Source organism: Piliocolobus tephrosceles, chromosome 2, assembly GCF_002776525.5.
Source record: "Piliocolobus tephrosceles isolate RC106 chromosome 2, ASM277652v3, whole genome shotgun sequence".
Taxonomy (NCBI): domain Eukaryota; kingdom Metazoa; phylum Chordata; class Mammalia; order Primates; family Cercopithecidae; genus Piliocolobus; species Piliocolobus tephrosceles.
The window spans coordinates 92,003,674-92,072,499 of NC_045435.1; the positions used below are offsets into that span (position 1 = coordinate 92,003,674).

General features: G+C 39.9%; 2 protein-coding genes across 7 annotated transcripts; both read right to left on the bottom strand.

The window, feature by feature from the left end:
- Positions 1-5,421: 5,421 nt before the first annotated feature.
- ZNF35 (zinc finger protein 35) lies at positions 5,422-17,754 on the bottom strand. Of its 4 annotated transcripts, none has more exons than XM_023231635.2 (4): positions 17,647-17,754; positions 14,977-15,295; positions 13,540-13,684; positions 5,422-7,512 (listed from the first exon to the last, which is right to left on the bottom strand). In XM_023231635.2, the coding sequence occupies exons 2-4, from the start codon at positions 15,166-15,168 to the stop codon at positions 6,266-6,268; spliced, it is 1,584 nt and encodes a 527-aa protein (XP_023087403.1). In that variant the 5' UTR covers positions 15,169-15,295; positions 17,647-17,754; the 3' UTR covers positions 5,422-6,265. The 4 variants fall into 4 exon arrangements, with proteins under 4 accessions (XP_023087403.1, XP_023087405.1, XP_023087404.1 ...); XM_023231637.1 differs by having other exon boundaries at positions 14,977-15,292; positions 17,670-17,744; XM_023231636.1 differs by having other exon boundaries at positions 14,977-15,292; positions 17,647-17,740.
- Positions 17,755-18,156: 402 nt separating this feature from the next.
- On the bottom strand, positions 18,157-41,244 carry LOC111555486 (zinc finger protein 197). Of its 3 annotated transcripts, XM_023231634.1 has the most exons (7): positions 41,116-41,223; positions 36,726-37,196; positions 35,299-35,431; positions 35,024-35,183; positions 34,344-34,435; positions 33,941-34,067; positions 18,157-24,637 (listed from the first exon to the last, which is right to left on the bottom strand). In XM_023231634.1, exons 5-7 carry the CDS (start codon positions 34,374-34,376, stop codon positions 22,317-22,319), a joined length of 2,481 nt encoding a protein of 826 aa, XP_023087402.1. In that variant the 5' UTR covers positions 34,377-34,435; positions 35,024-35,183; positions 35,299-35,431; positions 36,726-37,196; positions 41,116-41,223; the 3' UTR covers positions 18,157-22,316. The 3 variants fall into 3 exon arrangements, with proteins under 3 accessions (XP_023087402.1, XP_023087400.1, XP_023087401.1); XM_023231632.1 differs by lacking the exon at positions 35,299-35,431 and having other exon boundaries at positions 41,116-41,244; XM_023231633.1 differs by lacking the exon at positions 35,299-35,431 and having other exon boundaries at positions 21,267-24,637; positions 36,726-37,205.
- Positions 41,245-68,826: the final 27,582 nt, after the last annotated feature.

Here is a 68,826-nt window from a genome sequence, read left to right on the forward strand (position 1 = left end):
AAAAAAAAAAAAAAAAAGAAAATAAGATACTCTTCTCATAGTGGCACAAGACAAAGAAATGGAAATAACGAATGCAGCTAAGGATCAATCTACAAGGTCCAACACTTGATTAGCAGAAACTCTATATAGAGTAAAGACAGAAGGAAAAAAAAAAAAACATGGAAAGGGGGAATAGTCATATAAAAAAATGAGAAAATTTCCAAGAGTAGGAGTACCTGAGTCTCTAGACTGAAAAATTCCACTGAGCATTAGGGAATTGAATACATCAAAGATAAAGAAGAGACTTTAAAAGCTTCCAGGCATAGGGGTGGGAAAACAGATCACTGTAATGTAAATACTATTTATTGATTGTCAAATAAATATCAGATTGGAATCAGACATCTCAGCAGCAGTGGATGCTGTAAGTCAGTGAAGTGATGGCTACAAACTTCTAGGGAAATTTTTCAACCTAGAATTCCAGAGCCCATCAAACTACCATCAAGTGAGAAGTCAGAGAAAGACATATAAACACTCAACAACTTTGCCTTCCATGTACTTTTTCCTGACAGGAGACTTGACACGTACTATAGTAAAATGATGAAGTAAATAAAGAAAAAGGAAGACACAGAATTCAGGAAATAGTTGAGTCCAGTGTAACAACAGAATAACAGGCAGAAAAGGCATCAAAAACAGACTAGAGCAGGAGGCTGAAAGGGGAATATACAGCGAGAAAAGAAGTGAATTCAACAGAGTATTTAATTGAATGGAGAATTTGAAGATGACTGCGAGTGTGTGGAAAGCAACCAGTACAAGGTAAAAAGAAAGGCAAGTAGAAACTTCAGTAAAAACAAAAAGCTGATCCCAAAAGGAAATATAAACACAGTAAGCTAAGATCTGCAGTCAACAATATTCACATGGTCATAATAATGTTCATGCTGTTTATTTTCAGCTTTTGAAATCTATCAATAAACAAACCATAAAATCCTAACTGGTTACAGAATAGAATTTAAGAATTATCAGACTTGATAATGTAAGAGACAACAATGTGGAAAAGGGAAAGAGAAAGGAAGGGAAGGGTCCCTCCAACATACCACAAAATGGAGAATTGAGATATGGTTTATAGTTAATATAATAAACTAGATATGCAAATATAATAATTTATTTTTATAAAATTCTTGCTCCTTATAGAAATACAGAAATTACTAAAACAAACAAAGAAACAAAACCCCTCTTAGTAACCCATAATCCTATTATCCAGAGTATATGGGTTTGAAGCTAAGCCTGGAATTAACCATCTGTATGGCTGCAAGTCATTTAACCACTTATGATATTTTCTTATTTCCTTTAGGTAATTTATCTATATACTTTTAAATAGTATATAGTATATATAACAGCAACAGTACATGAGAACTGTATTATATACACAATTTTTAATCCAGATTTTTCCACCTTAAAGCAAAAAGGTAAATCTCTGGATACATAGCATATCATGCACTCGTATATGCATATCAATAAATATACTTCTGAATATGCCTTTGGCCATAAGGCAGTCAGGGGTTTCCCAGAGATGGAACTTGAACCAAATATTAGAAGAAACTAAGCTTACAAAAATAGAAGGGGACTGAGTGGGAAGTAATGATGAGGTATTATAGGCACTGAGAAAAGTGTGAGCAAAGGCACAGAAGACAGCAAGCACGTGCCTCTAGGCTGCACTAAAAGGTGCCTGAGTGAAGAGACGAGGCTGGAAAGCGATTATGAAGAGCTCAGTAAATCATGTTAGGGATCCTGATATTTTTCCCATAACAAGACATGACAACAGGGCTAGTGGACCAGGATTGCGTTGGCACTCCAGAATCTAGCACGACGTTCACCACAAAGGGAACACAAAATGTTTTTGTAATGAATGATGCTTAGGAAGGCAGAAATAGCTTCTGGACATTCAATCTGGGTGCCCCAGATGGTGGGGATAATGTCATTTGATGAGGGAAGGAATCCAGGAGAAAAACAAATTTTAAAGGTTATGTGTCTGGGCGACATTCTTAGAGATTCTGAAACCTAACCTCATTTAAAAAAAAAGTCACTGGTGATTATATAATCCATCCCCAGTTTAGACTTTAGGCCCTAGATTTATGTATTGGCTTCAGGAAGCCTGCATAACCTCCAAGTAAGCACAAGATTTAATCTGCAAAGTACATTTCTTAGAAGAGGATCCACAATCTCCCCTGGATTCCCAAAGGGGCTGCAACCCCAGAAAGGTTGCAGTGCCTACAATGGATGAGCAAGTGGAGAGGTGACAGAAGTGGGAGAGGGACAACTACCTGAGAAAGGGAGGGGATACAGAGATGAACAATTAGCTTTGTCCAAAGTCACCTCTTCCTAAGCCTCGAGGAATTTATGGCTGTGTTTGAGTGTGTAACTTTATGTGTGTTAGGGATTGAAGTCTTTCTCCTGTGTTCCCAGAGTACTGTGATTTCACCATCAGTTTTGCATCACTGTGCTCCACTTAATACATATCTGTTGGTCTCATTTGAGGATAAGGACAGATTTCCTGGCCCTACTCTTAATGCCAATCACTAGGCCTGCAACAGAGCTCTTAGCTTGACAGCTAAAAGTCTGAGAGCTCACAGCAACTTAGGAAAACGGGGCTTCAGAGTTCCCAACCACTCCTAGCAAGGCTACCCAAAAAAGATGGGAGATGAGTCCAAAGAATAGGAAACTAAGCAAACCGACAAAAGGTGGTCACTCCTCCCTTATTATAAACCATAAAGAAAATGGCAGGCTGCAATTTATTTTCAGGGCTGGAATCAGGAGGGAGAGTTATTAGCTGGGGAAGGATCTGATCTGTCTAGTAATCAATCCACTTGGCTCACATGATTTGTGCAGAATCAGAGGCCCTGAACCTGGATGCAGGTTTGTGGAAACTGAGATCTGGAGATGAAATCCAAGTAGAAATGTAAAAAGTCATAATACATACCAAAAGTATGTTATGTAAAATTTCGTTTGCTCATATAAATGTCTGGTATATTCACTTAAATACAAATAAAATAAGTTAGGTGGCAGAATCCTCTAACATCCAATGGTTGGCAGAGGCACTGGTGGACACCTAGTGCAGCCAGTGTAAAGTAAGTGTCCTGTTCTGCTAAAAACACATGCTTTGCACATACAGATCCTTATCCTGGAGCAACCCCCACCCCCTCCACCTTTGATCACACACATTCTTGACCTGCAGCCTTTACTTGTTGCTACAGTGGTTCATCACCTTTGCTTGTCATTGTAATCCCCTCCAGAGTTTTAAAAAAATACTGAGGTCTAGAAATGGAAATTTTTAAAAAGTGCCCAAGGTGATTCCAACATGAAGCCAAGGTTTAAAACCACTGCTTTACTGCAAGGTTGGGTCAGTGAATCTCAAACCTAGTTTTGCATCATAATCGTCTGGGTAGCTTTTCTGAACTACCTATGAGTGAAAATCACAATCCTCCATAACTGAATATTCAATTATGAGGATAAACATATATGATAGAATGGTTTAACTGTCTTAATGGTCATAAATCCCAGCAGGTATTTTTTTCAGCAAAGTAGTTTCGGTCTCTTGGTGGGTCAAGGTCACAGAGTTATCTCAAATCTTCAGACCTGCTCTCCTGATATTCTCAGTTTCCTGATAAGGCAGGGGAAAAAAACTAACTTGTTCTTACTCTCAGCAGAGACAGGTGGTGGTTTCTTTGAGTCTCTCCATTCCATCAGGGAGACTGCAATAGTCACTGCTGCGATTGGTGAGGGCATGAGTATGTGATCCTACTTTTGAATCCTTTTGATTTCTTGTATTTGTGTCTCTATGATTTAGAGCAAAACTGCAAAAATAAGTTGCATATGTTTTGACAAAAAAATAGAGGAGGGAGGAAAAAGGAAATTAATAAGCTTTCTTGTGTATGCCTTCTGTATGTGAAAATGCACTGTAGGCCAGGCATGGTAGCTCGTGCCTGTATTCCTGACACTCTGGAAAGCCGAGGCAGTTGGATCACCTGAGGTCAGGAGTTCGAGACCAGCCTGGCCAACATAGTGCAACCTCATCTCTACTAAAAATACAAAAAAGGCTGGACACAGTGGCTTACTCCTTAATCCCAGCACTCTGGGAGGCCGAAGCAGGTGGATCACGAGGTCAGGAGTTCAAGAGCAGCCTGACCAACCCCGTGGCTACTAAAAATACAAAAATTAGCCGGGGGTGGTGGCGTGCACCTGTAATCTCAGCTACTCAGGAGGTTGAGGCAAGAGAATCGCCTGAACCCGGGAGGTGGAGGTTGCAGTGAGCAAGATCGCACCACTGCACTCCAGCCTGGGCGACAGAGCAAGACTCCATCTCAAAAAAAAAAAAAAATTGGCCAGGAGTGGTGGCACTCACCTGTAGTCCCAGTTACTCGGAAGACTGAGGTAAGACAATTACTTGAACCTGGGAGGCAGAGGTTGCAGTGAGCCGAGATCGTGCCACTGCACTCCAGCCTAAGCAACACAGCAAGACTTCATTTCAAAAACAAAAAACAAACAAACCAAGAAAAGTACTCTATAAACTAGAAAACACTATGTGATTAATATTCAGTCTTACAGAAATGTGATAATAAATGCATGGGACTTCTGCATAAGAGCTGCATCAGGCTCAGCATTTATGATAAATGCTCTTGTATGCCCTGAAGCATTGGAACAGTGTGGAGGGACACAGCCAGAAATCAGGAGACCAAATAGTCTTAGGTTTGCTGATTTCTGGTCACAGTGCCTAAGGCACTCCCCAAAACATGTCACATGAGCTTCCTCACCTGAAAAATGGGACTATATACCCCTTTGTCTCCTCCACAGGTCTGCATCGGGATTACAGATAGTGAGGGAAGTGGCACGGCAGAACACAGAATCTAGAGTCAGATCCTGGACTTGGATATAAGCTGTCACTTGTTACTTGGCCTTGCACTAAATGACCATTCTCAGGTAAACAGGCAACCACCTCTTTCAGTGTTGTAAGCACTAAAGTAGTGATTTATGTGAATGTGTGAGATACATGCCAGGTATCATGGTCAATACATAAGGGTGCACAACAAAGAATAAAAGTTCTATATAAATACAAGGCAATATTATTACATTATTACCTACTGCATAGTTTAATAAACCATTCTTCCAGGAGTAAAGGCTCAATGGTAACAAAGATATCTTACCTTAGCCAGTTTCTTCATACCTCTAAAAGTTTTCATATTCCAACACTTCTGAATTTCTCAAAAAATCAAATTAAGACCTTAGGAATCTTACTTCCACCTCCCCTCTCCATTCACTTTCCCTCTTAGGTCCTCTCAGAATGAGAAGAGCTCCACCATTTCTTCTGAACACCATCCAGAATGTCAGAATAAAACCCAAACTGAGACCCCTGGCTGGACTTGAGCAGAATGACAGCAGAGACAACTGGGGCATGCCTCTAGGCAAGCTTTATTCTTTGACTCCTTTATCCAGGAAGGGGTTGTTAGTTGCATCTCACCCAAATGGAATGTGATGGGAATTGGGGGCTAGAGTTGTTTGGAGAAGGAGCTGTTGATCTTGGCAAATGAATATAGCTGGTGTGTGGTGTCCATCAGTCCTTGAGTGCTTGGCCATGCAGACTAGGGAATGGTCAGAATAGACTCAGAGGTCCCCAGATCTTTACGATACCAAGGTTCAAGAGGTATAGACAGTAAGGAAAAAGTCCATTTCCTATTTCTGTCCATTTTCAGTAAAGTTTTTTTGTTTTGACTGACTTTTTAAAAATTACCTAGGAAATGGAAAGCTTATAAATGTTCATAAGTGAATTGTTGGACTGATACCCCAAGTGGTTTCCTTACCTAGTCACCACTTAACCAGAAATATTAGAATACACAGTTCAACCAGAATTCAACCAGGCAGATAACCTTCCTGTTGCTCAAGCAATCATCAGTTTTAAAAAACAAAATTAAGCAAAAAAGACCTTTCCCCAAATGGCATCATTACCACTTAGCTTTGTATGACCCATTCCTGAGAAAGTCACATTCCACTTCAGAAAATATGACCGCTTAAGGTACAGTTAAAACAAAGTCCTTGCCTTTAGGTGCTTACTTTTTGTTTTCTTTAAATTAGCCTCTGAAATGCTTTTCTTGTGTTTTGTGCTGCATTCCTGAAAACTCTTAACTTTTAAGGACATAGCCCTCACTTTTATAGAGGAGGAAGAAAACAGCAAAGAGGTGTCTCACTAGGGAGGCAGAAGGTTATGACCAATGTTGGAGGTCTTCCTCTTCCTTACTTGTTATTCAACAAGATGGGTTCTGTGGTGTCGCATGAGGTGTGAATTGGAAATGAAAGCTGCACCACACTTCTCACATTCATAGGGCTTCTCCCCAGTGTGGGTTCTCTGGTGCACAGTGAGGCTCGACCTCTGTCTGAAGGCCTTCCCACACTCATTACATGTGTAAGGTTTTTCTCCATTATGAATTCTCTGATGAATAAGTAGGTATGAGCTACATGTGAAGGCCTTCCCACATTCATTACACACGTAAGGAAGATCTCCACTGTGAATTCTCTGGTGGACAATAAGGCAAGAGAGCTGACTGAAGGCTTTCCCACATTCGCTGCAGTCGTAAGGTTTCTCTGCAGTGTGAATTCTCTGGTGCACAATAAGGTGTGAAAAACAACTAAAGGCTTTCCCACACTCTTTACACTCATATGGCTTTTCACCAGTATGGCTTCGCTGATGTACAATAAGATTTGCACTCTGGGTAAACGCTTTGCCACAATCATTACAGGCAAAGGGCTTCTCCCCAGTGTGGATCCTCTGGTGGACAATGAGGTTTGAGCTCCTAGTAAATGTTTTCCCACATTCATTACATTCATAGCATTTTTCTGTAATGTGGACTTTCTGGTGCCGAGCAAGTTGTGAGCTGTAACTAAAGGCTTTCTCACATTCACTGCATTTAAAAGTTTTTTCTAAGGAGTGGATTTTTTGATGTACAGTCAGATTTGAACTCTGAGTGAAGGCTTTCCCACATTTTGAGCAAACATAAGGTTTCTGTCCAGTGTGGATTCTCTGATGCACAACGAGGTTTGCACTTTGAATGAAGGCCTTCCCACACTCATGACATTCAAAGGGTTTCTCCCCAGTGTGGATTCGCTGATGCACAACGAGGTTTGCACTCTGACTAAATCCTTTCCCACACACGCTACATGTAAAAGGCTTTTGCCCAAGCTGGGTTTTTGGATTTTTAACAGCACCAGAATTAAGGCTGTATTTTCCCCCAGATTTCTTACATTTCTGGTTTTCTTCTTCTTTGAAGCTTTCAGATAACTGATGGTCATTCACTATCACTTGTCTGAAATCTTTCTTTTCCCTCTTTATTCTCTGCCTCTTTAACATGTTTCCTTTTTCACAAGCTTCTCCTAACTCAGGTCCTTGAGGATCAGCTTTCTGGATTCTTTCTGATATGATGAGGGGTTTTTCAGCTTCCTCACATATCTCAGTTTTTGGAACCAGTAACTGTAGGTTCTTGGTTTCAGCACCTGAACCAAGAAACAGACAATACAAATGTTAGCTTTCTCTGGCCTAGAAAAACAATAGGATCAAGTCATAAAAGGAAGTATGTGATCTCAGCACCTCCACAAAATGGCTTCATCAAAAAAAAAGAATCCCATCACATGTTACCTCTCCTCCATAGGTTCTTTAGCTGGGGCTTTGCCCTCCTCTACCTACAGCAGAATCCACTGACTCATGGTCTTTTCAGCACTTCCACTTGCCTCCATTAGACACTTAACCCCACTGCCTCATGCCAGGGAGGCCCAATCTCCAGACAGTGCTCCTCCTGGCTGTATGATGACTGCCCTTGCAATGAAGACCAGTTATGAAGGACACAAGCCTCTCCCTAGGCTTGCCTTCTTACCTTAGCTACTTAGTGTGGATTTGCTTACAACCCACCAGTTAATTAGGGAGATTTGCTACCTGTGACCAAGGTTTCTGTGTCTGAGGATACTGGATATCAAAGAAAGGATAAGCATGGACAGAAAGCGTAACACTGGCTGCCAAGATAGCCACAGCAGCCAAAAGCATATGAAATGCTGTGAGGTCCTGCAGCATATAGGTTAAGAACATGGATTCTAGAGCCAGACTGCCTGGTTTCAAATCTCTGCTCTAACACTAACTAGCTGCATGACTTTGGGCTACTTAACTCCTGTGTGCCTCAGTTTCCCAATCTCTAAAACAGGGATACTAATAGTATCTACCTCATAAGGCCGTGAGTATATTAATGGAGTTACTCTATGTCAACTACTAAGGCATTGTCTGGAATACAGTCAGTGTTCTGAATGTGTGCAGCAACTTTCAGGCTGACTGATGATGATGTTGTGAGGGGTCAGAAGGAAAGATGAATGCTCAGGGGAGGGGAGTTGCTATGGTGACAGACAGCTACACTAGGAGAATTAAAAAAGAAACCATACATGGCAAACTCTTACCCTTGTGTCATAGGAATAGCTTAGCATTGTGTCAAGGAAAGCTGACCTTGTTCAGTTATGGCATAGCCTGCTCCACAATGCCAGAAAATATGAGAACATCAAAACACCCTGAAGCTTTATGACACTGATTAGTCTCTGGATGCTTTACATTGCTTCAGAATCTAATGGTGTCAAAAAGAAGTCCTGCTATCAGTAACATCATAGTTCTTTACGTTTGTCTCCTCTGCACCCTCACTTTCCTTGACCTTGAAATGTGCAACCATGTAACCCAGTTTTGGCACAGTGAACCCTTAACAAGTGTTTGTCAGTTAAACCAAGCTCAAGAAATAAGGCAAGTGAAATAAAGGGTAACAGGAATGGGTGGCAAGCCTGTAGAGGAGGGAGGTATTCCCATTGGTGATGTCAGCTCAGAAATGAGCAGTGGTGCTGTGAGTTTCAGGTTATAACTGCTGCTACTGCACAGTGGGGAGACTAGCACCCATGAGAGGGAAATATCCTACAGGATGACCATCCAACCAATGATAAGGGTGGGACAAGGATGTTGGAGTGGTACAAAGCAATATTGGGGGCAGGAAAACAGCCTGGTTTGATTGCCTGGTTAAGACGATGGTAATCCGAAATTCTATCACAATCGTTCACACAAGATGAGCAGTGTCAGAGGAAAGAAATGCCCAAGTGCTGGATATAGAAGAGTCCCAGATACGACAAACAATAAAAATCTGAAATGCTGGCAGGTCGCAGTGGCTCACACCTGTAATCCCAGCATTTTGGGAGGCTGAGGTGGGCAGATCACCTGAGGTCAGGAGTTTGAGACCGGCCTGGCCAACATGGTGAAACCCCATCTCTATTACAAATACAAAATTAGCCAGGTGTGGTGGTGCATGCCTGTAGTCCCCAGCTACTTGGGAGGCTGAGGCAGGAGAATCGCTTGAATCTGGGAGGTGGAGGCTGCAGTGAGCTGAGACTGCACCACTGCACTTGCACTACAGCCTGGACGAGACAGAGCGAGACTCTATCTCAAAAAAAAAAAAAAAAAAAAAAACCAGGTGCGGTGGCTCATGTAATCCCAGCACTTTGGTTTGGGAGGCCAAAGCAGGTGGATCACCTGAGGTCAGGAGTTGGAGACCAGCCTGGCCAACACGGTGAAACCCGGTCTCTAGGAAAAATACAAAAAAATTAGCTGGGTGTTGTGGCGGGCACCTGTAATCCCAGCTGCTCTGGAGACTGAGGCATGAGAATCACTTGAATCCAGGAGGTGGAGGTTGCAGTGAGCCAAGATCATGCCACTGCACTCCAGCCTGGGTGGCAGAGTAAAACTCATCTGAAAAAAAAAAAAAATCTGAAACGCTAAACTTTTTCTGGTTATTTCTATTCCTACTGTTCTGCTCTCTCTTGCTTTTTAAAAATGTACTGTTTTTCTCTCTGTAGTTTACTTGCTCTTCTATCTTTTCTTCTGCTGTTGCTTTCTTATTTTTTCCTGTTATCTTGACCCCTTACTGACTCTTCATCTCTCTCCTCTCCTATTTTTTAATTTTTTGTGTGAAATATTTTGAATTTTTCCATATACAGTTTCATGCCTCTTCTGTTTTTCTTTTGCTGACTGCTTTCTTCTCTTTATGTTCTTTACTGTTACTTTAACACCTACATCCCACTTTATTCTTCTTCCATCTAACATCTCCTCCTATATCCCACTTTATTCTTCTCCCATCTAACATCTCCTCCCTTGGTTCTTTTCACCTCCTCTTTTGCTTTAACTCCCCATCACTGACACTTGGGCCTCCCATCCCCAAGCTGGGCATCTCTCCAACAGAAACAGAGCCCATGAAAACTTTAGTTCATAGCTGCACTGTCTCCCTGACCTTCACTCCTAACCTCCTTACTGGGAGATTTAGAATGATGGGCATGAAGAATGAAGATCAGTGGGAACTACTAAACTGATTACAGTCAATAATGGAAACAATTCCTTCTATCTGAATGATGTCTCCTGTCAAAACCATCACAAAACCAGGTGCAACTGTAGCCTAGAAGGTTTTCATGCAAGTGATTCATCACTGAGTAAAGTAAGACCTGGGGTCTGGACAAGTGCCTAAGAAAAGAGAATTAGGGTCCATCTGGTGTTAGTCAAGTTCAAATTTCTTTGGGTAAAAAGATTAATCAGCAAATAATCCGGGTGTATAACCTTGGTTTACCTGAAATAGTATTTTTCCTTTTTTAAAAACATGTAGGATTACTGTAGCTCTCGAGAAATTAAATTAAGTACAGAAATAATGAAAAACTAAACCAAAAACTAATTTGTGACCAACTAGAACACAGGCATAGCCATAGTTCTGAAATCAATACTTTTCTTTCACTCTTTTTTTTTTTTTTTTAAAAGATACCTGAAATGCTACATGAGGCTGCCATCTCAGCTGGTGACTATATTCAGAGATAAGAAGGGTAATTTGATTTACTAAATGTATAAGTCCTATTCATTAGATTTATAAAAGCTGTGTGTTTATCAAGATTTTATTTACAAGACTTGTAAATCTGCTCAGTTAGGTGTTTGGAATGTTTTAAAGAACTAAAGATATCAAATTTGCAATTATGTTTTATATAAAGAAATTTGATAAGCAGGTAGGATTAAATGTTTAAAAATTTTATTTTATTTATAGTTTTAGACGGAGTCTCGCTCTGTCGCCCAGGCTGGAGTGCAGTGGTGCAATCTTGGCTCACTGCAACCTCTGTCTCCCAGGTTCAAGCGATTCTCCTGTTTCAGCTTCCCGAGTAGCTGGGACTACAGACACGCACCACCACGCCTGACTAATTTTTGTATTTTTAGTAGAGACAGGGTTTCACCATGTTGGCCAGGCTCGTCTCGAACTCCTGTTATCAGGTGATCCACCCGCCTCTGCCTCCCAAAGTGCTAGGATTACAGGTTTGAGCCACTGCGCCCGGCCAAAATGTTTAAAAAATTTAATCTGTAAAATTTGAAGTTTAACTGAACATAAATTAAAGAAAAAATACAAATGTTCTCACTTTTATACAAATATTTCTAGACGTATGGATGAAGTAAAAAGTTATGCTTAATGGCTTAAAAATTGGTTTTTAAATGAATACACTTTAATAAATGCAACATTAATTAAAATATGAAAACTGCAGTTAAAACTTGCTCAGACATTAAAAACCCAGTAACACATCACAATTTCCAGAGCACTTTCATGTATATTATACAATTTCATCATGATGATGAAACTGTTCTCCTTCAGCTAAAAAAAGAGCAAGGTTGTGTCTTATTCATTTCTGTATCTCTAGCACCTATCACACTGCCTGGCACACAGGAAGTAGAGCGCCAATGAATCCTATACTTAATGAATGAACACACCCAATTTGTAGAACAGGAAATGGAGGTCCAGAGAGAGAAGGGACTTACTCGAGGTCACAGAGTTACTAGAGGCAGGGCAGCAACCCCACTCAGATGTCTCTCACACATAAAGCTCAGTGTTCCCGCCATCGCCTGCTGATATCGCCATGGAAATAGTGTTGGCAGTGTTCCTGCCATCGCCATGGAAATAGCTGGCAGCACAAAATGGTAAGTCTCGGGTATGAACACGGCCTTGAGGTAAGAGGCAAAGTAGGAAAAGGGAGCCCATTCCTGACGAGGTGCAGCTGTTGGGGTTATGGCTGATAAAGCCAAGAGACAGAAAATAAGTGACACGCAGGGGAATGCACCAGAGAGAATGGAACAGAAAGCAGAAAGTGGGGAACAGAAGCTGCTAAGAGTTTGGGAATAATTAAAAATGAGACAAGAAAATCTAGGTGGAGATCCTCGTCTTCCCCATAGCACTGGTTTAAGAAAGTGATTTGGTCCCCAGACACCTGAGGAACTGGTTAGGGAGGAGAAGGGGGTTCAAAGTGTTAATTATCTGGCAGACTCATAAAAAGAATAGGGCTTGGCAATCTCTGATAAGTGCTTTGAAACACAGGACTCATGGATACTGCATTCTTGACCCTCACTTATATGTCACTCCTCCACAGGCATGCTTCTGCCACTGCCAGTGAGATCTTTAGAATGTACTATCCTTTCTTTAGTCCTAGCTTAGAGAGAACAAGTTGATAAGCCATCAGTACCCTCCATGAAGACCTAGTTTTGAACATCATTATAGTTGACATAGCTGCTCAAAATTCTCCATAATTTGCACAAAGATCTATGAAAACAGAACATCTCCAGGGCATTTGCTCAATATCACCACAAAAGTTGACTGATCCTACCTCAGCTAGCATCTCTTGCAGGCTCACTAACCTATACTAACTACAAAGTACATAAAGAGGACATGTGCTTACATGTGTACACAGAGATGAAACTCACTGAACAATAAATATCACTAAAAAGTGAGTTTGGAATTTGCCTATTGTGTGGTAAAAACACCTGATGGCAACAACTTAAGCATAACCTGAGAATGAGCTTGTATGGCAGACACACCTGAATACAGTTTGGAGTTCCAAGCAAAGGAATCCAGAAGTGGCCAACCTGGAGCTCCATTCCTTATCCATTCCCTACCCCTTTCAGTGGAATACGGGCCCTAAAGGGGATTGGGACCCCTTGTTTTGTGTTAAAGTAAGGCTGCCAGGTGGAGGTCATTAGCGGGAGGGTGTTAGGTGAAAATGTTATATAAACTGCATGCCTTTGGCAAGCGGTTGCAGTTCTCCTGCCCAGCCTGTGCAGCTGGGGCATGTGGTTCTCCTGTGCCCAGCCCACTGCCTTTAGACTGTGTAACCTGTACATAAACATCTAGTAAAACTCCATGTCGTTTGCTGGCCCTAGGTCTCTTATTCAGCCTCTTGAACCTGGTGCCATATTGGTGTTGATCAGGTTTTAGGGACAAAACCTATGTTTGTCTGGTGTCTTGAGCCTGTGTGCAAAATAAGCCACTTCCCGTAACAAATACACAGGCATTGTACCATTTGTCTTTCCAACTTTCCTTGACACTTTTAATACCTCAGTACTCTGTTGGTCAACCTAGGAAACTGGATGCCCACCACAGTCTCTGAAAAGATTTGAGAAACCCCAATGGTCAGATTCAGAATCAGGGAATTGAACCATACCTAGAAAGTTCATGGTCCCATGAGTCTCCAGTATCTCACTCTTGGCCAGAGTCCCTGGTAACGAGTAGCTGCCAAGGGGTGAAGCAGCAGGTGCCTCCTGAGTTGCTTTCAGGACTACCGCCATGTCCCAGAATATGTTCTGACCCTAGAGGCAAGGAGGAACATGTTTAAGAGGGAACTGGTGGTAGGGGGTAGTGTGATTACAATTTTGAGAATGAGAACATAATTATCTATTCCTGGAGGCCATAAAACAATTTTTAAAAACAGAAAAGGAAGCCAGAGTCTCCTCCAACCCCCAGGGTGAGTTGGGCAGAGAAGCAAGCCAGCTACTTCCTTGCTTATTACTTTGATTGCACCTCACTGCTCACTCCAGAATCTAAACCTAGCTTATCAGTGAGTACGTAAGAGGAGAGAGCATATGGGAAGAATTTTCCAAGTGAATTTTTGTGGGATCTAAAGAACAAAGCAGCAAGGTTTTGATGATATTATTACAGAAAGACTCTGGGGGAACCTCTGCCCTCATTTGAGTAGTAATGGTAAGGGGTGCGTTTGAAACATTAAGGACAGCACAGTGTACAGCCTCATGAGTCAAAGTGTGGTGCAAAGATCAGCAGCAGTATCTGCATCACCCACAAGCTCAAAAAAAAAAAAAAAGAAAAAGAAAACACAGAATCTCAGACCATCCCCAGACGTCCTCAATCAGAATCTGAACTTTTAACTATTTTAACAAGAGCCCCTAGGTGATTCCTATGCACATTCAAGTTTTAGAAGCGCTGGTTAGCATTGTCAAAAGCTGACTGAAATCACCTGAAGAGTTTTTAAAACCATGGATACCCAGGTCCCACCCCTAGATTCTTTTATTTTTTCTTTTTCTTTTGCGACAGGGTCTCACTCTGTTGCCTAGGCTAGAGTGCAGTGGCGTTAATTCGGCTCACTGCAACCTATGCCTCCCGGGCTCAATCAATCCTTCCACCTCAGCCTCCCAAGTAGCTGAGATTACAGGCACATCCCACCATTCCAAGCTAATTTTTTGTATTTCTGCATAGAAAAACATGAGGTGTGCAATGTTGCCCAGGCTGGTCTTGAACTCCTGACCTCAAGTGATCCTCCCGTCTTGGCCTCCCAAAGTGCTGGGATTACAGGTGTGAGTCACTGTGCTTGGACCCCGGATTATGATTTAATGGGAACAGAATACAGCATGGACATCAAGATTTTATAAAAAGCTCTCCAGATTCTGTGTAGCAAAATTTGAGAACCACTGGTTTATAGAAACACAATCAGAAGAGAACATTTCTATCCTATTACAAGTGACAGGAAGCTAGAATCATACTCAAGAAATAAGATTCCAGGTGTGGAAGTAGAGGGGCAGAGTCCCCTCTTAAACTCCTTGAGGTCTTCAAGTATCTCCTCCCCTCTTCCTCTCAGGACCCAATTTACCTTTTCTTCCTCTTCTGATCCATCAAGGCCTGTCTGAAGACCCTCCGCTGGGGCCCAGACTTTGATGTTCTCAGAGTGCACTTGTTGGCTGGATGCCTGACCTGGGAAGTTTTCTTCCTCCTCCTCCTCCTTTTTCACTTTCACTGGGACCCATGGAGCTAGGGCCACGGCTTCTCTCAATTCTGCAGTCATCTTCTCTGCTCAGCAGGGGAATTCCTACAGCTGGGAGCTGCCCAGCAGAGGTCAAACCCCATCTAAGCTTTATGTTTCAAAAGCTGCTTCTTGAGTTTCTTCCCAGGGCCAAGATGAGTACTGCCTACTGAGAAATCAGAAAACACTGTTAGCACCAAGGAGAGATTTGCTGGATGCCACTTAGCACACTGGCAAATTTCACCAGTGCCTGGCCAGGGGCCACTGTAGGACATGGAATCCTCTATTCCTCCCTCACAGGATGAAGGGGTTGGACTGTAAACATGTAATGTCTTCCCATAATAATCACATTGCAAACAGCTTTATATAATGTTTATTGATTTTTTCCTGATTAAAAGTTAACATACTTTTATTATAAAAACTTTAAAAATGCAGCAAATGACTAAGAAAAACCATCTCGGTCTACTTCCAAAGAGATAACCACTATACATTTTAAGATTTCAGATATTTCTTTCAAAGGAAAATCTCCAACCCTACTACTAATAATTATGATTTCATAAGTTCTTGTTTTTGACTATGGGGATACATATTTTCACAATTATCATCATAGCATTTTTAAAAAAAAGGATTTTACAACAAAAGATTTTTTATTGCCAAGGATACAAAATAATGTGAACAAAAGGATCCCAAGAAAAAGACTGGGAGTCTTTATACAAACATGTTAGCAGTGGGTAGTTATCTCTGGGTGGTGTAATTACAGGTAGTTTTAAGGTTCTTTTCATTTTTTTTGTTTGATTTTTACATTTTCCATAGCTTCCAAATGTCCTGTGAGATAAAATATTACACTTAAGATTTAAAAAAAGATTACTTTCATGTTGCCATTCTTCATGGTTATTATTACTTTTTTTTAGATATGGAGTCTTGCTCTGTCTCCCAGGCTGGAGTGCAGTGGCGTGATCTTGGCTCGCTGTAAGCTCTGCCTTCCGGGTTCACACCATTCTCCTACCTCAGCCTCCCGAGTAGCTGGGACTACAGGCGCCCACCACCGCGCCCAGCTAATTTTTGTATTTTTAGTGGGGACGGGGTTTCATCGTGTTAGCCAGGATGGTCTCGATCTCCTGACGTTGTGATCCACCCGCCTCGGCCTCCCAAAGTGCTGGGATTACAGGCGTGAGCCACCACACCTGGCTCTTCATACTTATTTTAAATGCTATACAATAACCTATAGTGTTGATAAATCTTCATTGAAAAAGGATCAAGTAATACAGAAATACATAGAATTAAATATATAACCTATACACACTACACACACACATACAAAGTACTTATCAGTTTAGATGGGAGTCCTAACCCATTTTCTCTGCATTTACATACTTATATGTACACCTTCACACTTACTGCTTATTTTTCAAAAACATACTTTAGATCATCACAGTTATACACTGTTCAGAAACCTGCATTGTTTTTTAACTCAATTTCTGTATTTCACAATAGTCTTAACAATCTGTCAATACAATACATATAGAACTACCTCACTCTGGCATAGTATTCTAAATTGTGGCTATATTGTCATTTACTTAACCATATCCTATTTATGAACCATTTATTTAGTAAAAGTTTACTTTTCCATTTTACTAATATTTAAAAGTTTTTCTTTGTAAATAATTTTTTTGCTGAATTATTCCTTTATAATAATCACAGAATTACTGGTTCAAGGATTTGCTGGTTGATATGTATTGCCAAATTGCTTTCCAAAAGCACCATGCCAATTCATACCCTCACTAATTAACAGTAACCCTTTATCACAGCTAAGCCGGCAGGGTTGCTGTTTTTAACCTGTGAGCAAAATAACCTTACTAGTTTGATTGCTTAGGAAGAGACTGAAATTCTTCCTTCTATCCCCCTTTGAATGTTTTATTGGAAAAGGGTGCTAAATCTTATTCAATCCCCTGTTGCCGCTATTGAAGTGATCATATTCTTTTCCCCATGTCAACTTATTAAGTAATGCAATACTTTCATTCCTGTGACAAATCTTAATTCTGGAGGATTATTCTTTCCATCACTATCCGAATTCAATCTGATATGCAGGTCCTTAAGACTAGTTCCACCTTGTGTATGTGCAAGACTGCCTACTGTGAGTACTCTCATCAGACTTCTGATCAGATTCAGACGGACCTCTGGTCCCAGAGGGCACAGGGCCCTCTATCAGTGGCTCCCTTTCAATGTCCTTTCTCTATTTCCAAACGTGGCAATCCATTCTCTCCACGTATAGGCTCCTCGCGACCCCGTCCCTGGGGCCTGTCTGGCCCCTTGGCTGGTCTGGGTCCATCCTCTCTCGGGCCAGGCCCCAGGTGGGCGGCAGCCGGGATTCCGAGGCTGTGGGGAACTTACCCACCCCAGGACAGACAAGGCTGGTGTCCCCAGGGAAAGGAAGCAGGGGCCGCTCCTAGGGCCATGGTCCCTGGGAGAGCCCCTCCTTCTCCCTCGACGTTCGTGCCCACCCGCTTCGATCTCACTCACTGTTCGCAGCTGAGAAGCCCGACCTGAGTTCACTGGCTCTGCAGCATGAGGCTGGCTGACCGGGACCTCAGCTCCCACCGGTACGAGAACAATGACCGGACAGGAAGTGTCTCGGGATGGGCTTCCGGCTCCCCAAGTCGCCAAGCCGGCCTCTCTAGGAATCTCGGAGGTGCTTTCCTCTCTATGGGTGTCCAGTGTCGCCCCAGACCAGGGATGGGGCCAAGCGCTTAGGAGGATTGTGCGGTTGGAAGCTCTAAGTGAGCCTCAGGGAGGGGTGCATCCCCAAGCATGGATAGAACACTCAGGCGAGGCGCGCACCCAAGAGCCTGAAGCTACACAGCATTAATCTGTAAAAAGCCCTGATAATTTCCCCTCAAATGTTTTATTTTGAAAATATCAGAGTACAGAAAAGTTGAAAGTATGGCACATTGAATACCCGTAGTTTCCATCTGGACTCAACAACGTACATTTTGCTATGTTTGCCTTCTCTCTCAATACGTACTTAAAATCTTTTTTTTTTTTTTAAGTTGTAAACATCTGAACATTCATTCCAAATACTTCAACATGCATCTCTTAAGATTAAGAATATTCTTCAAACTACCATCACCGTCACAGGTAAGAAAATTAACAAAAATTCCCTAATACCATCTAATAACCAATCATATTCAAATTTCCCAACTGTCTTAAAACATGTATAACTTTTTTTTCAAATCAGTTTCACACACTTTATTTGGTTATGGCTCTTTAGTTTTGGGTTTTTGTTGTCATTGTTGGTTTTTACTTTTTATTTTGAAATGACAGATTCACAGGAAGATGCAAAGATAGCACCCTTCACCCACTTTCCCCTCATGGTTACATCTTACATAATATGAAAAAGGAAATCAACACTGGTACAGTATGTGTGTATACTTTTGTCATTTTTAGCACCTATAGATTTGTCTAACCACCACTACAATCAAGATACACTAGTGTTCCATCACCATAAAGACCTTCCTGGTGCTACCTCTTTATAGTTACATCCAACTCTCTCCCCATTTTCCCTCCCACCATCCCTAACCTTTGACAACCATTAATCCATTTTTCATCTCTATAGTTTTATCATTTTGAGAATGTTATATGAACATTTTCATACACAATATGGCCTTTTGTGATTATTTTCACTCAGCATTAATTTCCTTGAAATTTATTTGAGTTGTTACGGATATCAATAAGTCAGTCAATTTTATTGCAGAGTAACAAGTATTCCATGGTAATACATAAACCACAATTTGTTTTAACCATCTAAAGAAGGATATATGGGTTGCCTACAGGTTTTGACCATTACAAATAAAGCTGCTATGAGCATTCGTATACAGGTTTTTGTGTGAACACAAGTCTTCATTTCTCTGGGATAAATGCTCAGGAGTGCAATTCCTGAGGCAAGACATATACATGTTTGGTTTTACAAGAAACTGCCATATTCCAGAGTGGCTATACCATTTTACATTCCCAGAGAAACAGTATGAGATCCCGTTTCTCTGCATCCTTGCCAGCAGTTACCACCATAACAAAAAAAAAAAAAAAAAAAAAAAAAAAAAAAAAAAGTTAGCTATTCTGATAGGAATGTGGTGATATCTCATGATTTTGCTTTGCATTTCCCTCATGCCTAATGATGTTGAACATTTTTTCATTTGCTTATTTGCTATGTATACTTCAGTGAAATGTCTTTTATTTTCTAATTGTATTTACTTATTACTGTTAAATTTTGAAAGTTCTTTATGTAGTTTACATACAAATCCTTTGTTGGATATGATTTGCAGATATTTTCTCCCAACCTGTAATATCTTTTCATCTTTGTAAAAAGGTCTCTTACGGAGCAAATTATCTTAATTTCGATGAAGTCCAATTTAACTTTTTTTTTTTTTCCTTTCAAGGAGCATGCTTTTGAGTCATCTGAGCCTTCTTAGCTCAGTCCTGGGTCCTGAAGTTGTTGGTTTACTGCCTATGGATATCCAATTGTTCCAACAGTATTTGCTGAAAAGGCTATCCCTCCTCCATTGAATTGCTTTTGCCCCTGTCAAAAATCAATTGGCCATTTATATGAGTCTATTTCTGGTTCTTAGTATCTAATGGCTCTTTAGTATCATCTTTTAAAAACAAGCCTCCTCATCCATGTTTTATACTTTTCATATGGAAATTTTCACATATACACAAAAGCAGAGAACGGTGTAATAAACTCACAGTAGACTCAGACAGCTTGAATAATTTTCAGTCCCCTCTCTTTTTCATCGTAATAATATTTTGAAGAAGAATCTAGGGCAGCTTTCTTATACAATATTCCATGTTCTGGATTTGTCTGTTTCTCGTGGTGTCTTTTATTTGTTCCTCTGCCTCCTGTATTTCCTGTAACCTGGCAATGAGGTCCAAGAAGCTTAATGAAATTCAGGTTGAACATTTTTCAGCTTATTACATCACAGGAGGTGGCACATTATGTGGGCTGTCTCAGTCTAAGCAACGTTACATTTTGTTACTTGCTGAAGAGGCAAATGACAACATTCTCTACTGTTAAACTACGTATGTCCTTTGCAATTATTATATAAGCTGGGGTGATTCTTCTACAACATGGATGAAGCATTTTCATATTCATTATCTCATAAGAACTTTGTGAGGTAGATATTCTTCCTCCTGTTTGACAGATGAGGAATTCAAGGCTCCAAGAACTGAAGAGTTATTTTTTCTGAGGCAGATGGCAAAATGTGACCCACATCCAGGTCTTAAGACTTTAAGCCTTAGGCCCTTTCCAGTTTTCACTCTTGGTTTCCTTTCATTCTAATGAGGAACCAGCCCCCAACAAACTGTGGGGCTGAATTAGTAATATTTATGATAATCAAAATACCACTCTGACATTATTAAAAAACACAATCTTCATATTCAGATATTATTCACAGTCCAGCTACAGAAACAGAACTTTGAGAATTACAACATAAAAATTACTAACTCAAGAATATAGACTGAGTTAAAACCTACAAATGTACTCAAGGACACAGAATGGTTCACAGGGGTTAATGGGCACTGACTGCCCAAAAGTGGATTCTGCATTGGCTTCATCAGTGAAGAGCTTGGCTCCGTAAGAAAAATTTATGTCCCAGTAAATTTAGTGCTGGGACAGAATGCTGTTTCATGAGTAACAGGCTATCATTTGACAGCAATGATGAAATATTGATTAGAATTGACAATGACTGTGGCGGGGATCATCAGTTCAACTGCTCAGTCAAGGATTTTTTTCCTTCTGGATAGGGAAAGCAGGGTACCACTGCCCTTCCATTTTAACACTCTACATCTGTTAAGTTTCAAATTCAAAAGCTGGAAAATAAATTGTTTTCCTTGGCATCACTGTTAATGGCTGGCCATAACATTTTTTTCCATACACATAAACTAGATATAAAATCTATTAACTCCCTTATTTTTAAAGGTAAATTAAAAAAAAATATTTTTACAGCACTAAATTCCAGTTAGCTATTCACCATACTTCCTCTTATAAAAATGAGCATCTTTTAGGTTCATGGAATCCCCCTCATTCTAATATTAACTTAATACACAAACTTACATGATCCCATGTTTTATACTTTGACCATAACCTCTTTTATCCAACTTTATTGACAACTGAATGATTTCAAAAAGCACTTTCACAAAGATCCTCTCACTTAACCCTCACAACAACCCTGTGAGGTAGGTATCATGTCAACATCTGACAGGAAACTGAGGCTTTAGGGCTGACTTAATAACATCACATGGCCATTAAGGGAAAGCCAGGAATCAAAGGTAGGTCTTCTGATTCCAAATCCAGTGCTCTTCTTAGGTTGTCCTCATCAGACTCTTGTCCACCCAACTCCACACCTGACATTCGGGATCATACTGTCTGTTCAGGTTTTCTATAGCAGTGATGCTATCTTTAAAATGCATACTATACACATTTTAAAAACCAATGTCCACTTTTTATGATTAATTTTTAATTTTATTAATAAATTTATTTTTATTTACTAAAGATGGGTCTCCCTATGTTGCCCAAGTTTGTCTCCAACTCCTGGGCTCAAGTGATCTTCCCACCTCGGCCTCCCAAAGTCCTGGGACTACAGGAGTGAGCCACTGCACCCAGTCCATGTCTACTTTTTAATACAAAGATATTTGTTGCTGTCATTTACAACTATGTTATTAGATTTGGATTATGTTTTTGAAGACTTGAAAGTTGGGATGAACTTTCTTTTATTTTTTCAGACAGAGTTTTGCTCTTGTTGCCCAGGCTGGAGTGCAATGGCATGCTCTCAGCTCACTGCAACCTCCGCCCTCCCGGGTTCAAGTGATTCTCCTGCCTCAGTCTCCTGAGTAGCTGGGATTACAGGCATGTGCCCCCATGCCTGGATAATTTTTGTATTTCAGTAGAGACAGGGTTTCACCATGTTGGTCAGGCTGGTCTCGAAATCCTGACCCCGGGTGATCCACTCGCTTCGGCCTCCCAAAGTGCTGAGATTACAGGCGTGAGCCACCACGCCCGGCCTATTAACTTTCTTCTACATGCTACTCATTTGTCTATTAAAGAGTAAATAATAAACTTTTTTCTTAGAAGAAATATATATCATTTGTCAAACAGTTACTTAAGTAGGCAGGGATTCTATTCCATTTCATATATGACACTAGATTTTCTGCATCTCAATCTTAGACTCATGGGTGTTTTGTAGCCAAGACAATTCCTCAATGGTATGGATTTTCTGTTGAAGATGAACGCTGGAAGTCTGACAGAACTCTTTTTCAGACACATCACATTCACAAGGTTTTTCATCTGTGTGGATTTTCTGATGTACAGTAAGGTTTTTTCTTTGCCTAAAAACTTTACTACAATCATTACATCCATAAGGTTTCTCCCCTGTGTGAATTCTCTGGTGGCCAACTAAATTCCTTTTAGAAGTAAAGGATTTCCTACACTTCTCACACTCATAAGGTTTTTCCCCAGTGTGCATTCTCTGATGTACAACAAGGTTTTTATTCTGACTAAAGTCTTTTCCACACTCATTACATTTATAAGGTTTCTCTCCAGTGTGGATTCTTTGATGTACCATAAGATTTCTACTAGAGGTAAGGACTTTCCTACATATAAGACATTCGTAGGTTTTTTCTCCACTGTGAATTCTTTGATGTTCAATTAGGTTTCTGTTGTAGGTAAAACCTTTTCCACACTCATTACATGCATAGGGCTTCTCACCAGTGTGGATCCTCTGATGGGCTATAAGGTTTGAGCGGTAACTGAAGACTTTCCCACAGTCATTGCATTTATAAGATTTTTCCCTCGTGTGAATTCTCTGATGTCCAATGAGGCTTTTCTTCAGAATGAAGCATTTCCCACATTCATCACACTCATAGGGTTTCTCACCACTGTGGATTCTCTTATGCTCAATGAGGTTTCTGTTTGAACTGAAAGCTCTTCCACACTCACTACATTCAAAGGGTTTTTCTCCAGTGTGGATTCTCCGATGTACAAGCAGGCTTGAATTGTAACTGAAAGCTTTCCCACAATCTTCACATTTGTAGGCTTTCTCTTGTGTATGGAGTTTCTGATGGACCATAAAACTTTTGCTCATAATAAAGGTTTTCCCACACTCTTGACATTCATATGGCTTCTCCCCATTGTGGAGTCTCTCATGGTCAATGAGGTTTCTGTTTGAACCGAAGACCTTTCCACAATCTTTACATTCATAGAGATTCTCTCCAGTGTGGAACCTTTGATGTAAAATGAGGCTCTTCTTCAGAATAAAAACTTTCCCACATTCATTACATTCATAGGGCTTCTCCCCATTGTGGAGTCTCTGGTGGTCAAAAAGGTAAGCACTTTGAGTAAAGGCTTTCCCACATTCAGTGCATTTATAAGGTTTCTCTCTGCTGTGCATCCTCTTATGGTCAAGGAAGTTTGACTTAGAACTGAAAATCTTCCCACATTTTTTACAACCAAAGGTTTTCTTTTCTGTGTGGACTCTCTGATGTAAGAGGAGGCTTTTACTTCGAATGAAAACTTTTCCACATTCTTTACACTTGTAAGGGTTCTCTGCACTGTGGAGTCGCTGATGGTCAATAAGGTAAGTGGTCTGAGCAAAGGTCTTTCCACATTCATCACATTTATAGGGTTTTTCCCCAGAGTGGATTCTCTGGTGCAGAATGAGGCTCTTCTTCAGAATGAAAGCTTTCTGACACTTGTTACATTTATAAGGTTCTTCCCCTTTGTGGAGCCTCTGATGGTCAATGAGGTAAGCATTCTGAGAGAAAACTTTCCCGCATTCATTACACTTATAAGGTCTCTCCCCTGAATGGCGCCTTAGATGTATAATTAGGCCTGAGTGTCTATAGAAGCCCTTTCCACATTCCTTACACTTATAAGGTTTCTCCCCAGTGTGGATCCTCTGATGGTTTAGAAGGTAAGCACTTTGAGAAAATGCTTTCCCACATTCATTACATTTATAAGGTTTCTCCCCTGAATGGTTCCGTAAATGCATTAGAAGGCTCGAACGCTGAATAAAGCCTTTTCCACATTCCTTACATTTATGAGGTTTCTCACCAGTGTGGATTCTCCGATGGTTTACAAGATGGGAGATTTTATTAAAATGCTTACAACATATATCACATTTATAAAACTTCTTTCCTTCAGTACCTATTAAACTTTCAGAAATAGCTGAACCGAAAGTCAAGCTGTCTCCAAATTCCTTCCACTTTTGGCCTTGTTTCTCTGGTGGAGTCCTTTTCTTCTTGTCTCGTTCACAAAGGGAACCTTTCTTCACTGTATCTGCCCTTTCATCTGTTTCATTTCCCCACTGACTTGCCAAAACTTGCCATTCACACTCTTCTTCAAAATCAAGGACCTGGGGAACACTTCCTTGAAGTCTTTTTGATGTTCCTTTATGAGACTCTGCTCTTTGAGAACTACTTGGCTTTGATGTCACCTCCTCATTCTCAGTCATGGTCTCCCATTCTGGTAAAAGGAATTAAAAATGCAAATGTTACCATGTCCCTGTGTTGGGAAGAACAGGATCTTCAAATGACTTTAAAACATTCTAGGAAGGCACACTTTAATATGCATAAAAAAAGGAGAAACTTTTCACTAAATTAAGGTACAAAGAATAATGCTACACTGACAAGATGTTGTAAATGGATTAACATACAACTCAGGTTGAGACATTTTTAAGTGCTTTGTCTTCAGGAAGCAGATGGAAAAATACAAATAATGCTGAGAAAACAGAAGGAAGGAAAACCAGAGAGAAAACATAGGATCTTATGAAGGTGGTTCATATCTAAGGAACTTGGATAGAAGAGCAAGAACCATTTGTATTACAAGTAACTTTCTTTTTTATTTTCTTCGTGTTAGAAAGATGGAAACTTTAAGGGAAGCAAAATATATGTAAGGACTCTGAAAGGCAATTTTTAATTTTTGAAAAGTCAAAGGCATGAATACTTTTTAACTGGTTGAAAGCAATTAACCAACAGAAAAGAAATCCATTGAAAAGCAACTTAATTCTTAGAATACATATATTACTCCTACTCTGTTTAAAATTAAGAAATGGAAAATTTAAAATTCATTTTAAAAAGTCAGGTCCATTATGAACTCCCTTAATTACACATAAAACGTAAGAAGAAATACAGAAAGAAAAAGGAAAATAGAATAAAAGTATGAAAACATCTGTAAAATGATGAGGCTGAACTAATCTCCAAGGTTCCTATCTACTCCAATAGTCTCAAATATTTTAAAATACGAACAGTATGAAAATGTTTTGGAAGTTTACTTTCAAACTACCCAAGCGTGAGATAAATTATGAGCCAGTTCCCCCAAACTGTCTAATAAGTAAAGTTTATGTGAATAATAGTAACATCATCTTCTCTTTGCATATAACAATACTTTTCTTCTATCTAAACAGCGAGAGAAGATAAGAGTGCAGCCATTTTATTTCATTATATATTTCTTTAAGTTTATAAGAGGATGAGGATGGTAAAGATCCAATAAATATTAACTTGAACTACAGACATTCTTAGGTCAGGCCCTCATATCTCATCTCAACTGCCTTTCTCTCTAGGACTCAGGCAGGACTGCCAATCACACTACCCAACTACCTGGCTGCAGGGATAGGTATGTGTCTTAGGCCTATCCAATGCTGGTACTTCAGTTTCCTTATTCACAGTGAGGTTTCAAACATAAGGAGAGGCCGGGCACGGTGGCTCATGCCTGTAATTCCAGCACTCTGGGAGGCTGAGGAGGGCAGATCACTTAAGGTCAGGAGTTTGAGAACAGCCTGGCCAACATGGTGAAACCCTGTCTCTACTAAACATACAAAAATTAGCTGGGCATGGTGGTGCACACCTGTAATCCCAGCTACTCAGGGGGCTGAGGCAGGAGAATCACTTGAACCAGGGAGGTGGAGGTTGCAGTGAGTCGAAATCACACCACTGCATTCCAGCCTGGGTGACAGAGCAAGACTCCATCTCAAAACAAAACAAAACAAAACAAGAACAAAACAAACGAAAAACAAAGACAAGAAGAATGCTGGTGGAGAAGGGAGCTGCTTCTATATAATGAAACAAGCTTTAAGGAAATGAAGTGTTACAAGTAGTTAAACTGAGATGGAAAATGGTTAAGAAATTAAGAACTCTTGTATCAGTAGCTAATTAGCTGGTTAAACTATTTAATGTTTTTAGCTTAGGAATCAGACTATATACGGGCCTCTTGAGCTTTTTAAGACTTTGTAGAAAAATGTCAGAATGATAGAGGGAGCTGGTTACTTTCCATAACATTTGGTGAATGAAGCCTGCAAGAAAGAGACACAGGCTTTCCTACCTCTAACACTCCCTGCCTTTCATCTGCCCCAATTCATGCGTACCTTCTGTCAATGATCTTTCCAATATGTAAATTTGATCATGTCACTTACCTGCTCAAAACACCTAACTCTTCATTGCCTACAGGACAAAGCAGAAATAACCAGTGGAGTCAAAGGGATATCTTCACCCACTGCCTGTTTTTCTGGTATCTATTATTGTCAGTATCTCTTACGCCCCTAGACTCTAGCCACAGTGCCCAAACATGTCATTTCTTGCCTCTCTATCACTGCCCATGTTCTTTCCTCTTCCTGAATTGCTCTTCCTCTTTCCAAGTCACCATCCAAGCCCGTACCTATACCCTTTAAAACTAAGCTCTAAAGTCACTCTCTGGACATTAACATTGATCTTAAAAAAATAAAAAGGAGTATAAATGATACTACCAATGATACTGTGCCAATAAATTAAGACAACTTAGATGAAATAGGCAAATTCCTAGAAAGCCACAAACTACTAAAACTGACTCAAGAAAGGGAAAATCTGAGGATGTCTACAGCAGGGAAAGAAATTGAATCAGTAATTAAAAAAAAAAAAAAAAATTACCCCCACCCCCTGCCCACACACAAAAAGCCCAGGCCCAGGTTGCTTCACTGGCAAATTCTACCAAACCTTAGAAGAATACCATTTCTTCACAAATTCTTCCAATAAACAGAAACATTTCCCAACTAATTCTATGAAGCTGGTATTGCCCTGATAGCAAAACCAGACATAACCATCACAAAAAAGAGAACTATAGATAAATATAGCTTATGAATACAAACAAAGCAATCCTCAACAAAATGCTAACTAACCAAATCTAGCAGGACATAAAAAGAATTATACACCATGACCAGGTGAGATTTATCACAGGAAAATAATGTTGGTATAACACTAGGAAACCAATTAATGTAATACACCATATCAACAAAATGAAAAACAAAAACCACATCATCATGACAATAGATAAAACACTCCTTAGTGATAAAAACACTCAACAAAGTAGGAATAGAAGGGGATTTCTGGCCAGGCACAGTGGCTCATGCCTGTAATCCCAGTGCTTTGGCAAGCCAAGGTAGGTGGATCGCTTGAGGCCGAGAGTTTGAGACCAGCTTGGGGAACATGGTGAGCCACTGTCTCTACAGAAAAAAATAAAATAAAAAATAAAAACAAATAATTAGCTTGGTGTGTGCCTGTGGTCCTAGATATGTGGGAGGCTCAGATAAGAGGATTAGGAGGATTACTTCGGCCCAGGAAGTTGAGGATGTAGTGAGCCGTGATCGCGCCACTGCACTTTAGCCTGGGCAACAGAGTAAGACCCTGTTGAAAAAAATTAAAATAAATTATATTTCATGGTGGAAGACTGAATGGGTTCTCTCTGAGAACAAGAACAAGAAAAGGCTATCTGCTCTTGCCACTTCTAGTCAACATGTACTAGAGGTTCTAGCCAGAGCAATTAGGTAAGAGAAAGAAAGAAAAGGCATCCAGATTGTAAAGGAAGAAGTAAAATTACCTCTATTTGCAGATGACAAAATCTTGCATATAGACAATCCTTAGAAATCACTAAAAAACCATTAAAACTAATAAATAAGTACAGTAAGATTATAGGATACAAGCTCAACATATAAAAATCAGTCTGACATGGTGGCACACACCTGTGGTCCCAGCTACTTAGTAGGTTTAGGCTGAGGAATGCTTGAGCCCAGGAGCTCAAGGTCAGCCTGAGAAACGTATAAAACCCCATCTCATTAAAAAAAAAAAAGAAAAAAAAGTGGTATTTCTATCCATTAGTATTAAATAATCCACAAAAGAAGTTAATAAAACACTTATAATAGTCTCAGAAACAAGATCAGGATAAATTTAACAAAAGAAGTGAAAAACTTATATTCTGAAAACTACAAAACATTATTGAAAGAAGCTGAAGGCTTAAATAAATGGAAAGAAACCTCATGTTCAAAGATTAAAAGATTTAACATTAATAAATGGCAGTACTCCTCAAACTGATCTACAGATTCATTGCAATCCCTATCAAAATCTCAGCTTGTTTCTTCAAAGATATTGACCAGCTGATATCAAAATTAGATGGAAAGTCAAGAGACCTAGAATAGCTAAAACAATCTTGAAAAAGAACATAGTTGGAGGACTCACACCTTTTTATTTTAAAATGTACTATGAAGCCAAAATAGTAAGAGAGGGTGATACTGACATAAGGGTAGACATATAGATCAAAGGACTAGAATTGAGACTTTAGAAATAAACTCTCATATTTATAATCAACTGTTTTTTTTTAAAAGGGTGCCAAAACAATGCAATGGGGAAAGCACAGTCTTTTCAACAAATGGTGCCTGGGATAAATGGTGCCACATGCAAAAGAATGAAGACGGATCCTTGTCTCATACTATATACAAAAATTAACTCAAAATGGATAAAAGACTGAAATGTAAGAGCTAAAACTTAAAAGAAAACATAGACATATATGTTCCCGGCCCTAAATTAGTGACGGTTTCTTAGATATGACACCAAAAGTAGAAGCAACAAAAAAAAAAAAAAAAAAACAAAACAAAACTGGAACTCATCAAAATTAATGACTTTTGTCCTTGAAAGGATACCATCAAGTAAGGGAAAAGTCACCAGGCCCAGTGGCTCATGCCTGTAATGCCAGCACTTGGGGAGGCTGAGGCAGGAAGATTGCTTGAGGCCAGGAGTTCAAGACCAGCTTGGGCAACACAGTAAGACTCTGTCTCTACAAAAAATTTTAAAATTAGCCAGGCTGATGGGGTGCATTTGTAATCCCAGCTACTCAGGAGGCTGAGGTGAGAGGATCGCTTGAGCCCAGGAGTTCAAGGCTGCAATAAGCTATGATCGCACCACTACACTCCAGCCTGGGCAACAGGGCAAGACCCCACAGAATGGGAGAATATATTTATAAGTCATGTATCTGTTAAGGGACTTATATATAGAATATATAAAGAACTCTTACAACTTAGTAATAAAAAGACACATAACCCAGTTAAAATACAAAGAATCTGAATAGACAGTTTTCTCCGAAGACATACATATAGTCAATAAGAACATAAAAAGTTGCTCCACATTGTTAACCATCAGGGAAATGCACATCAAAACCACAGTGAGATATCATTTCAAACCCACTAGGATAGTTAAAATAAAAAAGACAGATAATATCAAGTGTTAGGGATGATGTAGAGAAACTGGAACCCTTATACACTGCTGGTAGGAGTGTAAAATGGTGCAACTGCTTTGGAAAACAGTCTGGAAGTTCCTCAAATGACTAAATACAGAGTTATCATAAGACCTAGCAATTCTACTCCTAGGTAGAAATGAAAACTTATATCCACACAAAAAATTGTACACAAATGTTCACAGCAGTATTATTCATAATGGACCAAACGTGGAAGTACCTAAGTGTTCATCAACTGATAAATGGAGATATATCCATTCAATGGAATATATGGCAATAAAAAGGAATAAAGAACTGATACCTGATACAACATGGATGCGCCTTAAAACACTATGCTAAGTAAAGGAAGCCAATCACAAATGACCACATATTGCATGATTCCATTTATATGAAATGTTTCAAATACACAAAACTATAGAGGTAGAAAGCAGATTGGTGCCTGCTAGGGCTGGATTGGAGGAATGAGTTAGGTGAAATGAAGGTGGACTGCTGAAGGGTTGATGAAATTTTTTTTGTTTTGAGACGGAGTCTCACTATCGCCCAGGCTGGAGTGCAGTGGCATGATCTTGGCTCACTGCAAGCTCCACCTCCCGAGTTAGCGCCATTCTCCCGCCTCAGCCACCCGAGTAGCTGGGACAACAGGCGCTGGCCACCTGGCTAATTTTTTTGTATTTTTAGTAGAGACGGGGTTTCACCGTGTTGGCCAGGATGGTCTCGATCTCCTGACCTCATGATCCACCCGCCTCGGCCTCCCAAAGTGTTGTGATTACAGGCGTGAGCCACCACGCCCAGCAGAAAATGTTTTTAAATTACTGTGGTAATGGTTACACAACTCAGTGAATACCCAACAACCACTGAACTGTACACTTTAAATGGTGAATTTTATGGTATGTTAAATATACCTCAGTAAAACTGCTATAAATCTTTCCCTCCTGGTGGAGGAACTGGGAACCATCCATTTCCTCCTCCCACTGTCCCAATCCTTCCATCATTCCCAGGCTCCTATGGGCTCACATAAACTTATGCATACTTTTATTATACAGAATGCGCCAAATTACATTGTAATTATAAGTGGAAATGTCTATCTCTCCAATTTGAATGAACTTTAAGGAAGGGGCTAAGCCTGACACAGGAGGTACTCAATATTTCTTAATACTTTCCTTCACATTTTAGTCCAATCTCCTAAAGAAATATATACAAACATTTTACACACTGAAGTAGTATGTACAAGTTATCTGGGAGTCTGCTTTTCTACCACAGTTTATCGATGCATGAAAATTGGGTACACAGAGTTGTCATAATATTTGATAGTGTCATAATATACTATTAGGTCAAAACACCATGCTCTGCTTAGTACTTTCTCTTAGGGAATTTGTTTTGCCCAACTTTTAACCATCATAGTTACCTGGGACTATTTTTAGACATATGACTTTTATTTCCTCTTTTTGAACCATTTCTTTAATGTATCCCCCTCAAATCAGAGTTACTAAGTCAGTGGGAATAAACACTGGGCATCTGCTTGCCTGAAGCCCCAACATTGGAGTGCACTTTTTTTTTTTTATTTATTAAAGTACGTTCAAGTTTCTTTTTCTTCAAAAAGCTGGAATAATCAAGCAACTACATTATTTTATTGTTTATTTTTTTTTAGTTTAACTCTTAGACCTATCTGGAATTTATTTTAGTGTACAGCATGAGGTATGGGTCCATAGTGAGTATTTTTCATAAAATCAGCCAATTAATCCATGTAGTCTATTTTAAAATTTTTAGAGAAGATTGATGATCAAATAAATACCTTTGGAACTACTGAAAGCCACTGGAGTTAAAAAACAAGCTAGGAGGGTGGTGCATGACTAGAGTCCCAGCTACTTGGGAGGTTGGGGTGGGAGGTTTGCTTGAGGCCAGGAGTTTGAGGCCAGCCTGGGCAGCGTAGTGAGACTGCCATCTCAAAAAACAACACAACCCCTCCACAATATGTCTATGTCATTCTATATATCAAGATAAATTGATAAATATCAAGACAGATTCAAGCTTAAATATCAAAATAAAATGATAAAAAATCTTAAGAAAATACAGCTGGGCACAGTGGCTCACGCCTGTAATCCCAGCACTTTGGGAGGCTGAGGCGGGTGGATCACCTGAGGTCAGGAGTTTGAGACCAGCCTGGCCAACATGGCAAAACCTCATCTCTACTAAAAATACAAAAATTAGCTGAGCATGGTGGTGGGTGCCTGTAGTCCCAGCTACTTGGGAGGCTGAAGCAGGAGAATCAGTTCAACCCAGGAGGCAGAGGTTGCAGTGAGCTGAGATGGCGCCATTGCACTACAGCCTGGCTGACAAGTGAAACTCCATCTCAAAAAAAAAAAAAGAAAATACAGGTGGGTTTAAAAAATAATTTTATGAGGAAAAAGACCAGTAAGACCATACAGGAAAATACTCCTAAGTTTGACAACATAAAAGGTTTTCTAAGGCTTAAAAAAAATTAATAAATAATATTGAAAGGCAAACAAATGGGAAAAACATATGCAACAACTGACAAAGCATTAGCAGTAGTTCTATACATAGGAAGTGTATGAATAGGAGTAAAATGACGAGTAAACATATGAAGAGATTTCAATCACACTAATAATGAAACCATGAAAAACAAACAAACAAAAGATGGTATTCTTTATCTACCTAGCAAAGATTTAATTAAAAGACTGACCAAATCATGAGCATATGAGGGGAAATTGGCTCTTCTGTGTGCTCTTTCTGGGGGAGTTTAATTCAAGTATCATTGGTAGAAAATAATTTGCGAATATGTATCAAAGTATAAAATCTATAGACCGACCCACCACTGCCACTGCTGAGATACTAAAGGATACAGTCTCAAAAGTGTGAAAATATACAGTATAAATTCTTAAAGACAATAAAATAATAAAGGTGCTAGGTACAAAATTAATATACAAAAAACCAGTACTTTCATATATGCAAATGACAGTCAATTGGAAAATATCAGAAAAGACTCTAATTCCAAAGAATAAATATTACCAGAAATATGCAAGATCTAGGCGATTTTAAAACATGCCTGACACATACAAAGACAGTACAGAAAAAATGGAATGTTATGTAATGTTCTTGAATAGAAACATATATAAACATTCAGAATCATAAAGCTGTCAATGTAAAGCATGATACACAGACCATGCAATACTCTGCAGCCATTTAAACTGATACTTTAAATCTGTATTTCAGTCAAAATTAGTTCCTGTGGCTGATTACCCAGTTCTGAATGTTGATTTCTCCAAACAGAATTCTATACTTTTCTTCAAGTTCCAGTATAAATGCTACCTCTTTTACGCCTTTCCTAATCCCCAGGAATGAAACGTATCGCCCTGTTTTCTGCATTTCCATCACACCAGGTTTATGCCACTCTTGTACCAATTATTTTACTATGCCTTGCATATTTAATATTCCTGTAATAAACTCCTAAACCATCATAAGCTATTTAAGGGCAGAATCACATCATTTTCACAGCTATACCACAATAGGTATTTAATGTTTGCTGGAAGCAAAAATGGCTAACAAAAATTTTTGAAATATTCTTCTATTATTTATCAAATAAATCTATTTTAGAATATATAATTTTAAAATTATATTAGCAACAATGTAGAATTGTGGGATTACTCAGTACAAATGAAGGCAGAGCAAAAGGAGTATTCTTACACATCACTGCTAAGAACAGAGAGAACAGGGATTGCTACAGAAAATAATTTGGCAATATGAAGCAAGAGCCTTAAAGCCATTCAAACACTTATGCTCAGTAATTGTACCTGTAAAAATAATAAAACATTTTAGAATGCCTTAGGCACAGAGACAGATGATTATTATAGCAATTATCCAAAATAAGGAAATGGCTGACTGAATTATGGTACAAATTATCATATAGCCAATATAGATAATAACTGCAAAGAGTTTGTAACATGTGAGAACACACACAAGGAAAGCAAGCTATAAAACTGTACACAGACACCCAAACACACACATTTGAACAATGTAAAAAATCCCTCAAACATATAAACAGAAAGGTAATATATCAAAATGATAATAGTTATCTGGAAATAGTGATGTTAAGGAAGGTTTTTTTCTTCTTTGTAATATTCGGTGTTTTCCAAAATAAGTATATGCTACTTTTATAATCAGAAAACAAATAAAGGCTGGTAAAATAAAGGTAAGCATCACAGAAAGAAGAGTCCTTACCTAGGGAGGTCACATTTCCATAATTCTCCAGCATCACATCCCAGTACAAGGCCCTCTGGATTGGGCCCAGACATGCCCATTCCTCTGAAGTGAAGCATACTGACACCTCCTCGAACATCACCAACTCCTGAAATAACAGGTGTGTGTGAGATTACCAATGCCCAGGAAGTTGCCTGTCAAAAGGTTCCCTTCACTTCTGGGGAAGGAATACACTGTGAGGCTGTGAGTGCACAACAGACATCAGGGAGACATAAGGAGATCACATGTAAAGTCTGTCTTCCAATAGCATAGACCTTGATTTAGAAATGGGAACTGACTGGACATCGAAGGACAAGGATGAGAGAGGGCACTTCAGCCACAGTTAGGCTGTGCAGTTGGGAAGGAAAGAGGATGCAAACCTTACCTGGGGCTGGGCTGTTAGGAGCATAAGTGCCATTAATTGATTTCTTGGGTTCTCTTCCTGGGAAAGGGCAGAAGCTTCAGGGGCAGGAGAATCTGAGGAAGGAGAAAAAGCTGCATATGGGACCTACAAACCTTTTCTGAGTGACCCCCACTTGCAGAGCTGGAATAACACAAAGAGTAGGAATACGAATGGATACAAGGCTGGGCGCGGTGGCTCACGTCTGTAATCCCAGCAGTTTGGGAAGCCGAGGCAGGGGGAATCACGAGGTCAAGAAATTGAGACCATCCTGGCAAACATGGTGAAACCCTGTCTCTATTAAAAACACAAAAAAATTAGCTGGGCGTGGTGGTGCGTGCCTGTAGTCCCAGCTACTTGGGAGGCTGAGGCAGGAGAATGGCTTGAACCCGGGAGGCAGAGATTGCAGTGAGCTGAGATCGCGCCATTGCACTCCGGCCTGGGTGACAGAGCGAAACTCCGTCTCAAAAAAAAAAAAAAAAGAATGGATACAAGATCAGAGGGGCCCAAGAAAGAAAAAGAGAACAGCAGGAACAGCAGAAAGAAACTGGCACTGTAAGAGATTCCTAGACAGGGTAGCAGAGGAAGCAACTCCCTGGAAGTAGGGGGATGAGCCACAGAAAGGGTCCTGGAACAGCCCAAAGCCCAGAGCACTGAGTAAATACCATGCTGAGGATCCTGGAGGTTGAATGCCACTAGGTCAGTAGGAGGATGCGGGCAAATTTCAGCTGCTATGTGGCTGCCAGGAAGTAGAGGAGGAAGTGTTGTTCCTGGGGCACTCACCGCCTTCTGGAGAGTGTCCTGATCCTGGACAAGGACTGGAACCTGGAAACAAGTAAAATAAGCTGGTTCTTCTTGTTCCTTAAGAAAATTGACTCACCTAAGCACTGTGGACCTCTTTCTGCCCACAATCTAGAACTGTGAGATCAGAGAGACCCACCTCAAGTATGGAGCATCAAAACAGCAGTAAAGCTTTGCATTGAGAACAATGGAGCTGCCCTCGAGCCCCACTCATGGCACTGGTGACCTCTCCCAGAGGAGACTGTACAGAACGGTGGGAACAGAAGCCAGACCTGGGTGTGGGTTAAGGAGGGAATGGGAAGTAATAAGCAGTAATTAAGAGCATGGATTTTAGCTTCAGACTTAGTTTTAGTTTGGACTTCAGTCACATCTCTTCTACTTATTTACCATCTACTTATTGACCCCTTTACCTAACCCTTTGTGCTCAAATACAACTAACACTAAAATTGGCACCAAGACACTTGGGTTTTGAGGCCAGCTAGACGTCTGCCTCAGTTTCCTGCTTTCTCAAATCAGGATATATTAGTAATTTGTAATGAAATATATAGCTCTAAAATTTTCCATATTATGATTAAAACAAACAGGCCCATCCTTAGTGCCACACCCAAGTTTGGGTTATGATTCAGATGTCTTATACAGCAATGTTTTTAGTGATCTACAGATGTACAGAAAGAAATCTCACACACATGAGATGCTACATTAAGATTCCAATCTAATGGTCAAGGATATAAATCTTATCAGAAGCAAATATCTTAGCCCAGTCCCTTGGCTTACAGATCTCTAGTAGGGCACACAAGAGATCTTACCAAGATTTGGAAAGCTTCATTCGTGTTATACTACTGCCATTTTATGTATGTATGTATGTATGTATGTATGTATGTATGTATGTATTTAAAGACAGGATCTCACTGCATCACCCAGGCTGGAGTGCAATGGTATAATCATAGCTCACTGCTGCCTCAACCTCCTGGGTTCAAGTGATCCTCCCACCTCAGCCTTCTAAGTAGCTGGGAGTTCAGGCATTCGCCACTACACCTGGCTAATTTTTAATTTTTTTGTAGAGATGGGGTCATCCTATGTTGTCCAGGCTTGTCTTGAACTCCTGGCCTCAAGTGATCCTCCCACTTCAGCCTCCCAAAGTGCTGGGATTACAGACATGAGCCACTGTGCCTGGCTTGCTATTGCCTTTTATACTCTAGGCTTTCATTACCATTCCAAACAGAATTATAGAAACAATACATAGGCTTCTGTTTAGGGAAAAACTTTTCAACATTTCTTCTTCAGGTTCTTGATCCAAACTCAGCATTAGCAAGCATTACCCAGGGGACAAAACAGAGTCAATGTTTTTATGCTGCTTCTGAGTTGGACCCAAAGACCTCAACATAAACCCGTTTCGCTACAGACATATTCTGTGGTCTGAATACTCATGGGCCTGCTTTAATTATCGTTAGGGTTGCTAGTGTGCTATTAATTTTTAATGAAAATCACAGGATCACCCTCTAGCCCAACCTCAATTCTTTCCTTCCTTTCATCCCAACACCCATCACCCCTCTCCGCCTTTCTCACTTGTATTGCTGGTCCATCAAGGTCTTTCTGCAGCTCCTCTACCAGGGCCACAGCCTCCTCGCCACTTCCAGGGTGATGGAGCTGTACCCAGGTCCGAATCTCCCCAGGCAGGATGCTCAGAAACTGCTCCAGCACCAGCAGCTCCAGGATCTGTGCCTTGGTGCGTGCTTCTGGTCTCAGCCACCGGCGACAGAGTTCCCTGAGCCGGCTCAGGGCCTCCTGGGGTCCAGATGTCTCATGGTAACGTAATTGTCTAAAGTGTAGGTGGGAGGTCTCCCAAACAGAGGAGCTGCTTCCTTGGAAGCTGGTTCCCCATTTCCAGGTATCATCCTTCCCCTTCACAAGGCCCTCTTGTCTCAGAGCATTGTGGGCCCAATTATCTCTTGTCATTGTTGTTTTTTGAAAAAGGCTCCTCTCCAGTCCAGGTCTCCTTAATCCTTGACTTCTTCCTTAGAGCTTGGAGAGTATCATCTACAAGATCTCAAGAAATCATTGTTAAAGTTAGCCCAGAGAAACAACTGAGCTTTACAGGCCCCAGTCAGCTCCTAGTACTAGAGAGAACCTTTGTCAGTGCAAGGTTCCAGGTTCTAGAGAGTGCTTCCTCTGACAGAAACCCCCTGCCTAAGGCTCTCGGACACAAACACTCATGTTATCCGCACGACTGCTGAAACCAAACATATGAACTTCCTTTGGTCTTTATTTATAGGATCCCTTCATCTAATTACAATAGACTCTTTACCACTCTAACAGTGAGCATCCTGACTACTCCTGTGCAACCTGGAATAAGTACCTCACTTCTGAACCTTAGTTTCTTAACCTGTAAAATAGGGATAGTAGCAGTTCCTACCTCATGGGGTTGTGATGAGAATTTGATGTATAATACATTTCAAGTTTTTGAACAGTGCCTGGTATATGGGTTTAAATGTTACTTATTACCCTTCTGTAACTAGCACTCTTTCCTATGTTCTGCAGAGTTAACAAGTAATCATTAATCATGATACATATGAGATAAAATCCTAACCACCTCCTCAATTAACAAAGAAAGGATGAATTAAGTTCTGTGTAGTTTTGCTCTATATGCCTTTAATTCTCTGAAAATTGTTCATTCTGTTAATCAAAATATTTGGATAAATTTCCCATTTTTTCTTTTCCTTTCACATCTAGTCCCACAGATGGATAAATATGAATAAGGTTTTATTATACAGAACTTAGACTTGCTCTCTAGAAATCACCTGTTCTTTAGAAATAACACATTTTTCTAATTATAAAACCAAAAATTTATAAAACCAGAAAACACACAAAACCAGAAAACAATCACTGCTATTATTCTGAACTATGTCCTTATCACAATTTAATTATCATAGATTAATTCTAACTTTCCCCAATTATTAATAAGGTCACAATGGCTATCCTTGCTAACAAATTTTTTGTTACATCTCTGCTTATTTCTTCAGGATAAACTCCTAGGAGAAAATTGTTGGGTTAAAGGGTACAAACATTTTTAAGCTTTTAAGGTTATAATAGTTATATCACCATCAGAAAGCATATGAAAGCATCCTGTTTATTTGAACACATAGACCCTTAAAGACAGCTTGCTTATAATAAATAGGGGAGTCAGAAATATAAACATAATTTCAATATAATGTTTAAGTACAAGTAATAGGAGAACATAAAACTACAGAAAGGATTCACGAAAGGTACTTTTTTTTTTTTTTTTTTTTTTTGAGATGGAGTCTCACTCCGTCACCCAGGCTGGAGTACAGTGGCATGATCTCAGCTCAAAACAACCTCTGCTTCACGGGTTCAAGCAATTTTCCTGTCTCAGCCTCCCAGGTAACTGGGACTACAGGCTCGCACCACCATGCCCAGGTAATTTTTGTATTTTTGGTAGAGATGGGGTTTTGCAATGTTGGCCAGGATGATCTCAATTTCTTGACCTCGTGATCTGCCTGCCTCGGCCTCCCAAAGTGCTGGGATTACAGGCATGAGCCACTGCACCCAGACATGAAAGGTAATTTTGGACTGGGCTTTTAAGGAAAAATAAAAGGATCATTGGACTACGAGGAAAAACATTCCAGGAAGAAAAGAAACTCTATTTTCAAAAGCAAGGGAGGACACATAACTCGGTGAAGGAAGACCAGAGAAGGAAAGTGAACTTTGGAGGCAAGAGTGTAGGAGTAGAGCAGAGAGGTAAACAGAAGTTGAATTCTAACTATGGCTCTTGAGAGGCAGTATTCTGAGATGATCCTGTCCTGTAAGTGAAGCAGTTTTACTTACATTTAAGCATTAAAAAGGTTTTACTTTACATTTTTCCTTATTTTTAAAAATAATAATATATTTGCTTGGTTCAAAATTTAAAATTATAAAATGAATACTGTGTAAAGTTTCCTTCTCCGTTAGCTTATCTTTCCAGTTATTTCTGCATATGTATGTACACATATATTGTTATCTAGTTCCCTTATTTTCACAAATGGTAGGATACCATGAATGACACACTACATTTTCCTCTTCTCTATAATACCATGTCTTAGAGATATTTCCTGTCAATATACAGTCCTTCTCCGCATTTTTATGGATGCATAGATGTATCATAATTTATTCATGCCAGTACTGATGGAATGTTTGGGTAGTTTTCAATAATTTCTTATTCCCAACAATATTATCATGAATAATCCTGGGCATACATCAGTTTGGATGTGTGTAGGCATATATAAGAAAAATTCCTTGAAACAGAATTGCTGAGTCAAAATGTATATGCATGTATAATTCTGATACTACCAATATGACCTCATTAGGATTGTACCAATTTATAATTTATACCTCCATCAAAAACAGCTGTATGGGAGTGCCTTTCCTCACTTTCACCAATACGGTTCTCAAAGTTATGTGCTCTTTGCCAAATTTTTAACTTCCATTTTGAATGAATTAATATATTGAGTCACTTGTATATTTTTTCAAGTAACTATTCATATATTTTGCCCATGTTTCTATTGAGGTGTTGGGTCTTGTTAATTTGTACACACTTTTATCACAGGAAAACTAGTCCTCTGTTTACAATGGCAGCTGCAAATTTTTCTCAGTTTGTCAAGTGTCTTTGTGACTATATGTGCCATGTGACTTTGCTTAAAGTGTTTTTTGCCATGCAGTCAATCTTTTACGACTTCTGGGTATTGTACCAAAATTAGAAAGATCTATTCCACTCTGAGCATGAAGAGAGTCTTGTTGTGTCAGGATTCTATTAGTGAGGAATGGTGGGGGTGAGAGGACTGGATATCAAGAAAGGTCAGTTAGGTTTTTGTAATAAACACATGACTTAAGTTCTAAACGAAGTAGGAACTTACTTATCCCCCAGCAGGGATAAGGTAATTGAGAAAAACTTGGCAGTCCTTGGTAACTGATCTGGGGGTAATGGAAAGGAATTTTTAAAAAGAATTTCGAATAATTTTCAAATAACATAAAAATAACAAATTCTTAAACATACATTTTATTTGCTTCTCACAAAAGGTTTTCAAGGCAGAAGTTGAAAAGAACAAAAGGATCAGAGGAGCGAATCCACTCAAAGCCACTTAGCTAGTCGAGATATGGGAGCAAATTCTGAATTCAGGGATTCTAATTGCAGAAGTCCAAAACAATTCCCTCTACGAAGAGACTTATGAAACCCAAACAACAACTGTTCTAAAACAACTGTTTCCAAACACCAGTCCACGACAAAGCTTTAATCTGGCAAGCTGCAAAAAGAGAAAACCAGTAACAATCGTCGCTGACAGGTTGGCAATGAGTGTGCGTGTGTGTGTGGGTTGGGTGTGCGCGCGCGCGCGCAAAGGCCAGCATTTATTCTGAGTTTAAGGTCTTAGTACTTTGGGTGAAAATGTATTGCCTGAAGTAATGGTGGTATGGGTGGTTTCAAGTTTGATTTTTAAATACCATTATATTACAAAACTAAAAGACTAAAAAAACGAAAATTGTTCCAACCCTTAAACAAACAAAAATCCGTCCTCAGGAGTCTGGGCGCCGCCGGTATAGGGAAGCCTCAGAATGTTTCAGTGCATCAGCCTCAGAGAAAACCGAGGAAGAGCAGGAAGGCCTGAGCTGGGGGCGCAGGCTGCTGAGGCAGCTCTTCTCAAAGCGCCAGTGGAGTCCGTTAGACGGGAGCACCCGTCCACAGACACACACAGACTCAAAGCTGCTGTCCTCAGTACCTCCTCCTGGCCGGCTGCGTGCCCAGCCGAGGCCACGACGTCGACCCCCAACACGGAGCTGGGGACGGACCGTGCCGGGGGTCAGGGCCCGGGAGGGACTACCGAGGGCTGTGCAGTCCCAGCAAGCTCAGGACCGCGTCCCGGGTCGCCTTCCCTGCACGCCCACCCGCCCTCGAGCCCACCCCGCTCACCGGGGGCTCCCGCTGCGGCTCCAGCCTTGGGTACCGCCGCCTCGGCGCCAGGCCGCTAGGAGATGACACGGGAACTAGCCGTTGCGGCAGCCGAGGCACAGAATAATGGCCGAGCCGAGGATATTGCAACTTCCGGTTGCACCCCGCCCCTCATCCCGGATCTCTAGGAAGCCACATCTCTATGGTTCGTTTCTTTTCCTAGAGCTGGAGAAGAGAGGCGGAACTCCTGAGCCCTTGGGTACTACTATTCCTTACATCCCTTACATCAAACCAGAACTGGCCGCTGTTTCAGACCGGAAGGGTGCAGAGATGAAAGACAGGACCCAGGGTCTCAGGATGCTTGTTGCCTCCTAACAGAGTTGGACATTTCTGTTTTGATTTGCATTTCAATTGAGGTTGATAGGGAGTAACCTTCATGTCTGAATGATCTGGTAGGTGACTTTTCTGGTGTCTTCTTGAACCTATAGAGTTCTCATAATAACATTATTTCTCATAATAAATAATAACATGGCTTATACATCACCCACTTGTGAATTCGCTTACTGTGGTGTATCTCTTGCACACATGATGATATATTGGAGCTATGATATTAAATAGTAATCAAGTTGAAGGTGCAAGGTAATGTGCAAACGGTAGGGACATCTCTCCCCTGAAAGAGGAGGTTATTCTAGCTGTCCATCACCCTGGGTAAAGTGAGGTGTGTATAAAGGAAACTGGAACTCTGATGCTTTCTTTGGTCTTCAGTCTCTTAGGTTTGGACTTCTGGAATTGACACCCCTATATGGGACTATGGTTGGAACAAGTCTCCAACAGGGCAAAGGCCATGTCTGCATGGATCCCATGTATTTAGCACCTAGTACAAAGCTGAAGCCACATAGGTCGTAGATGAATGTTTATTGAATGAGCAAGGTTCTTGTTATTCTGTTTATGTCTTTTTTTTTTTTTTGAGATGGAGTTTCGCTTTTGTTTCCCAGGCTGGAGTGCAGTGGCACAGTCTTGGCTCACTGCAACTTCCACCTCCCAGGTTCAAGCGATTCTCCTGCCTCAGCCTCCTGAGCAGCTGGGATCACAGGCACGTGCCACCATGCCTGACTAATTTTTTTGTATTTTTAGTAGAGGCGGGGTTTCACCATGTTGGCCAGGCTGGTCTCCAACTCCTGACCTCTGGTGATCCACCCACCTCGGCCTTCCAAAGTGCTGGAATTACAGGTGTGAGCCACCGTGCCAGGCTTATTCTGTTTATTTCTTTATGTTCTCTCCTGGCATTCATTAAACAACATACTTAAACTTCAGCCTTGATTCATTCATTTATTCATTCATTCAACTACTGAGTACTTGCCATGTGCCAAATAGTGTTCTGGGCACTAAGGACATAAATAAAGTGGTAAAGTCTCTGTTCTCATGGAGCTTACATTTCTAGTGGGGTAAACAGAAAACAAATATAAAAATGTGTCAGGTGGTGGTAAATGCTAAGAAATGTGAAAGCTGATCATAAGAATTGGGTCATTCTTGTTGTATCTAATAAAACAAAGTCAAGAAATTAGCTGGGGGAAGCACTCAGGGTACAAAACATTGCTCCAGGAATGTTATTCTCTGTAAGCGTGACTGCTGAAATTGCTTATTATAAGCCCAAACCAGTTTTATCTATAGCTTCTGAGATAACTTGCTGCAACTCTAGGACTAATTTTGCCCACTGCAGTTGCTCACCAATTGGAGCTTGCCAGCTCCCCACACCCTTATTAGTGCCAATGGACTTTCTCAAAGAGCAATATGTAACATTCCTCTTTTTTGTAAAATCTCTAACCTTCTCTTTGTTCTTCAGAGAGAGCACCACTTTCAGTTCAAGCCAGAGACTATCTCTCCGAGTTTGTAAACTGATGTGAATAAAACTTTATTTTCTTTCTCTCTCTTTTTTTTTTTTTTTTTTGGATAGAGTCTCACTCTGTCGCCCAGGCTGGAATGCAGTGGCCCAGTCTCAGCTCACTACAACCTCTACCTCCTGGGTTCAAGTGATTCTCATCTCAGCCTCCTGAGTAGCTGGGATTACAGGTGCATGCCACCACGCCCAGCTAATTTTTTGTATTTTAGTAGAGACGGGGTTTCACCGTGTTATCCAGGCTGGTCTCAAACTCCTGAGCTCAGGCAGTCCACCTGCCTCAGCCTTCCAAAGTGCTAGGATTACAGGTGTGAGCCACTGTGCCAGCCAACTTTCTTTTCTACTATCTAGCCATCCTGGATGGATGACATCAAAAAGGGTAAGGAGGACCCAACAAAGGAGACTGAGAAGCAGCCACCAATCAAGCAGAAAGAGAAGGAAATAGTACTTTATGGGTTTCAAAGCACGAATGAGTAGATTTTGAAATATTGATCAATGTGATTGCCCCACACTAAATTATAATTTTACTTGTAAACCAAGGCTCCCTTCTCCTCCCCTGCCCTACCTAGGTAGACAGGAGTTACACACTATGGAACTGGAAACAAAAGGGACAAAGACTATAGTGAGTTAGGCCATTAGAAGTCTTTAGTAAGGTGAAAAACATTCTTGCCTTGCTGAGAAAGAAGAAAGGAATGGGAGGAGCCAAAATGACCAACTAGGCTATGGACCACTGACCAGTGAGCCTGTAATCATTCACACTCCTACTATGCAATGGCCTGGAAGCATGTCACCAAAGAGTTGTCAGCTAGTAAGGACTACCAATTGCCAGTGGCCAGCCCAGAGCCTCAGTTTTGTCACTCAGTTTGTGCCCTGAGATTCTGCCCATCTGACAGAGAACTTGAAGCACCCTCACCTCTGCCCCAAGATGAAAGACTTGGTAACCTTGTGGAATGATGGTGATAGAAAGGAACACCCTATCTTTGACCAAGGTGGAACTATACAAAACCTGTTTAAAGTGGGCCAGAGCTCTGAGACAGTGGTATAATACAACACATAGCCTTTGTTTTAGATACACACACATTCCTGGTAATTAGAATTCCCAAATGTACAGGGGAAAAAAAAACAAGCAAACAAGAAATAAATGGGTTTGAGATAGGCATATGAGAAGAGGCTGGAAGCAGAGGACTGACATTTCAAGATGGGTTAAGATCTTAGATTATTGATCTACTAAAATGGAAATCCCAGTCCGAATGGAAAGTTTGTATTTCTCATCTTTCTATAAAACCCCACTTTGCCAGAGTTGTTTTTAATGCAAATTGGAATGTGATTGACCTATGACCAAGGATTATATGTATATAATATATATGGCTAAGAAATCTCAAGACATGCAATCTGAAGACCCAGGAGAGCTGAAGGTATAGTTGTAGTCCAAGAACTGTAGGCCTGAGAAGCAGAAAAGCTGCTGGTATAACTTACAGTCTGAGTCCTAGTTTGAATCCAAATGTGTTAAGTCTGTCCTTGCACTGCTATAAAGAAATGCCTGAGATTGGGCACTTTATAAAGAAAAGAGGTTTAATTGGCTCACAGTTCTGCAGGATGTATAGGAATCATGGTAGCATCTGCTTCTTGGGAAGCCTCAGGGAGCTCATGGGAGAAGGCAATGTGGGAGCAGATGTCTTATGTGGCAGCAGAAGGCCCAAGGCTGGGGGGAGGAGGGAGGTGCTACACACTTCTAAACAACCAGGTCTCACTCACTATCTCAACATAGAGCAAAGGGGCAAATCCATCCCTATGATCGAATCACCTCCCATCAGGTCCCACCTCCAACATTGGGAATTACAATTTGACATGAGATTCGGGCGGGGACTGAGAGCTAAACCATATTACCAAAAGTGGGAGAAGACCAATGTCCCAGCCAGAAGACAGTCAGAAAGAGCAAATTCTCCCTTTCTCAGTCTTCCTTCGACTCACATCTCCAATGATTTGGATGAGGCTCACTCATGTTAAGACGGGCAATCAGTCTACAGATTCAGATGTTAATCTCATCCAGAAATACCTCCACAGACACTCAGAATAATGTTTAACCAAATATCTGGGCACACTATGGCCCATTCAAGTTAACATGTAAAATGAACTATCATATATGGATTCTTTCAAATATAGTTCAGGGCATTAGTTATTTAAAGATTTTCTAGGCACTGAAGGGCATCCACAGTGGTTAGATTAGGCCAGTGTCACTCGAAAGGATTCATTTCAGACCTCAATGTCTGCCTTGGACAACCTCATCCCCTTATCTTTACATCCTCAGAGAGGGACCTTGTAGAAATGAGGGAGTCGCAGCAAAGGGAAAGTTGGAGATGGGGACTGGCCACCTGTGAAAGGCCAACCATGCTGGGAGCAGAGAGGGGTAAATCCAGTCCAGACTGGAAAGCTTGAGGGAAAGACAGAACAGCCATATTTGCAATTTGGAGGGAGGTAGAAATCCCATTGCCTATCCTTTTACCTTCATCGTACGCCGACCCGGAGAGGCTGGAAAAGGCACATAGTTGTTGGTAGGAGTAGAGGGAGCATAAAATCAGAGGACCTGAGCTTGGGGTGCCTGTGGCTTTGATGGGAGCCTTAGAATCTGAAAGGCTAAAGGGGTGGTTATGGCCCTAGTAGGAAAGGAAAGGAAGTAGAATACTGGGGGATCTGCTTTGGCCTTTTGTAGCCTTTCTCAAGGGCTAGATGAAAATGAAAATCTCAGGTTGTTCCAAATTGGTTTCTAAGCCAGCCCTCTATTACTAGGCTGGTGATGCTACAATGAATCAAAAGATCATTGACCCCTGATAGAGGTCTTTACTAGTGCCAAAATCTACCCAGCTGCACTTTCTGCATCCCACCCCCAACACACACACACACACATACATGCACACACACACACACACACACACAATTTTCAGCAGTATATAATTGGCAATCACAGAACATTTCAGTTGAATTAAGCTAGAGTTCAAACCAAAACAGTGAGACAAAGCCAGAATATTAGGGGAAAAAAAGCATATAAAAATTACTTGCTATGTGTCAGCCTCTTTCACATGGTTAATTTCATTTGCTCCTTACATGAACCCTTTGAGACAGATAATATTGTCACAGTTTTGATGATACTGAAACTAAGGGTGAGTAAGTTTAATTTGTTAAAATATCTTCCTAATAACCAGTGAGGCTTTGAAATCCAAGGCAAGTGCTGTTTCCACCACTATATTTAGGCTTTTGTACACCCAGAAGCAAGAAAATCATTCAGGAGACTGAGGCAAGACACAGGTAGGGAAAAGGCGGAGAAAAGTCAGGACAGCCAGCATGAAGAGTGTTTTCAGCCTCCTGAATACTTTAGCTGTGGTTGGGCCTTGGACAACTCATGCTAATTTGAATGCAAACAAGCATTAATATGCTGTGTCCACTGGGAATCCGCCCAAGGCTTTGATAATCATTGGCAGTGGGAGGCAGGGAGGCCTGCTATCTTGGCTTATACCCACCTGAACTTTTATGTAGAAGGTCATGACCTTCGAATACATTCTACTCTAGAGAGGCCCAAAAGTGGTAATTCTAAAGTCAGTCTATTATCTCCTAGCCTTAGAGGTGTCTGGGTGTCTGGGTAGTAGAACAACTGTAATTGAGGCCCTTCCTAGTCCAAGATATTCTGCAGACACTTTACTTTTGGGTATTGGAAAACAATGGAAGTAGTTACTACATAGGTAAAGGGCATATTTTAAAACACTAAAATTCTTTGATGTTAACAGCATAGTAAAAGAAGTGTCTGCTTATTACCTAAAACAGATGTTCTTTGTATTCTCTACCACAGTCACCCATGCCCACCTCTGATTTTCATGCAGCTGTGGGAGAATGGATGTAGCCATCCTGACAGGCTCGTGTCTCAAGCACACACCATAACATCTTAGACTATTTTGTTGAAGGCTTCCTCTGGAAGTTCAGAAGCCTGTTCAGCCAGGTCTTAGGCACAAACTGGAAGAAGTGAATGAGAAAAACATCCCCTCAGGCAAACCTGAAAGAATGATAAATAAGAATTGGTTCCTAAATGCCACAACATCCTGTCCTTTGACAAGAAAAGTCTGAGTTATGTTCTACATGGGCCCTTAGAGGGCCCCTAGTGAAAATGAGCCTCAGTTGCCCACAGTTTATCCAGCTCAATAACTCATTCTTTGTTGGCTTTCGACTTTCCCTGTCTTACCCTTCCTGCTCACTCCCTCTTGCTCCTTGAGATCACCTTCAAAATAATCTACTCCACCTACATCCTTGTCTCAGGATCTGCTGTTGGAAAAACCTAAACTTACAATCAACCTTTTAAATTCAAACAAGGTTGGGGAATTTGACAATGCCCAATTTTGTGAACACCCATGTATTAGTCTGGGTGAACACTAACTATCTTTTTCCAGAGGAGGCTCCAGAAGCCAATCCTTAACCTTCTAAGTAGATAGGCCTTTACACAGATACACAGACGATAAGCTATTTAGCACATCTTGTCTTCCTGAATCATACACTAATGAGGAAAATGGAGGATCTTAGCCAGAGGGGAATTGTGAGTTCAAAGTTCTCACCACTACGGGAAGAGATGCAAGCTCCACAGGCTAGACCAGATGGTGGAAAACTGGGCCTCCCAGAGACTGTGCCTTGATGCAGGGTAGTCCAGGAGCCAAAGCAGCAAAAGTAAATGAATCTTTGTGCCAGTATTCCACTGTAAATGCAACCCAGCTGCTCCCAGCATTTGTTTTCTATTTCTCTACTTCCCACCACTATCCAGCTTCTTCACTCTGAATCTTCTGTCCCCTTCATTAGTCTTTCTTATTACAATTTCTGTCTCCTCATACTCACTGCTCCTAATGATGTGGCTTCTCTTCGTCCACAATTTCTGCTTCAGCTCCTGTTCTTAATTTCCTCATTTTTGCCCTACTTCCAACTCAATTTCCTTAGAAAGGGATTCCAACTGGTAGAGTCATTAAATATTGTCTTTGTTTGGGCAGAGTTTTGGCCTCAGGCCACACTCTGCAGGATAATTAAAAGGAACCAACATATTCGTGTTTAGTAATCATGACTATAATTACTCTGCCTTCTCCCATATATGACTTGAGATGTTTGCTATCCCTCTCTCTGCAACATCTTTTCAGAGAACTATGGAACCATACAATGTTATGATTGGAAATGAACCTACAGTTCATCATTTTACTAAAGATCTTAACTCTGTAAGACCACACCATCCTTTGTAAACTGGTCACTTGCCCTCCAGTCGACCTTCTAACTTGGTTGTGATGGCTCAATATCTGTTTGTCCCTGATATCTTCTTTTACCCTCCTCCGTGAAACTTCCCCACCTCTTTTTTTTTCCTGCCCATGAAGAAAAAGTTGAGCTACTAACATTTCACTCTTGTTCTAAATATGTCATGTCATTCTACACCCATAATCTGACTTTTTTTTTAAGGTCTGTTGATGATACTGTTTCCACAAGACAAAAAAATGAGTAAAATTGTTTTCTGTTTTCTTTTGACAGCAGATGAGAACAGAATAGACTTGACTATGAAGCAGGAAATAAAAGGATCAGAGTTATCTGATGGAACATCAAGAGGATTCTTTCTTTATTTTAAGAGATATGAGGTCTCCCTCTGTCATAGTGGCACAATTATAGCTCAGTGCAGCCTTGAACTCCTGGGCTCCAGCGATCCTCCTGCCTCAGCCTCCCAAGCAGCTGGGCCTACAGATGAATACTATACATGCCCCCAGCTAGTAAGAGGGTTCTAAGTGTTGATTCATAGGGAAACCAGAGACTAGAGAAGACACTTTCAAGAAGTTAGAAGAATTACCCTTCAATGAAGAAAGGAGCTAACTAGAAGGAATTTATTGAGTAACACACAAGAATTGTTTCAAACCTACAAAAGATAAATGTGAGGAAGATAAGGGATTTGGGGGAATCCTCCTATGTCCTCCAGTCTGGCTATACATTAGGAGTTCTGATGCGACAGAAATCCTACTAATGTGATGAATGTGGCAAAGCTTTCAATCAGTGTGCATACCTCAATGGCCATCAGAAAACCTATACTGGAGTGAAACTCTATGAATAAATGAGTATTATAAGATATTCAGCTAGAATTTTCCATCCAATGGATATTTTTATGTCAGACATTTTTATCTCTAGAAATTGAATTTTTTTTTTTTTTTTTTTTTTTTTTTTTTTTTTTTGAGATGGAGTCTCGCTCTGTTGCCCAGGCTGGAGTGCAGTGGCATGATCTTGGCTCACTGCAAGCTCCACCTCCTGGGTTCATGCCATTCTCCTGCCTCAGCCTCCCAGGTAGCTGGGACTACAGGTGCCCACCACCACACTCAGCTAATTTTTGTATTTTTAGTAGAGACGGTGTTTCACCATGTTAGCCAGGATGGTCTTAATCTCCTGACCTCATGATCCACCCGCCTTGGCCTCCCAAAGTGCTAGGATTACAGGCGCGGGCCACTGCGCCCGGCCGAATTGTAATCTTTTTAATATCTTTTGTGTCTGCTAAACAAGTTCAGTCTTTCCCCTTGATTTTTGCTTATATAATATATAGTTATAATAACTGCATTAATATCCTTGTTTGTTGATTCTTTGTATCAATTCTAGGTCAGTTTTGAATAATTGATTTTTCTCATCAATACAGGTTGTATTTTCCTATTTGTTTACATGCCTAGTAATAACTGTACCTCAGATATTTTCCATTTTACCTTGTTGGAGACAGAATAGTTTTTATTCCTATAACTATTCTAGGGAGTGGGGGATGCAGTTAAGTTACACTAGGTCAGAGAACATACATTGTATTATTTCAATCCTTCTGATTTATTAAGTTTTTTTTTTTTACCTCATATATGATTTGTCCTGGAGAATGTTCCATGTGTGCTTGAGAGGAAGGTATATTCTGCTATTCTTCAGTGGCATGTTCCAGGGCTATATTAGGCCTAGTTGGTTAATAGGATTCAAGTCCTCTATTTCCTTGTTGATCTTCTTTCTGGTGTTCTAACTATTACTGAAAGTGGGGTATTGAAGCCTCCAATTATTATTGTTTGAATTGTCTGTTTCCCTGCGCATCTCTTTCAGTGTTTGTTTAATGTATTTTGGAGGTATCGCAGTAGCTGAATATACATTTTAAATTGTTATATCTTCCTGATGAATTGGTCCCTGTATTGTTAAAAAATGCCCCCCCTTTTTTTTTATCTGAAATAGTATCTTTTTTTGGTTTTAAAGTCCGGTTTGTCTTGTAATATAATCACTCAAGCTTTTTGTTTTTTTCTTTTTCTTTTCTTTTCTTTTTTTTTTTTTTGAGACGAAGTCTCTCTCTGTCGCCCAGGCTGGAGTGCAGTGGCGTGATCTTGGCTCACTGCAAGCTCCACCTCTGGGTTCATGCCATTCTCCTGCCTCAGCCTCCCAAGTAGCTGGGACTACAGGAGCCCGCCACCTCGTCTGGCTTATTTTTTTTGTATTTTTAGTAGAGACAGGGTTTCACCATGTTAGACAGGATGGTCTCAGTCTCCTGACCTCATGATCTGCCCACCTTGGCCTCCCAAAGTGCTGGGATTACAGGCGTGAGCCACCGTGCCCAGCCCCACAAGCTTTCTTATGGTTGCTATTTGCAAGATGCATCTTTTTCCATCCTTTTACTTTTAATCTCTTTGTATCTTTGAAACTAACAGCATATAATTGTAACAGCATATAATTGGATTGTGTTTTTTTTATCCAGTCTGACAATATCTGCTTTTTGATTGGATCAATTAATCTATTCACATTTAATTTTATTATTGATATAGGGTTTTCTTTTTAGCCCACATTTCATCTGGAAGAAGATATAGTTGGATTTATGTCTACCATTTTACTTTTTTTGTTCTCCTTATCTTATTATTATGAACCCATTCCTTTTATTTTTATTTTTATTTATTTATTTATTTTTTACACAGGGCCTCACTCTGCCCCAAGCTGGAGTGCAGTGACATGATCATGGCTCACTGAAGCCTTGAATTCCTGGGCTCAAGTGATCCTGCTGCCTCAGACTCTCAAGTAGCTGGGACTACAGGCACACACCACTATGCCCAGCTAACCTAAAAAAAATTTTTTTTTAAATTTTTTTTTTTTTGAGACAGAGTCTCGCTCTGTCACCCAGGCTGGGGTGCAGTGTGCGATCTTGGCTCACTGCAAGCTCCGCCTCCCAGGTTCATACCATTCTCCTGCCTCAGCCTCCCCAGTAGCTGGGACTATAGGCGCTTGACACCACGCCTGGCTAATTTCTTGTATTTTTATAGAGACAGGTTTCACCGTGTTAGCCAGGATGCTCTTGATCTCCTGACCTCGTGATCTGCCCGCCTCGGCCTCCCAATGTGCTGGGATTACAGGCGTGAGTCACTGTGCCCGGTCTAAAATTTTTAGTAGAGATGAGGTCTCACTGTGTTGCCCATGCTGGTCTCAAACTCCTGAGCTCAAGTGATCCTCCCACCTTGGCCTCCCAAAATGCTGGGATTGTGCATTTTCTGCCCCAATCATAGAATCAACCACTTTTTCAAAGGGCCCTAGTTCCCTTTAAAGGGAAATGGTGTTTCAGGACTGCAATCTTGGTGTAAAGGGTGCTCACTGCTCCTGGTAGATCTTTGTTTCTAGTTATTTTCAGTGGAAAGAGCGAGAACAAATTTTTTCTTTTTTAGTTGGCACATAATAATTGTACATATTTACAGGACACAGGGTGATATTTTTATATGTATATACAATGTGTAATGACCAAATCAGGGTAATTAGCATATCCATTACCTGAAACATTTATCATTTCCTTGTGTTGTGAACATGCAAAATCCTCTCTTCTATCTTTTTAAAAATATACAATAATTTCTAGTTAACTATGTTCACCCTATGGTGCTGCAGAACACCAGAACTCCTTCCTCCTATCTAACAATAATGTTGTGTCTATTAACCAATGTTTCCCCATCCCTCCCCTCCACTACCTTCCATAGGCTCTAATATCCACAATTCTGTTTTCTACTTGCATGAGCTCTGAATTATTTTTACCTCCCACACGTAAGAGAGAACATGTAGTATTTATCTTTCTGTGCTTATTTTGCTCAACATAATGTCCTTCAGGCTCATCCATGTTGCCACAAATCATGCGATTTTATTCTTTTTATGACTGCATAGTATTTCATTGTGCACATATGCCACATTTTCTTTACCCATTTGTCCATTGATGGACACTGGGTTGATTTTATCTCTTAGCAATTGTGAATATTATAGTACTGTAATAACATAGGGGAAAAAGTATTCCTTTGATATTTAGATTTTCTTCCTTTGGCTAAATATTCAGTAAAGGGATTACTGTATCATATAGTAACTCTATTTTTAATTTTTTTGAGAAACCTTCACAGTGTTTTCCATAATGGCTGTACTAATTTACATTTCCACCAAAAGCATATAAAAATTCCTTTAGAGCTGGGTGCAGTGGTTCACGCCTGTAAGCCCAGCACTTTGGGAGGCCAAGGTGGGTGGATCACCTGAGGTCAGGAGTTTGAGACCAGCCTGGCCAATATGGTGAAACCCTGTCTCTACAAAAAATACAAAAATTAGCCGGGCCTGTTGGCAGGCGCCTGTAATCCCACAGGAGGCTGAGGCAGGAGAATGACTTGAACCCAGGAGGCGGAGGTTGCAGTGAGCCGAGATTGCACCATTGTGCTCCAGCCTGGGTGACAAGAGCAAAACTCCATCTCAAAAAAAAAAGGCCGGGCATGGTGGTTCATGCCTGTAATTCCAGCACTTTGGGAGGCCGAGGTGGGCAGATCACGAGGTCAGGAGATCAAGACCAGCCTGTCTAACATGGTGAAACCCCGTCTCTACTAAAAATACCAAAAAAAAAAAAAAAAAAAAAATTAGCTTGGTGTGGTGGCGGGCGCCTGTAGTCCCAGCTACTTGGGAGACTAAGGCAGGAGAATGGCATGAACCTGGGAGGTGGAGCTTGCAGTGAGCTGAGACCTCGCCACTGCACTCCAGCCTGGGTGACAGAGTGAGACTCCGTCTCAAAAACAAACAAACAAACAAACAAACAAACAAACAAACAAAAATTACCTTCGAATGCTCTCCAGCATTTCTTATTTTTTGTCTTTTTGATAATAGCCATTCTAACTGGGGTGAGATCATATCTCATTGTGGTATTGATTTGCATTTCCCTGATGATTAGTGATGTTGACCATTTTTTCATGTATTTATTGGCCATTTGCATGTCTTCTTTTAAGAAATATCTATTTAGATCCTTTGCCCACTTTTATTGGATTTGGGTTTTTGTTGTTGAGTTGTTTGAGCTCCTGGTATATTCTGGTTTAGTCCCTTGTCAGATTAGGACTTTGCAAATATTTTCTCCCACTCTATAGATCGTCTGTCCACTCCATTGACTATTTCTTTTGCTATGTAGAGTTTTTTTTTTTTTTAGTTTAATACTGTCCAGTTTGAATTTTTTAAAAATTTTGTTGCCTGTGCTTTTGAAATCTTATCCATAAAATCTTTGCCTAGACCAATGTCCTAAAGCATTTCTCCTATGTTTTCTTCTAGTAGTTTTATAGTTTTGGGTCTTATATTTAAGGCTTTAATCCATGTTGAGTATATTTTTGTATATGGGGATAGATAGGGATCTAGTTTCATTTTTCTACATATGTATATCCAGTTTTTCCAGCACCATTTATTGAAGAGGGCATCCTTTCTCCAATGTATGTTCCTGGTTCCTTTGTTGAAAATCAGTTGGCTGTAAATACATAGATGTATTTCTGGGTCCTTTATTCTGTTCCATTTGTCTATATATCATACTGTTTTGGTTACTATAGTTTTGTAGTATATTTTCAGTTCAGGTACTATAACACCTCCAACTCTGTTTTTCCTTGCTAAGTACTGGTTTGGTTATTTGGTGTCTTCTGTAGTGCCATACAAATTTTAGGATTGTTTTCTTTTTCTGTGAAGAATGTCACCAATATTTTTACAGGGACTGCATTTAACCTGTAAGTTGCTTTGGGTAGTATGAGCATATTCTTCTGATCACGAGCATGGGATGTCTTTTTATTTGTTTGTGTCCTCTTTAATTTATTTCATCAATGTTTGGTAGTTTTCATTGTACAGGTATTTCACTTCTTTTATTCCTAGTTTTTTTGCAGGGGGAGGGCTATTGTAAATAGGATTGCTTTCTTGATTTCTTTGTCATCCAGTTCATTATTGGTGTACGGAAATGCTACCGTTTTTTCTGTGTTGATTTTGTACCCTGCACCATTACTAAATTTGTTTATCAGTTCAAAGAATATTTTACTGGAATTTTTAGAATTTTGAATACACATTTTCTGAAAGGACAATTTGACTTCCTCTTTTCCAATCTGAATGCCCTTTATTTCTTTCTCTTGCCCAATTACTCTGGCTAGGACTTCCAGTACTATGTTGAATAAGACAGGTGAATGTGAACATCCTTGTCTTGTTCCAATTCTTAAGAGCTCTCAGCTTTTCCCTATTCAGTTCGATGTTAGCTATGAGTTTGTCTGTTATATTTGGCCTTTATTGCGCTGAAGTATGTTCCTTCTATGCCTAGTTTGTTTAGGGTTTTTATCATAAGGGGATATAGAATTTCATCAAATGCTTTTTCTGCATCTGTTGAGATGATCATATGTTTTTGTTCTTCATTCTGTTTATGTGATGTATCACATTTATTGATTTGTGTATGTTGAAACATCGTTGCATCCCTGGGTTAAATCCCACTTAATCATGGTATATTATCTTTTTGATCATGGTCTATTATCTTTTGGTTAGATTTTATTTGCTAGTATTTTGTTGAAGACTATTGCCCCTCTGGCCTGTAGTATTCTTTTTTTGTTTTGTCCTTTTCCAATTTTACCCTGGTATCTGGGTAATGCTGGCCTTGTAGAAAGAATTAGAAAAATTCTCTCATCTTCAGTGTTTTGGAATAGTTTGAAAACAGTTGCCTTTAGTTTTTTTAAAGTTTGGAGGTCAGACATGGTGGCTCTTGCCTGTAATCCCAGCACTTTGGGAGGCCGAGGTGGGAGGATTGTCTGAGGGCAGGAGTTTGAGACCAGCCAGTATAATATAGAGACCATGTCCCTACAACAATAAAAAAAAAAATTAGCCGTGCATGGTGGTGCATGCCTGTAATGCTGACTACTTGGGATCCTCCTTGGCAGGAGGATCACTTGAGCCCTGGAGTTCGAGATTATAGTGATCACACCATGGCGCTTCAACCTGGGCAACAGAGCACGATCCTTTCTCTAAAAAAAAATTGTTTTAAGTTTGGTATTCTAGGTCCAAAGACACATGTCTGTAGCCCCAGCTACCCAGGAGGCTGAGGCAGGAGGATGGCTTGTGTCCAGGAGTTTGAATCTAGCGTGGGGAACATAACAGGACCCTGACTCTAAAAAAACCACAAAAGTTTGGTAGAATACAACAATAAAGTTATCCAGTCCTGGGCTTTTTGTTGTTGTTGTTGTTGATTTTTTTTATTATTGATTCACTCTAATTACTCATGATTGGTCTGTTCATATTTTCTATTTCTTCCTGGTTCAATCTTGGTAGGTTGTATATATCTGGAAATTTATCCATTTCCTCAAGGGTTTCTAATTTGTTGGCATATAGTTGTTTAAAATAGTCTCCATTGATCCTTTGTGCTTCTGTGGTAACAGCTGTAAAGCTGTAATGGCTCCTTTTTCATTTTTTATTTTATTTTAGTCTTCTCCTATTTCTTTGTTTACTCTAGCTAACGATACCCCAGATCACCTTTAGTTTCAATGATTCACAAGATTCAGCATAGATTCATATGCATACCCATGATTTACTACATCAAAAGAATTCAAAGTAAAATCAGCACAGAGAAAAGGCTCATAGGGTGAATTCTAGAGGGTACCAGGTGTAAGTTCGAAGATTCCTTTCCCAGTGGAATTACCAAGGACATGCTTAATTCCTCCAGCAACAAATTGTTACAAGTGTAAAATGTTGTGTACTAGGAAACGGACTAGAGATTCAATTTGAGAATTTTTAGTGTGGGCTGGTTACACATGCACACTCTGCCTGGCATGTACTAAAATTCTAAACTCCCAGAAAAAAGTAGGTATTCAGCATAAACCATATTGTTTGCACAAACAATGTAGGTATAGTGATCCATTCTTATCAGGGAATGGTGCAAAATCTCTCAACATCCAGGTTCCCAGATGCTAACCAGCCTTGAGAGTAGATCTTTCTAAGCATAACAGTCGCAGGCATACTAACTTCACTACTTTAACTGCACAGGATCCGACTTTCCTGTGTCTTTGCATGTCTCATCATTTTTTATTGGAAATAGAATATTTTAGATAACATATTATGGCAACTCTAGGTACTGCTCCCCTCTTTCCTGGGCTTTGTATTTTCATTTGCTTGTTTCTTTCTTTAGTGACTGGCTAGATTAATTTAGTGAAGTCTGTCACCAACGCTACCAAATGTGAAGCCTCTAACATTGCTCCATAGAGGGCTCAGCCTTGGGCATATACATTGTCACCCAAAAAAGAGAGTGGATTTATCAAGATTCATGTTGTCTCTTTCCCTTATCAAACCCAGCTATTAAGCACCACCAATTGCCAGATGATTGTTCTGTTGTTTTCTACAATATCCTGAGGCTAAAACTGCTCTCCAGACTGATCTAATTAATTTGGGGTTCCTTTTCAAGAATAGTTTGTTTTTTTATTTTATTTTAGAAGACTTTAAATTTTAATTGTGGTAAAAAATGCAAAACATAAAATTTACCATGTTAATTATTTTTAAGTCTACAATTAAGTGGTATTAAGCATATTTACAGTGCTATACAATCTCCAGAACTTTTTCATCTTGCAAAAGTGAATCTCTATACCCATTAAACAACTCACTATTTCCCCATTCCCCAAGCCCCTGGCAATCAACATTCTACTTTCTGTTTTTATGAGTTTCAGTACTTTAGATACGTCTTAGAAGTGGAATTACAGTCTTTGTTTCTGTGTGACCAGTTTATTTCACTTAGCATAATGTCTTAAGATTCATCCACATCGTAGCGTATGATAGAATTGCCTTCTTGTTTTTTTTTTTTTTTTTTTTTTTTGAGACAGAGTCTTGCTCTGTCACCAAGCCCGAGTGCAGTGGCACGATCTCAGCTCACTGCAGCCTCCACCTCCCAGGTTCAAGCGATTCTTCTGCCTCAGCCTCCCTAGTAGCTGGGCATGTGCCACCATGCTCAGCTAATTTTTGTATTTTTAGTAGAGACAGGGTTTCACCATGTTAGCCAGGATGGTCTTGATCTCTTGACCGTGTGTTTCGCCCGCCTTGGCCTCCCAAAGTGCTGGGATTACAGGCGTGAGCCACCGTGCCAGGCCGAATTGCCTTCTTTTTTAAGGCTGAATAATATTCCATTGCATGTATATATGGCATTTTGTTTATCCATGCATCTACTGATGGACATTTGGATTTCTTCCACCTCTTGCTATTGTTAGTAATGCTACTATAAATATGAATGTGCAAATATCTCTTAGATATCCTGTTTTCAATTCTTATGAATATATACCTAGAAGTGGGGTTGCTGGATTGTATGGTAATTCTATTTTAATTTTTATTTAATTGAATTAATTAATTTTTTATTGAGACAGAGTCCCACTCTGTCACCCAAGCTGAAGTGTAGTGGTGTGATCCCAGCTCACTGCAGCCTCGACCTCCGAGGCTCAATCAATCCATCTGCCTCAGCCTCCTGACTACCTGGGACTACAGGTATGCGCTACCATGCTCGGCTAATTTTTGTATTTTTTATAGAGACAGGGTCTTGCCATGTTGCCCAGGCTGGTCTCAAACTCCTGGGCTCAAGCAATCCAACTGCCTCAGCCTCCCAAAGTGCTGGGATTACAGGCATGAGTCTCTGTACCCAACCTTTTTTTAATTTTTTGAGAAACTGCTATACTGTTTTATGTAGCACCTGTGCCATTTTACATCCTCACCAACAGTGCACAAAGGTACCAATTCTGCACGTTCTCATCAATGCTTATTATTTTCTTTTTTGTTGTTGTTTTGTTTTTGATAATTGCTATCATAATGGTGTGAGATGACCTCTCATTGTGGTTTTGATTTTTACTTCTCTAATGATTAATGATGTCGAGCATTTTTTCATATGCTTGTTGGCCATCTGCATATCATTGGAGAAATGTCTAAGTCTTTTGCTCATTTTTAAAGTAGTTGTTATTGAATTGTAGGAGTTATTTATATATTCTGGATATCAACTACTCATCAAATGTTTAATTGCAAATATTTTCTCCCATTCTATAGGTTGCCTTTTCAGTCTGATTATGTCCTTTAGTGCACAGAAGTTTTAAATTTTGACGTAGTATAGTTTATCTATTTTTCCTTTTTTTTTTTTTCCAAGATGGAGGCTCGCTCTGTTGCCCAGGCTGGAGTGCAGTGGTACAATCTTAGCTCACTGCAACCTCCACCTCCCAGGTTCGAGGGATTGTCCTCCCTCAGCCTCCTGAGTAGCTGGGAGTACAGCCACACGCCACCATGCCCGGCTAATTTTTGTGTTTTTAGTAGAGACGGGGTTTTGCCACATTGGCCAGGTGGTTTCAAACTCCTGACATCAAGTGATCCAACCTCCTAGGTCTCCCAAAGTGCTGGGATTACAGGCGTGAACCATCGCACCTGGCTTTACTTTTATTGCCTGTGCTTTTGGTGTCATAGCCAATAATTCATTGTCAAATCCTCATTTAACTTTTTAAACAACAGCCAACCTGTTTTCCACAGTTGTTACATTACTTTACATTTCTGCCTACGATGTTTGAAAGTTCTAGTTCCTCCACATACTTGCCAACATGTGATGTGAACTATCTTACTAATTTTCATCATTCTAATTGGGGTGTAGTGGTATCTCCCTGTGGTTGTAATTTGCATTACCCTAAAAAGCAATGGTGTTGAACATCTTTTCCAGTGCTTATTTGCCATCTGAACGTCTTCTTCAGTGATGTGTCCATTTAGATCTTTACATATTATTTTACTGAGTTATTTGCTTCCTTATTGTTGAATTTTGATACTTTTGGATACAAATCCTTTATCAGGTATATGTTGTATTCATATTTTTTCCAGATCGTGGCTTGTTTTGTAATTTTCCTAACAGTACTATTCAAAAAACAGATCTTTTACTTTTGATGACATCCATTTTATCAAATTGTTCTTTTGTGAGTCATACCTTTGGCGTCATATATAAGAAGTGTTTGTCTAATACAAGATGACACAATTTCTCCTGATTTATTCTAGAATTTTCATTGTTTTAGGTATCCTACTGAGGTATATTATTCATTATTAATTTTTAATATATTGGGAGATATTGATCAAAGTTAATATTTTTACATAGGGATATCCAATTATTCCAGTATGATTTGTTGGAAAGATACCATTTATCCACTGATTGCCTTTGAACATTTGTCGAAAATCAGTTGCTCATATATGTGTGGATCTATTTCTGAATTTTTTATTCTCTTCTATTTATCTATTTTTCTATCACTGTGCCAAAACGACACTGTCTTGACTGCAGTAGTTCTACATACATTTTAAAATCAGGTTAGCCTTCCAAATTTTTTATATTTTTCTGATTTGTTTTGGCTACTCTTTAAGTTCTTTGCATTTTCATATAGAATTCAGAGATAACTTTTTAATTTTTACAAAACACACACACACAACTACTAGGATTTTGATTGAGATGGATTTGAGTCTATAGTTCAGTTTGTGGACAATTGACATATTAACCATATTGCATACTTTGATCCATGAACAAAGTAGATTTCCATTTAGTTAGGTCTTCTTTAATTTCTCTCACCAATGTTTTATAGTACTTAATATACAGATATTTTGCATTTTTGTCATATTACTGTATTTCATATTTTAATGCTATTATAAATGATATCATTATTTAAATTTTGATTTCAAATTGTTCATTGTTAGTATATAAAAATCAAATTGATTTTTATAAAATTATGTGTCCTGCAACCTTCCTAAACTCACTTATTAGTTCTAGTAGCTTTTAAAAGAGATTTAATTGGATTTTATACATAGCGAGTTGTGTTGTCTACAAAGGACACTTTTACTTTGTTCTTTCCAACTTGTATGCCATTTATTTATTTATTTACTTATTTTATTTAACTGCCCTGGCTAGAACCTGCAGTACACTGTTGAGTAGAAGAAGTGATTAAAGCACTTTATCTTGTTCCTGATCTCAGGAGGAATGCTCAGTCTTTCACCATTAAGTGTGATACCAACTATAAAATTTTTGTAGATACTTTCAAATCAGATTTAGGATCTCGTTTACCCCTAATTTGCTGAGGGGTTTAACATTTCAAAATCAAGGACAGATGTTGGATTTTGTCAAAAGCTTATTCTACACCATTATAGTGACCATGATTTTTCATTTTTAGCTTGTTAATATGGTGATTTACACTGATCAATTTTCAAATACAAAGCCAACCTTGCATTTTTTGAAAAAATTCCTTTGTTCCTGATGTATTATCCAATTATTGGATAGTGATTTACTAAAATTTCATATTGTTGGCTTTAATTTGCTAAAATTTCATTTAGGATTTTTGCATTTAAGTTTGTGAAGGCTATTGGTCTGTAATTTTATTGTAACACTTTTATTGTATTGGATCTGGTTAATGTTGGCCTCACAGAATGAGTTGGAAAATATTTCCTCATACTCAATTTTCTGCAGGAGCTTGTATAAAGTTAGTATTATTTCTTCCTTAAACATCTGATAAATTTACCAGTGGAGCCACCTAGGTTTAGATTTTTTTGATTTTTTAATTTTTATGGGTACACAGTAAGTGTGTATATTAATGAGGTACAGAAGATACTTTGATCCAAGCATGCAATGTGTAATAATCACATTGTGGAAAATGGGGTATCCACCCTCTCAAGTATTTATTCTTTGTGTTACAAACAATCCAATTACACTCTTCTAGTCATTTTAAAATATGTAGGCTGGGTACGGTGGCTCATGACTGTAATCCCAGCACTTTGGGAGGCCAAGGCGGGTGGATCACGAGGTCAGGATATCGACACCATCCTGGCTAAAACAGTGAAACCCCATCTCTTCTAAAAAAAAAAAATACAAAAAATTAGCTGGGCATGGTGGTGGGTGCCTGTAGTCCCAGCTACTCAGGAGGCTGAAGCAGGAGAATGGCGTAAACCCGGGAGGCAGAGCTTGCAGTGAGCAGAGATAGTGCCACTACACTCCAGCCTGGGTGACAGAGTGAGACTCCGTCAAAAACAAACAAACAAAAAAAACTATTAAATTATTTCACCCTGTTATCAAATACTAGGTCTTATTCATTCTTTCTATTTTTAAAATACCCATTAACCATCCCCACCATCCCCACCCCCTACTACCCTCCCCAGCTTCTGGTAACCATTCTTTTACTCTCTATCCTCATGAGTTCAATTGCTTTGATTTTTGGATCCCACAAATAAAAACATACGATGTTTGTCTTTCTGTGCCTAGCTTATTTCACTTAACATAATGACCTCTGGTTCCGTCCATGTTGTTGCGAATAACAGGATCTCATTTTGTTTTTATAGCTGAATAGTATTCCACTGGGTATAAGTACCACATTGTCTTTATCCACTCATCTGCTGATGGACACTTAGGTTGCTTCCAAATCTTGGCTATGTGAAAAGTGCTGCAACAGAGTAGTACAGATACCTCTTCAATGTACCAATCTCCCTTGTTTTAGGTATATGCCCAACAGTGGGATTGCTAGATCATATGGTAGCCTTATTTTTAGTGTTGTCAGAACCTCTAAACTGTTCTCCATAGTGGTTGTACTAATTCACATTCCCACCAACAGTGTATAAGGGTTCATTTTTCTCCACATCCTCACCAACATTTGTTATCACCTGTCCTTTGGGAAAAGGCCATTTTAACTGGGCTGAGATGATATCTCATTGTAGTTTGGATTTGCATTTCTCTGATGATCAATGATATTGGGCACTTTTTCATATGCATTTTTGCCATTTGTATGTCTTTTTTTGACAAATGCCTACTCAAATCTTTTGTTTATTTTAAAATCAAATTATCTGTTTTCTATAAAGTTGTTTGAGCTCGTTATACATTCTGGTGATTAATCCCTTGTCAGATGGATAGTTTGCAAATATTTTCTCTCAATCTGTAGGTTGTTTCTTCACCTTGTTGATGGTTTTCTTTGCTGTGCAGAAGCTTTTTAACTTGATGTGATGCTGGGTCTAGATTTCTGTGTCTGTGGGGGAAATGTTTTAATTATTTTTCATAGTTATAGCGCTATTCAGGTTATCTATTTTTTTCCTAGAGTATTGGTAGTTTGTGTCTGTCAGGGAACTGGCCATTTGATCTAAATTATTAAAGTTATTGGCATAAAGTTGTTTATAACATTCCCCCATTATCCTTTAATTGGTGTAGAATCCATAGTGATGTCACCTCTTTTAATTCTGATATTGATACTTCGTGTCTCTGTTCCTTTTTTTCCTGATCAGTCCTACTAGAAGCTTATGCATTTTATTTATTTTCTAAAAACCACTTTTGACTTGATTTTCTCTATTGTTTTCTTGTTTTCTATTTTATAGGTTCCCATTTTGATCATTATTATTTCATTTCTTCTGTTTACTTTGGCATTACTTTGCTCTTTTTATTCTCGTTTCTTAAACTTTACTCTTTTCCTTTATTTATTTTTAACACTGAGATAGGGTTCCACTATTTTGCCCAGGCTGCATTTGAACTCCTGGGCTCAAGTAATTCTCCCACCTCAGCCTCCCAAGCAGCTGGGATTGTAGGTATGCACCACCACACCCAGCTACTCTTTTTTTTTTTTTTTGGTCTAGATACAGTCTATGATACCATTTTCTAATGTAGATATTTAGTGCTATAATTTCCCTCAGCTAATGTTTTAACAACGTTCCATAATTTTTTTGAGACAGGGACTTGCTCTGTCACCCAGATTGGAAGGCAGTGGTGTGATTATAGCTCACTGTAGCCTCAAACTCCTGGGCTCAGCAATCCTTTCATGCCAGCCTCCCAAGTAGCTAGGACTACAGGCATGCATCACCATGTCTAGCTAAATTATTTTTTTATTTTTATTTTTTTTATAGAAACAGGGTCTCACTGTGTTACCCAGGCGAGTCTTGAACTCCTGGCCTCAAGCAATCTTCCTGCCTTGGCCTCCCAAAGTGCGGGATTACAGTTGTTAGCCACTATGCCTGGCCATAACCTTTTTTGCTTTTCTTTCTTTCTTCTTTGTACTATTATTGAGACAGAATTTTGTTCTGTTGCCCAGGCTGGAGTGCCGCAGTGTGATTATGGCTCACTGCAGCCTCAACTTCTTGGGCTCGAGTGATCATCCCACCTCAGCCTCCGGAATAGCTGGGACGACAGGCATGTGCCACCATGCCCAGATATATATATATATATATAGTATTTTTTGTAGAGACGGGGCTTTGCCATGTTGTCCAGGCTGGTCTTGAACTCCTGAGCTCAAGTGATTTGCTTGCCTTAGCCTCCCAAAGTGCTGGGATTACAGGTGTGAGCCACTGCACCTGGCCAATAACTTTTTTGATCAGCTGTAATTATTTGTTTTTTAATGACGGCTTCAGGATTTACAGTGTTACGTCTTTGGCTTATTCGTCTACCTTCAAGTGATATTATTACTACTTTCTGTACAGCAGTGGCATATAGCAGTGGTTCTCATTTGGGGACAATATTGAGAGACATTTTTAATTGACATGACTGGGGGTAAAAGCCATTGATGCTGCTAAACATCCTAGAATGCTAGGACAGCCCCCACCACAAAAATTATCTGGTTCAAAATGTCAATAAGGCCAAGGTTGGGAAAAATCCATATTTCTATCAGGTGTCATTTTTCTTTTGCCTAAAAGACTTACTTTAACATTTCTTGTAGTGCAGGTCTGTGAGTGATCCATTATTTTAGCTTTTTAATGGCTGCAAATGTGTTTTGCCTTTGTTCTTGAACAATATTTTCACTGGTCTGGAATTCTAGTTTGGCTTACTCTGTTGTCCAGGCTGGAGTGCAGTGGTGTGATCATGGCTCACTGCAGCCTTGAGTTCCTGCGTTCAAGTGATCATCCCACCTCAACCTTCAGAGTAGCTGAGATTACTAGTTTTTTTCTTTCAGTACTTTAAACATGCTGCTCCACTGTCTTCCTGGTTGCGTTGTATCCAGTGAGAAATCTGTTGTGATCCCCGTCTTCTTTTCCATACACAATGTCTTTGTCCTCTGGGCATTTTCTTTTTGAATGTTTTGAGCAATTTAATTATAAAGTAGTTTTCTTCAGATTTATTCTGTGGCTTACTGTTCTCCCCTACTGAGACAGTCCCATCTGAGTATTCTACTTAATGCACAAAGCAATGCAGTGTTTTCAGTCCAGTTTGTGAGAAGAGACACTATTCCTGGCCATGTTTCTATGCCTGGCACCATTCCCTCTAATCCTTTGGGATGGTTCTTTCTTTGGCCTCGGATAACTTTTCCTCATATGCCAATCAGTACTCTGCTAAGTATCCTAGGGGACCCTACACAGATCCCCAGAATTCTCTGTGCAGGTCCCTCTCCTCCAGAATTCTGTCTTGTGAACTCTATCTGCCTTGGTCTCTTTAGATTCTCAGCTGTCTCTTCAACTCAGGAATTTCATCAGACAGCTACACCTGGGTCTCCCATCCCTGTGTAGCTGTCTAGTAACTCTCTCAGGACAGTAAGTTAGGACATTTGTAGGGCTCATCTCATTTGTTTCCCATCTATCAGAGATCATCATATTTTGTTGTTGATGCCCAATGTCTTAAAAGTCATTATTTCATCTATTTTATTTGGGATTATTTCAAGCAGGAGTGTAATTCCAGTTCCTGTAACTCTTCTATGACCAGAAATAGAAGACTGTCCTTCAGTTTTCTTCATGTCTAAGTATTTCCCCTTTTTTAAATTAAGTTTTCTTCTTCAGGAATTATTTAGAAATGCATTAATTTCCAAATGTATTTTAATTTAACTTCTATCTTAATTACAACATGTTCTGTGCAGAGGGCATTGTGCCGCACTGTCTGGATTCCTCTTCAGGAGGGCAGGCCAAAAGCCCTCAAATGTCAGCCTTCTCCGGGAACTATCCTCAGCTTTAATCTACCTCACCCACTTAAAGCCCAGGACAAATCCCACAATCCTCCTTGCTGTCTTGCATTGCTGCTGGCTGACTTTTTTCTAATGCATACTTTCACTGAGGGTGTAGCCCTGTAAATATCTGGGCTTCTTGTGGAGAACTCAGTTCCAACTTTCCACCTCTTGCAAGCCCAAAGACTCAAATCCTCTTCTTGCATGGCTGATAAAATTGAAGTCCATTGGATATCAAATCACCAAACTGCCTCTTGGCAACCAAAGACACCATCCACACACTTACCTTTCTAATTTCCATTTCATCTTCATTTTTGGCTCTAAGGATTTATTTCACTTTCTTGAATATACTTTAAAAGGATATTTAAATTTTATTCAGCATTTCTGTGTGCTTGTAGCCAAAGGGCTTTATGAATACCCAGCTTGCCATGTTATTTTATTCTTATTTATTTATTTATTTATTTATTTATTTATTTATTTATTTTTTGAGATAGAGTCTCACTCTATCACCCAGGCTGGAGTGCAGTGGCACAATCTCTGCTCACTGCAACCTCTGCCTCTCAGGTTCAAGTGATTCTCCTGCCTCAGGCTCCCAAGTAGCCGGGATTACAGGCATGCACCACCACGCCCAGCTAATTTTTGTACTTTTTTAGTAAACGGGGTTTCACCATGTTAGCCAGGCTGGTCTCAAACTCCTGACCTCAAGTGATCCACCTGCCTTGGCCTCCCAAAGTGCTGGGATTACAGGCATGAGCCACCATATCTGGCCTATTCTACTTTTTAAAAACATGCTAAATTCTGTGATTAAACTAACTGCAAATGTGACAGCATCTTCCTTCTGACTCAGTTAACTGCTAATTTGTCATATGATTGTACAAACTTTGGTATAAGTCTCAATAATTTTGTAATTTGTCACAAATCTTCTGTGGGAAGAGTCTTCTGTTCTTCCAAAGGAAAATGGATAATCAGTATAAAAACAGTCATGTAAACAGTCAAGGCTCCTGGGCTGGACACAGTGGCTCACACCTGTAATCTCAGTACTTTGGGAGACTAAGGTGGGAGAATTGCTTGAGGTCAGGAGCTCAAGATCAGCCTGGGCAAGGGAACATAGTGAGATTCCTTCTCTACAAAAAAAGAAAAAGGAAAAAAGAAAAAATCTCAAGGCTCCTAATGGAAAATTTTCTCTGATCCCCATTGCAAAGTTTCGTTTTATGTCAATTCCAAAGCCCCACTATAGATATGCTGATTTGGTGGACCTGGGAAATTTATCTGTAGGTATAAAATTACCTCTTGTGAATCCCAAACTTGGAGTCCACTAGCCTTGGTTTCGGAGACTGGTTACAGCCTTTATATATCTGTAATCCATACAGTCAAATTGTGCCATCTGGATTTGAAATAATCAGAGGGAGGAGTGGGAACTAGTCAGGTCCTGTAACTATGCTGCACAGAAAGGAGTCTGCCATCTCTTTTTTACCCTCTCAAACCTACCTTCTGGAGCAGAGAGGGACTTCAGAGAAGATGGCTGGTTTTTACACAGCCATCTGAGGTCTGCAGAGTAGTGGGGGTATGAAGCATGTATGTGGCCAGAGAGAAGGTATGGCACATAGCCCTCTCAAAAAATAACAGAAGGAAAAGTTCTAATAGCTAGAGTGCTTACTTATGTATTACTAGTGTGAAAATTACAAACTTCTTGTAGTGTTTGAATGAGAAACCAGCCAGAATCACTTCTTTATTCTAAAAACAGCCACTATGATGTTTAATATTAGGTGTCAACTTGACTGGATTCAGAGATGCCTAGGTGGCTGGGGAAGCACTGTTTCTTTGAGTGTCTGTGATGACAGAAAAGGATGACATTTCAGTCAGTGGACTGGGAGAGGAAGACCCACCCTCAATGTCAGTGGGCACCACCTAGTCAGCTGCCAGCACAGCTAGAAGAAAGCAGGCGCAAAAAGGGGGATAAGAAGCTTGCTGGGTCTCCTGTCTCTTCCCATGCCAAGGGCTTTGCTTCCTCTCTTCCTGCCCTTAGACATACTAGGTTCTTCGGTCTTTGGACTCCGGGACTTGCACTAGCAGCCTCCTAGAGGTTCTAGGGCCTCTGGCCTCAGACTAAGGCTGCACTTTAGTTTCCTTGGTTTTGAGGCTTTCAGACTGGGACTGAGCCACACTACCAGCTTCTCTCTTTTGCAGCTTGCAGATGGTCTATGGTGGGACTTTGCCTTAAGCCAATTCTCCCTAGTAAAATTCCTTTTATATATACATACATCCTATTCATTCTGTCCTTCTGGAGAAAGAACCCTAATATAGCTACTTAAAGAAAAGCAGATTGAACTATTTTTTTCCCACTCTGAACAAAGAAAGTAAGCAAAAAGAAAAAAAAATGAGTGATATTTATAAGAATAGCAGATGTTTATTGAAGGAATTGTCACTATTTCCTGTGAAAACAATTTCATGACTCCAGTTTTGTAACATCAGAGGCTATTAAAGACAGTCTAGTGACTAAAAACAACCTGACAATATGGGCATCTTTTAAATTTTATATTAAAGGGAAAAACAATCAAGAAAGAAAGTCTTGCTGAGGGTACAGAGCTGCAATGAAATTTAGTCTTAAGGGATTTAGATTCAACAGCTACTAATTAATCCTAATTACTCAGCTACTTAAAGCTGTTTTTTACTTCAATTTTCTTCCAAGTAAGACCTAACACAAGACATACTATCTATGAAAAAAGATTTCAAAGTCCAGGGCGACACTTTCCTCTCTAAGCAGAATTCTTTGTCTTACATATTGCTCTCTAATCAAGCATATATAAGATTTTCATATTTTCCTCTCAACTAAAAAGAGCATATATATTTTGATTCTACACAGGAGCAATTCTATATAACCAGGATGTCTGTGGCTAAAATTATTGCCTCTTTATATTCCTCAGGATATTCAGGGTACTAAAATCATAAGTGAATAAATGTGAGTAGACAAGAAACCAAATAACAAGAATGAGCAATACACAGTAGTTTAGTGATGTGTATTTCAAAAGCACTGGGTTGGGTTTTTGTGGGTTTTTTGTTTTGTTTTGTTCTGTTTTGTTTTTGAGACAGAGTCTTGCTCCGTGGCCTAGGCTGCAGTGCAGAGTCATGATCATAGCTCACTGTAACAGTGAACTCCTGGGCTCAAGTGATCCTCCCACCTCAGCCTCCTGAGTACCTAGGACTACAGGTGTATGCAACCAGGACTGATTAGAGCTGAGTTTCTGATGAAGAGAGAAGAAACGGCAGTACAGAGAGGTACATGACTTGAGAGACACATAAACTAGCAACTGAGCAATGCAGACTAAGGACTGCCCTTGGGGAACAGCCAGGTTTCCATTGGAACAAGAATGTGAAGAAAACACATTCATTCAAGACCAGCCTACCAACATGGTGAAACCCCGTATCTACTAAAAATACAAAAAATTTTGCCGGGTGTGGTGGCAGGCACCTGTAATCCCAGCTACTTGGGAGGCTGAGGCAAGAGAATCGCTTGAACCCAGGAGGCAGAGGTTGCAGTGAGCCAAGATCATGCCATTGCACTCCGGCCTGGGCGACAAGAGCAAAACTCAATCTCATAAATAAATAAATAAATAAATAAATAAATAAATAAATAAATAAATA

Bases quoted from the DNA above. Each gene is read 5' to 3' on its own strand.
- LOC111555486 (XM_023231632.1), bottom strand. From the start codon at position 37,115: ATGACAAGAGATAATTGGGCCCACAATGCTCTGAGACAAGAGGGCCTT. The intron at 35,184-36,725 runs GTGAGAAAGGCG...ACTTGTTTCCAG, and splicing joins TTGATGGACCAGCAATACAA to GTTCCAGTCCTTGTCCAGGA. The intron at 24,638-33,940 runs GTAAGGACTCTT...TCCTTTTACCAG, and splicing joins TGGAAATGTGACCTCCCTAG to AATGGGAGACCATGACTGAG.
- ZNF35 (XM_023231635.2), bottom strand. From the start codon at position 15,168: ATGACTGCAGAATTGAGAGAAGCCGTGGCCCTAGCTCCATGGGTCCCA. The intron at 13,685-14,976 runs GTAAATTGGGTC...CCTTGCCTCTAG, and splicing joins GATCAGAAGAGGAAGAAAAG to GGTCAGAACATATTCTGGGA. The intron at 7,513-13,539 runs GTATGGTTCAAT...TTCTTGGTTCAG, and splicing joins TGGGACCATGAACTTTCTAG to GTGCTGAAACCAAGAACCTA.